Raw genomic sequence first — 67,748 nt, 5'->3', positions numbered from 1 at the left:
CTTTATTATACATTTTTAAATGTGTATGATTTTGTTTATTTTGTTTATCGTTAAATTCGTGTTTCACTACCACGGTGGACACTTTGATGATAGTGATCAACACTATTCTGATAAACTTGATCAGTATGAATTTGTTATGAATTTAACGAGTACACTACGGTGCACCGTAGTTGAAATTCATGAACACTTTAAAAACGACTATAAGTTAAAACACAGAATTAATTAAAAACGGAAATAAATGTACCTACGATTTTGGATTTTACCGAATATCCGAAACTTGTACTAAGCGTGAATATAAAACCATTAACAATCAACAATTATTTGAAATATTATTATAAATTCTCAAAAATTTTAATATTTATTAAATGTATATGTGTATTCTGTTGTAACTATTATTTACGTAAAATAATGAAAAAAAAATTCTAAAACACAATTTTTGGTATGCAGCTGCCCATATTAAGAAGATAGTTATAGATGGATCAGCCACCTCGAAATATTTTCCAATAGCCGCCGAAAAACACGTAGCGAGCGCGCATTCCATGTGCTTACAGAGCATGGATTACTTGTCCATGTGTACAAGACCATGACCGGTAAAACATTCGGGATGGACAGAATGTTCGATAATGAATAGATTTTTTTTTGACTAGAAAATTTTCAAGTTTCAAATATAACAAGCCTTTAAAATAATTAAATTTTATTTAAAAAAGGAAATCCGTTGAACCCTGAACGTCTGTCTGGCTCTCTAGAAACGTGGCTGTTGATAATCTCGGGCAACACAACGCACACCTAACGACAATAAATTATTATAACAATATCTTAGCATTATTATTAACGTTCGTGTTGTTGCCGCTGATCGCAGTCCCTCCCGTACGGTATTGTACAAATTATTATTATTATTGAACGAACGAGAAGCGATTTTCAAGCGGTGGTGTACCGAGTGACGATCCTCATCCGACATGTCGGTCGACGAACGCGCAAAGACCGTCCCTCGGACGGCGGTAGCGGGGCCGGCACCGGTGTACCGCGGTCACCAGCATTACGACGACGTCGTGCACGCCGCCCGGCGTTTCGTGTACGGGTATTACCTGCAGCTGGTCGGAGCCCCGCACGAGGCGTGGCGATTTTTCACGGACGGCGCGCAGTACACGCACGTGGACGGCCAAGGGCCCGCCGAGGCGCGCGACCTGAGGCCCGCCGTGGGCCACCGTCAGATCCACGAGAACATCGTGTACCAGCGGTTCGCCGAATGCGAGTTGCTCGTGCGGTCGGTGAACGTGCAGCTCACGTCCACCGGATGCGTGGCGCTGGTCACCGGCGACATAAGCCGCCGGCGCGGTCCGCCGGTACGGTTCGTCCAGTCGTTGGTGCTGGAGGAACGCGCCGTCCAGTATCACGATCCGGCCGTCCGGTACACCGTTAGCAATGCCATTCTCAAGGTATACACCGTGGCCCCCGGTGGCGTCGATGCCGCTCACTGAAGTACTCGCCGCCCGCGTCCGTCATCGGTCTCTGTCCGCGAATCACGATTATTTAATCGCCGTCGGTGCACCCAACACCGTGTCTTATGTCTCGCGCTGTTGTGCAATATTGTACTTTTCAAAATATAATTTTTGGCCGAAGCAATTACATAGACTCTTAATTATTCCGGGTGCAGATGGGTCGCTGCCGCCCAGGTTGTGTGCGGATTATAATGATGGTAATTTATATTGATCCTGTCGAACAAAACACTAGTATAGAGTCCCGTTGTCGCCTCAAGGATTTCCGGGGCCCGGTGTGAAATTTATTTTTTTTATACGAAAGGGTTATACTACACTTGTACAAATCACATAAAATTACTATCGGCGCCTTGTTCGGTTAATACTACAGCCCGTTAATATCTATTCGAAAAAAATTGTCAAAATAAATAAGTTTTCATGGATTTGTTACGCCTACCACAGACTACTTATTTACTTTACAAGGCCCGCTTTTTGTTATATCGATACGATGAGCGGCATAACCGAGTTGAATCCCCCAATTTCCGGGGTCTGCTAAATAAATTACTGGAGGTTCAAAAGTAGATTTATTTAAATGTTGAACATTTTTTGATTGATTATTAAAAGAGATTGTAAATAATAAAGTTTCTACTGAATTTTCGATTTCTAAAGATAACGCCACGTTATACTGAAGGATGTATTCAACTTGATAGAATATGGAATATGAGTTTATAGATTTCATGAATAAAAATGACCATAAGGGTGAATTACAATCAATAATAATTTTAAAAGACAAATAAAAGCTATAAACATATTAAATATCTAATAATAAAACATATTTTACGTATTTTATTCACAAACTTTTATTTGTATATGAATCAAAATGTATCATGTAAGTTACCATATTGATTATAATACATAAATTATCATAAAACAATAGCAATAAACTGGAAATCACTTAATATTTTTACAGTTTTAGTGAAAATCAGTATGCCTACGTTGAAGTTTTTGAAAAACATCAACATGGTAATGTGGTCTTAAATTTCAGATTTTCGAACCAAATAAACTTATTTTTTTTCAATAAATTCTTATCGAGAGTTTTACGCATATCGCATAAATAATGTATCGCATAGAAATGTGTATATTACAATATTTATTGTATAAAGACTTGTAAAATTATGTTTATATGAGTACTAAGTAGATTTTGTTGATATATTTATACGTACTCGTATAAATAGTGATACACACTGTTGTATTATCACATAGAATATAGATGATACCTAACACGTAATTTAATTTAATTATTATTATAAACATAAAATTAATATATTTTTAGCAAACCCACACATTCACAAATTATTATAAGTTGCAACAAAATAAAACGCCCCCCGCAAGACTTGATGAGCGTTCTACTGCCATCGATGTGGAGGACGGAACGCTGCCCGATTTACGAGTGAAGTGATTCTTTTGTTTTTTTTGTATTAATAATATTTTTTTTGTTGTCTTTAATTAAAAAGGTTTTAAATATAATAATAAAAGGTGTTCGTTCATATTTAATAATTTTTCTATTTTACGTACTTGTGTGAGAATATGAGAAAGTTGGTACATCTACGAAAAATTTATTAAAACCCTATTGTATTTCAAACCTCAATCCAGTGCTAGATCATATTCTTTGACAGTTTGAGGGGAGAGTGCAATATTGTTAGATAAAGGTTACCTTACGCTCGAAACGTCCAATACTAGATCTCATTCTTTGTCAGTTGTTTCGAGTGTAAAATAAATTTAGAGCTACTAAGGGAAAGTAAGTCTTTTAGAAAAAACCTATTTTCGACTATCCTATTAAGCAGTGCTAGATCGTATTCTTTGTCACTTCAGAAGATAATCGTCCGGGCTAATTATAAGGTTTTTCTTTACGTGCTTGTTTGACGGTTAGAGTGTCCAACAACCAACAAATACTTCATTTTTGTGTTGCTATACGTCAAGCCTTTGCATATACGGCAACACACATACACACACACACACACACACACACGCATACATATGACATACTAGTATTGCACATATTCGTGCTGAGAATACTGTCGAATTCACGTATGACGTGAATGTAAAACAGACGTGCGTGCACGGAAAAAAGTAATAAAATGTAACAGTGGTGTATATATAGTGTCTACTGTAGTTGACTAAATTATCGTTGTAGTTGATTCGTTTTGTACACTCTCGTATAAAAATTTGCGACCTTGGCGGGTTTTACTTGCATCCGACTGTGAGATGCGTTTCTTTGAAAACACAAAGATAATACGGTTTATAATAGTCTGGAAAACGACAAGCAGAACACATTTGACGACTCGTGACCAGAATAAACTCGTTGCGTAGAAGTTTATATAAAGTTGTCACCTAAAGAGAATATTCATGTGTCACAAAAAGGAAATCTGCTAATACAGTAAACTTATTATCAGAATAATAATCATTGATACTATTTATATAAATACACACACACACACACACACACACACACACACACATAAACAAACAAAAAATATATTCATTGAAAATGAGTTATGATATTTTTAGGTGCAAGTACTATAATTATAAAAATTGCTTTTTATACAAATTAATATTGATTTTATAAAATGTATTTTTGTTTTTTCATTGCAAAATAAATTTTATTTAAATCATTTTGGGTAGTTTTAAAAATACTTCCAAGCAGTGTTGCATAGCTAATTTTTAAAATAATATTTATCTATAATATATGCAAAACATACCGCTTTGATTAAATTTATTTATTTAAAAAATTTAATTTATCTATCATCGTCTGATGTTTTTTAAACAAAATTATATTATTAAATATCAATTTTTTTTTTTTTTATTGTCATTGTACTATGTTTTTCATAAACTCAAATTCATTTTTAGATTTCTAATATGATTATAAAAGTAAAAATAATAAATTCTTAGGGTATTTTTTAACGTCAAACAAAGCATTATTACAATATTAACAGAAAAAAAACTACGAGATAATTAACTTTTTTATATTAATGAATATTCATAACGTATCATATTGGAAGTAATTCAATTGTAATATAATCAAATAATTTAGTTTTAAAATGTTTTATACCTAATTCTACAATAATCGATTTTATAAATAACAAGTGTTATAGTATTTTTTTTAAATAAAAATGAATACGCAGTCAAACTTTAATAGTATTTTATAATGTTTTCTAAATCATGGAACAGCTTTTTGTTTAAATTTTTATATTGCTATTTGTATAATACAAATATTTTATTTTAAGAAATAATTACAGTTTTTGGTATCAGTACATAAGAATCATTTTGAAACTAGGAAGAGTATAAATTCGAAAAAGTACTTCATAAAAATCGTTAAATGTTAAAATATATGTGCATACAAGAGTAATTTCAAAAGCTAGTTTCCAATTGCAAAGCAATCGTCATTATTATATATAAAAGTTATCACGAAGGTAGTTCTTGAGCTTTCTGTTACAAAACATAAATATAAAGTTATAATAATTAAAACAATAGATGTTAAATTATATGTGATTGATAACTAAAGATTTGTTAAGTTTATTAAGATATTGATAATATTGATTAGTTATGTATTGAAAAGGTTTATGAATACATGAGGAACAAAACCCATATACGTTTTTCTTCGCTAAATTATGAAATTTTCCATATGATTTAACTGAAAATCATGTTCAGGACCGTTGTGGGGGGAGGGATTTGTACTATTTTGTCCCAGACCCCAATATTTTGGTGGCCACAATATCCATTGTTTTTTTTTTTTTTTTTTTATTAACTATGGTAGAGTAAGCTAAGTTTCAAATTATACATTGGTATTAATATTTAATAAATAATTAAGTAAAACAAATTAGTCACAAATTTTTATTTTTTTATTTGCGTAATAGCATTTGTACAAAAAGTATTTATAAATTATAACTGATGCTTTTAATTGATTAATCCTTAGAAATGCGCCGTGCAATGATTAAAATAGATATTTTATTAAGAATAATAATTGGTGATTAACAGTTTTACAGTGCTTTGTGGCATCGTCGTGAACTGGCCGTGATAACCACAGGTTTAAAAAATAACATCGAAAATGGTATTCCTTCTATAACAATATAAAATATTAATTTTGAGTATTGACTGTTGTTGTTGTTTAATATTTTGACTGAAAACTAAGCAAAAAGAACCGTATAATTCATAACTATTAAGTAATAATTTATAACAAACACTATTCCTACCTAAAAAACTTGTACAGTTGGACATTCTGTGGTTGTACCTATTTAAAAAATTTAAGAAGTAAGAGTTTATGCAATGAAAAAAACGATATTAAATTATGCATTTATAATTTAAGCCATGAGTTTTTCCAAAAAATTATGTAGAATCTCTTAATTTTGATTATGTGTATTCTAAATGTGCAGTTTATACAATATGTATGAATTTATAATATTTTATTTAAACCAATATCATTTTATTTCATTGGAGGGGGGTTATTAAAATCCCATAACCACAATTGGTTTGAAGTGGTTAGGATGTTCAATATGTTAAAATGTATAGAATGAAATATTAATTTGGTTTTATCTATTAGTTTGTGTAACAATTATATAACAAAATAGAAGATATCATTAAATTATGGTGCTAACTAAAATAAATATTACTACAGCTAGAATTTATGAAACAATAATATATTTGTAAAGAGTAATATTTATTTTTATTTTATGATAAAATATAAATATTTCAGCGTTTTAATGATAGATAATTGTATATTGTCATGTGATATGTTGGAACAATGAAGCTCCAATACAAATAACAATACTACAATACTATTATTTTATAAAGCAATGAATCTAAATTTCTCTTTTTTGCTTTTAGCCAAGGAAGTTGAAAGCCAACATAATTTCTTTTCTAACAACGGATTTTTCCATTACTTGAAATTTTTTCATTTTTAAAATGGTTTTCACCAACATTATATTTTAGAAATGCTGTTCCAAAAATATAAATAAAAATGATTAAATACCAACTAACATTCGTCTGCTATACTTGTTCATTTTTTTTTTTTTTTAATATCAATAAATAATACTAAAGAGATATATTTATATTTGTTTTATCTTAAGTATCGAACTAAAAATATTATAAATTTAGATAGATATATTTATGTAAAGAAATTAAATTTTTACTAAAATGGTTTTTTTTTTTTTTTTAATATATATATATAAAATATTCAGAATACCGATCTACGTCAGAAAAAATTTAAAAACATATAAATTAAACGTTAACCATAAAAATGAATGTATAAAATATAGTTTTAAAGTAAAAATTAAATTATTTTTATATTATAAATTACTACATTACTTTCACAAAGTATCTATATTACGCATTATTATAACATCTTTTTTATATTTCTATATCAACGGAAATTATAATTAGTAGTACTTTAGTTGGAAGCGCGTATTAATTGGTCCTTATAATTTTTTATTGCCATTATTATTATAATTTATAATGTTTTTAATACTAATTGAATTCAATAGAAACACTAGTGAATCTTTCAGAGTAATTAACATTTCATAATTTCTATAAATTATACTTGGTTGTATACAAGGACGGGATTAAGGGAGCAACTTCTTTTAACTACAAAGAATTTTTGAAGAGTATTTTACAAAATAATTACAACTAAATCAAACTTTTTTTATAATAACTATTTTAGTTTATACTATGTATATAATGTATACTATGTATATATTATCAACTGTTTAAAAATTCAATCCCTACTGTAAAGATTTAAAAATCTTGATCTGATAACAGGTTTAATAATACTTAGTTTTGTTTTAATTTCTAGGTAGTCTTATGTGGAATGTTATCTGTTTTAATGATAAATGACTATATCCTATAAAATAGATTATCAATAGTAGGTTTCAATATTTTATTATTATTAAAATTATTGGTATTTATCCAGTTAAAAGTTCAATATAAGTTCTACAAGATAAACATTAAAATTAGGTGTAAATTATTGCTATGAATTTTAGTACTTAGTATAAATCTATAAACATCAACTCCTCTCAACATTGAATTAATATTTTTTCTAGGTTTTTCATCCCAAAATTATAAATTTTACTATTGTCGAGTAAATTTCTAAAAAATAATGAAATGCGTTTGAAATTGATTGAAATTGTGTTAAAATACCCAGAATTCTATAAGAGACGTATTAAATATATTCGTATATAGGTCATAAGGGTCATGGTTAAACATATTTACGTGAGGTTGACATATATTATGCAAAATTATCTTTCGTTAAAACAAAATAATATTGTACATACTCAACCCATCCTCACGTAAATATAATTTTTTTTATGAACTATTTTATGATATTTCAATTTAATTTCACCTTATCTATAAAAAAAAAATGTTATGGGAGTAAAGTCATCATCAGTCATCATGGTTATTCATAATATACGTGAATAAATTACATTATAGTTAAATTCTCTAAAACTCTTCACTGAAGTAACCCATAAACATACATTATTTAATCATTTTCCTCTTAATATCTTCAAGTCCACTTTTTAAATTATCTATTTTTAGTTGATAGTAAATATTCCAATTAATACTTATATTTTTTAAATAATTTCATTTAAATGTTAGATAGATATAGATACCTGCAATATAAATGCGAATAACTCTAATGCCCATTATCAAATATTTACAATAATTTATACTTCCGAATTTTGATTACATTTCTAAGGAATTCTTTTCAGCTGTTAGATCTTATTTATATTTTAAATTTAATTTTAATAATAAATCATTAAAATGTGTCTATAAAACAAGTGATAATTACCTTACGTATCAAAGAAACCATTTTGTGAATTATTACAAGTTATAATTCTGAATTTCAATTTTTTATTTTTTAACTGTTTTTTGTTGAGAGATTTCAGCATATGAAGTTATTATAATATATTTACTATTACTTTTAAGTTTCAATTACATTCAACATGTAAAAAAAAGGCGTACCGAATAGTCGTCTGAATACTATTAATGGGAGAAGTGACTTAATCGAAAGTGAAAGCATGAAAAATATTAAATTTAAATTCTTTACGGAAATTCATTATTTTTTAATTATAAAAAAATATGAAATTTTTTTAGTGTTTTTAGTGTGTACTTAGCTAACAATAATTCCATCAAAAAAATTTTTTATTATACAATTTTCTGGATTAAAGTTTTGAAATCTATTATTCTGCATAAATAGTGGTTCTTAGAATTCGCAAATTTATTAAGTATCACCAACATAAAATGTTTATGCATAAAATTAAATGTTTATAAATATATTGTTATTTTGAATAATTTATTAAAACTAATGTTCACTGATAACAATTATACTTCGATCAGAGTGTGAAGATTTGTGTAGTGCTTTATAAATGAAAGCATACCGAATAGAGATGACGAAAAAATGTGTAAAAAGACATAAGGTTGACATACTTCAGTTTAAAATATTTGCTCGTAAAACATCTAGAGTTCAAATTAAAAGACATTTCAAAATTATATTTGTTGCTATGTACAAAATTGCATGTTGAATAATTAGCGAAAGAAGTGCGTATGATGTAAATTGTATCACAGACAAGAGTAACGCACAGGTGAGGACGATTATATAGTTTGCATGCATATAGAACTATTCTTAATCAGTATATACGAAACATTTTGAAAATGAACGCGTTTCTTGTCGGACAGTTTATTATTATTGTTAGACGATGACGATGACGACAACGAATTTTATTTTTTTGTAACAGTTATTATTGTCCACATAATAAAATATTATTGATATACTCTTAACGAGTAGAAGAACGAATATCATATTTATAACGTTATAAAAAACAATATATTTTACTATAGATATCAACAATAGTTGAACTTACCAACAATAATGTGCAATAATACGCGGCTGCACGTGTTCCACTACATGCTAGATGTTCGCAGTATATGTGCATAATATTAAACTAAATTATTTTAATAGTGGCTTGTGTATTGGCAGTATAAAGTTTGTTTGTCCGCTTAATAATCTTAATATCGTTTATTTTATGTGATCACAAATCATATACATCAACGAGAACTATAATAAGACCAAAATAATAAACTACATTTTGTTGCAATAATATTGGTTATTTTTAAATTCATCATTATTTTTAAAATTGTTTTCGTTTCTAACGAAAATCTCTCTAAAATTTGTAAATGTATTGAAAAAATAATAAAAAGTATTTCTTTACCCATGATTTATAAGAAGAAGCTGTGAGGAGAGTATACAATTATAACATACTAATGGGAATAAAGAACTTATTCGAATTCCAATAATTTTTCTACGGAACGGACAGTAAATCCAAACCAAAAGATCATGTGATTAATTTTTAAATTGAACACATGACGTATATCAAATAATCATTTTTCGACTTGTTCAGTGTCATTTTTTTTTTACATAGAATAAACTGAAAAATACTTCAAATAATATAAAATAATAATTTTAAGTAATTTCTTCCATCTATAGAACATGTAGATATTTATTCTTATAAATGTATAGAAAATTAATTTTTTATAGCTTGATAATTTGTTCCAAAATGCTGTTACGATTTATTAATCCTAAAGTATCTTATCAAATAATTGTTACTAACACAAAATATAACATATACTCGGAATAAGTATAATCTTGTCTTCTTTTTAATTTGAAAGCTTCTTATAATTACGGGTATATATCTAGATTAGTAAATGAAAGCAAAATGTTGAACCCCAACACCAAAAATTATTAGAAAATATTTGAAATAACGTGCTAATCTTACCTTATCAAAAACCTATGTGCACTATAAAATTTATATCAAACAAATAAAAAAAAACGGTTAGTGATGAGAGAAAGTCCTCTGACCTCTATGGTAAAAACACGCAAAACATCTTGACAACTATGATAATTTTAAATTAAAGTTGTATCCGAGTATAAAATAGTGTTTTACATAAGCCTTTAGATTTCTACATTATCATGTAGATAGTGTTGTAATAATGTAAATTCCGATTTAAAACAATGAATTATGTGATATCCAAACACGTTTAATCATATCATCAAATAGTTTAACGACTTTCTGTTAAAGTCAATTTTAATGAGAATAAATAAACAAAACTATACTACTAAGAATAACCTCTGTAATTTGCACTGCAGTATGGAGTACTGTTGTGTATCATGTTTAATAATATGCATAATATACCTGAATATCACACTTTGATAACATTAAGCAAGTTTCTAATGGATCACTTAACTGCATACACATTTTCACAACATGCATATTTAAATAATATTCACGTTGGAGAAAAAAAAATACAATATTATTAATAATAATAAAACTAATCGAAAAATATTTGATTTTTATATACACATTAATCATGTTAAATGACCAGTTGCAAATAAGTATGCATGTATATGAAACAACAATGAAAGTAAATTGTATTAATTTATAGAGAAATTAATGATTTAAAATAAAATATTTCTTGTGAATAAATAATATTTGTGATTATGTGACTCGAATGCTATGATACAGAAAATAAAAGAAGAAATAAAATACTTGCTAACTGCAGTACATAATTTAGAAGTGCATTTCTTGCTTGTATACGCTGTATGGAAATAGGATAGTAAAATATGTAAGTTTTTTATTTTTATTTTTATATTTTTGTAAATCAAAGTCCGAAACTACTAAAAAATGTCTGTAGCTTCATTCGTCAGTAGTTTGGATAACTTTTGTATTGTTATTGTATATATGGCTACACACGAATTGCGTCCCGAAATAAAAAAATTGATAAGCGAGTACACGAATTGCGTCCAGCCTTATCTAATTTACCACATGAATTGCATCCGGGTTTGTTTAAACGATTACATGTACGATGAACGTGCTTTAAAGCATATTATAATTTTAATTTGGCCGTATTCACCTAGACCGCCAGCTAACTTGGGCAACACATATCCACACCAAACGCCTTGCTCTAAACAATCGTTCTCGACAATTACGTTTTCTCTTAACATCTAAACATGTTAACCTTAAAAATAAATTTCTATTATCAAGTTACTCCTCAAACCTATATGGACATATGGTATCCAATTATGGGGTACCGCCAAACCCCCTGTGCAATAATGTGTACTATAAACATACAAGGTATGTTTCCATATAATATGCAACATTAATTTGAATATTGAATTTGCGTTAATGTGATGTCCCTGATACTGCTAATGTCCGGTGTTTGCAACCTAATCATCAACGTTTTAAATCTGTTAATTTCTAACATACCTGCAACTGCAATATAATGTTTATAACAAAAAGTTATATTTGGGTTACATTGTAAACATAGTTAGAACGTCATATTCAAACAATGAAACCTACTAATAATTGGAAAACAATTATAATAAAATACCACAACTCGTATGCGGGTATCGAACTCCGAACACCGACATATCTACCTAGACGGATCTCTAAATCCTACGCGTTACTACCTATCGGCTATCCTAATCATATTGACATTAAGTTTATAATGGACGATATTTAAAGTGAATGGAAATCGATGGTTTTCTGTCTTTACTACCATACGAGCACATTATGTATGACAAAATAAGTAACTGATTTTTAACTAAGTTTAGTTACTTTTATTTTTTAATCAACATAAGACATGTAGTCTAAAACTGTCTTATGACGTGACACATCAAATAGTATGCATACGGACATTACTCTTATAAATAATTGATTTGATACCCCTTGTATATTTAAATATATTAGCTTATGGGTAAAACCAATAGAGTATATTTTTATAGAGTGCAAAACTATTTATTTTAAAATAGTATATTTTTTTTTTTTTGTGAAAAACTGAAACATCGATATTATTTTGCTGGTACGTATTACAAATCACAATAATGTAACAACCCTGTGACATATAATTTATAACATTGTAGGTCTGTACTATCATATAATGCCTAGTTATATCGCCGGGATGAGTGTTAAATGTTTGTTTTATTTAGACAGAATAGATACATTGTATACATATTAAAAAGTTACGTTGATTGTACTACGTAATATGTTTGTTTCTGGGATGTGTTGAAACATCCAGTGCACACTGGGAACCTTCTAATATTACCAAAATTCAATCTTTCCAATCCAAATGCCTACGACAAATAACTAAAGCTCCATTTTATGTCTCTAATGATACTCTCCATAAAGATCTATCCATCCAAACAGTAAAAAACCATAAGTGGTTATGGTAGTAATCAGTGTTGGAACTTATCTAGATAGATTTTTTGTTATCTTTTATTTTATCTAGATAAATAACGCTAAGTTATCTAACTACTTATCGAAGATAAAATTTTTACTTATCTAGATAATTGTCTGTATTCTTTGCCAAGATTAGAGTTATTTTATTCTTGTACGGAGATGAATCCAACAAATCAGAGATCAACAAAATCGGTCCAGCCGTTCTTGAATTATAACTTCTGTAAATAATCTGACTTTCTTTTATACATATAGATTTTGTATTCATAATCATAATTCGTGTATTATTAATAAGTAATAATTATTTCTTGGTATGACATTTTGTTTAAATTTTCATGTCGGGTAAATATTTTTGGTATTTTTAAACTTAATTTCTTATTTTTCCACGGAAGTTTCAAATATAATAGGTAACTGATTTTAATATAAACATGTCACTCATACGCTGAATAGTCATTACTTCCCTCTTGGAACCCGTAAAATCATTACTTATAGAATGATGAAAATCATCAAATTAATATTATATGGAAAACAATATTATTAACTTAAATTATTTTTTTATGTATTCTGTATTCATCTTGATACGTACAAAGCAAATTTCATTTTTTTTTTTTTTTTTTTATTTAACAGTTAAATGACTAACTATCATTAATATCATTAAATATTGACCATTATATATTAATACTGCTTAATGGTACACTACCTACATTACTACAATAAACATTAAACACCTTGGTACCTATTGATAATAATGATTATAATTGAGTTTTCATAGATATTATTAGAATTTGAAATATTGACCAAAAAATAACATTTTTTGAAAATATCTTTTTTTTTATATAGATAAAAATGAAATTATCTTTTATATTTATCTAGATATTTTAATTTTTTTTATCTTTTATCTTCAGATGAATTTGGACATATTATCTTTTATTATTATCTAGATCAATTTTGCATTATCTATTCCCAACACTGGTAGTAATAGTAGTATTAAAGGTATAGATAGTAATATTAGTACTAGTATCTAAAAGGATGACGAGATAAAGCACAACCTCTGATATACGTGGTGTTGGGACAATAGCAGATACTATTAACCAATGTGAAATAATAGGAGAAATTAGAAAAATCCATTTACGATTGTCATCACAAAATCAAAAGATAAATATGTTAACAAAGAGTGTCATCACAATATTATAACAGAAAACCTCACCTAAAAGGTAATAAATGATCGAGGACGTACCTGAAAGTATGCCTTGGACCGAAGTGATTTATAAGAAAATAAAAACGATGCCATCTACAGCAAGGAAGAAAGCTCAGTAGTGATTGTAAAAACTGAAAACTTATCCTACATAGACGCGTTACAAAATATTAGAAAAGAACCAACATTACAAGAATTTGTAGATGCCATTGTGTCATCATTATGTCAATGCGAAGGACAGGAGATGGTCATCTTTTAGTGGAAATGGGTAAAAGCTCTACAAATGAAGAGTATATAAATTCTGCAATTAAAAATGCAAATGGTGAAGTTGCAACAGTATTTACACTCAAACGGACGGAGAGGGTAAGCGTTTTTGGGCTAGATGAAATAGCAACCGTGGAAGAGGTGAAACAAATAGTTGTAGTTGTAAGATTAGTTGTAAGTATACTTAGTAATAGTTGATAGTAATAGAAGATTATTCAGATCGAATTATATCGGGTTAAAGTGACGACGAGATTAGGTTAAGAAAGGGAGTTAATGCATCTTTCACGAAAAACGTGGATGTTTCGTGACAAGATGCAGCACCACACGTGTTTGTCATATGTTGTCTTTGCCGGGGTTCTGTACTTATTTGTGAACTTTGCACACACGTCGTTAGTGTGTTGTTACCGCGGTATACGCGTATATAACGCAGTGTTGAAAATAATATAATAAAATACAGTGTAAATGTATAATATATTTATAAGTAGGTACCAACCCTTATGTAACGCCACAGTGTAATGTATGATAAATAGCTTTGGATACGGAAAAAGAAAATAAAACTTGTCCAAATTACTTTTTTTTTTTTGTTGCATTTCTCAAAACTATCCTTTGTGCAATGTAAATCGATATACAATACATGTATCGTATTTAGTTTTTCTCTTTCTCTCTCTCTCTCTCTCTCTTTCTTTCCATCTTACTCGTTGCATGGCCATGATTACCACCCTCGCCTCGAGCTTCCAAGTTCTTGCATATACATATATATAAAAATTCGTTTTTTAAATAACCTTTTATAGAAATACCACCCAACCACGACATTTATGTTCTATGCACGTCAAACGATAAGACATTATTAATTATTTATGTACATATAATTTTGTCACAAGTCCAACGGCAGTGTGTATCGTCATTCTTAACGTTAATTAATGCTGTGGTTTGCGTGTATCTATTATATATATGTATCTTCTCTATCTCTACTATTATATAAAATTGTAAGAGTTTATATATATAAATATATGCATTATTGCAAGACGCAAAGGGGCCAATTTGTACTCTCGAACAAGTACAGCTATAAACATGAGAAATAAAGAGAGCAAAAAATCATGAAGAAACAATCCAATCCTATAATACGAATGTACGTGTGAGTATGGCGCGATTGCGTAAAATTCAGTCACAAGAAACACGAGCAGAAAGCGATGAACAACGACGATTGGAATAAAGACAAGCGTGCCGGTTCGTAGTGAACACACGCAAAACAAATGACCGACAACGCCAATCGTCAGAGAAATACCGATAGTGGTAGAAAGTCATTTACAAACAACGCAGACGTTGACATTTACAATTGTTGGGTGGTACTATATTCGCCTCTGTTGAGAAAACATTCAATGCTCATATAAATGTTGAGTTCTGTAATTCAGTGAAAAGTATCAAATACATTTGCCAGTATGTGAATAAAAGTAGCGATATGGCAATGTTTTGAGTTGAAAATACTTATGTGAACGCTCCTCGGTTGAATAACGACGAAGTAACGCTCTATCAACTAGGCCGGTACATCATCTCCAATAAAGCTGTCTGGTGTATCTTTGGTTTTCCAATTAACGGACGATATCCAGCAATTATACATTTAGCAATCTTGAAAACGGATTATTTATCTTAAATGAGACAGAATTTGATCATGCTATAACTCTACCAAAAACTGCACTCATTGAATATTTCGAATTGTGTAATCATGCGGATTTTTTTGGTGTTTTTGCACGAACACTACTCTATTACGAAGCAACACGATATTTTATATGGGCTCAAGCGAAAAAATGGTTGCCTCGCAAGCAAAGAACACCGATTGATGCGTGCCCAGGTTTGTTCAAATCAAACACTGAGACAAGTATATACAGTTAATCCAAGGCAAACTGTTAATCCAGATAGAATTGGCAAAATCTATCTCATTTCGCCAATTCTCGCCAAAATACAATAAAATAATAACATCATATTAGCCGTAGCATCATCTGAAATTACAGCAAATTTATCGGATGGAGGCAGAATATCTCATTCAGAATTTAAGTTGCCACTGGATATTCAAAATAATCCAGATGCAGTGGGGAACATAAAAATAAAAAAACAATGTCCTTGGCCACAGTACTGAAAAAATGCAAAATTATCATCTGGGATGAATTGTTTATGCTCTATATCACACAAACATTCGCATGCGGTATTGAACAGAGCGCTAAATAGATAAATAAATAACAACGACATTCAGCGGTATTCTGTTACTCCTTTCAGATGATTTCAGACAAACACTTTCGGTCAAACGTACGCTAATGAGATCAACACTTGCTTGAAATAATCGTCATTGTGGTGTAATGTTGAAAAACTACAGCTAAAAATATATAGGCGTGTTCAAATGCTTCAATATCCATCCTCTGACACATTCTCATAACAATTGTTAGAAATGGAAATGGAACTTTAGAAAATGAAAATGGTTAAATTTCTGTCGATCACAGGATTGGATGGGTAGTGAACAATGTGAAAGAGTTTCTGCAGTTTATTCTGAATTTTTAATGCGTCTAATAAATCTTATCAGTGGCTATGTAAAAAAGCTATTATCTCTTCAAGAAATGTAACAGCAGAAGAAATCAATGACATTATTCTTCTAAAATTCGATGGAGACTCACGTGAATATCTAACTGTTGATAAAGTTACATCAACAGTTGATGTTATTCATTATCCATAAGAAATTTTCAATTCTCTTTCTCTTTTGGGATGTCCTCCTCATAAGCTAAAATTAAATGTCGGTGCTTCAATTACATTATTACATTATCTCCAACCATCGAACTTATGTAACAGTACAAAACTACAAATAATATCTTTGCAAAATAATATTATAGAAGCCGTAATTCTTACTAGGCCAGCAAAAGGAGAAATTGCATTTATTCCGAGAATTCCCATGAATCCCACTTCAATTCCCTATTAAAGTTTCTTTTGCGATTAACAAAGCTCAAGATCATACATTTAGGTACGTTGGCGTATATCTTCATTCAGAGTGCTTTTCATATGGACAATTATATGTGAGATTTTTCTCAAAATGGGGACCCGAAGTTTTATATGATTTTGATTTCAACAGGAGATAGAACAAAAAAAAAAAATTATATAATCGGAAGTTTTATAAAATTTTTTATCAATTACAGATTTATTAGCATTTTTTTTATATCTGTATTCATTTTTAATTAAAATATACTTATTATTAATACCGCTAGGGACATTTCAATAAGTTTTCATTAACCGTTTTTTATATTTACTTGCCGATCACGTTAATCGATAACATTTGAATAAAAAATTCTACATATCATCATCCGAAGGCAAAATAAACAACCAATCGCTGGCAAAGCCGTGACAGGTCGGCTATATATATATATTTACGTTGGTGATCTTTTATTATTACATAATATATAATAATGTATGCATATAAATACATAACACTTATGTAAATGGGTATTCGACAATTTTCCTCGAAAGTACTCTTGCCTCTGTCGTTCACCATCTCTTATTAGTCCCTGGACTTCCATTTAACCCGTTTCGGTAGTGCAACGCATTTCTTTGAGAATGAGAGACGTGCTTTTCGGAAAAAGGCGTACGTCGGCGATCGTATTTCTGCGGAAAACGCGGGTTAAATTCGTTATACCAACTGATATATATATATTTGTGCATGTGTGTTCGTTGTTTTGTGATATGTTTGGAGGAGCTTTTTCGGCACGTAGGCCAACAGGGAATGTACTGATTTATCGTGTTCCGGACAAGGGCAACCACGCAATGTGTGACTATATAATAATATATATAGTCGCGCGCGTATAAGGATATGCTTTCGAAACAAGCTGCACACCAGTTTTTCGAGGTTAACCCCGGTGGCTGATGTAAACTTTAAGTTGAGATAATACATACATACGCGCATATACCAACACCCCATGTCAACGGGGAATGACACGTTTTCAACAAAATACCGTTGAAATAACAACAACAAAAAAACCAAGATTTTATTAATTTTATTATTCATTGTAAACAATATTATATAATATTGACTTTAAAATTATTCATTCCAAGCGTCCACTCCGCATTGACGTAATTTCAGTCAAACCAGTCCAAAAACATAATGATTCGTACTTTGTACATAAGTACCCTTATAGTACACATCACATTTTTATGATTTATAACCAGGTTGATTTTGTAAATGGCTTTACAAAATACGAGTACGTATTTATATTTAGATCATGTGTCCACTTTGGAATATCTAAACTCTAGACTGTGGCAAATGCATGAGTTGCCCACCTCCTCAAATAACACCACTGTTACCCCGCGGCTACAAAACATTACATCCTATACTCAAGTATACTTACCTATAGCTTAAGTTGGTCATTACGTTGGTACATTAGTGTACAAGATATTATGTACATTGATGCGTGTTGTAATAATATTATAATAAACTGAACGTTTTCGTATCAAATCGCTACAGTGTCATAAACTTAATGCTTAAGTTTCACGACTCACCGCGTCACCATACGTTTGTTGAGCAAATATTACGCTTGAGTATTTCGACTATTTAAATTCACGTTCTACCTTTAAAATTATTTTAATTTTGTAAACAACTCTCCTTCGTATTTTATTAAGTGTACTCAGCTATATTATTATAATATCTATCTCCCGCGTAGTATATATGTTTACAAATACGTCGGGAGTTCAAAGTTTTTGGGGTGAACGTTACGAATTTTAAAGTTGTGTGACTGCGTTGTTTTGATGTTAAATCACAAAGTTGTCATGCTACATACACACACACATACATATATACATATATATATATATATATATATATATATATATATATTTATATATAAACTTTGATTTCGATGTATTCATAACGCAAAAATGTCACAAAACGGATTTAGACATCGAAAAATAAATCGTGAGTCCACCCAAATTGAGTGGTTAGTCATCTTTTAGAGGTATAGTTGATATTGCGATGTGTTGTGGGTATTTCATTAAATTAGGTTAGGTATAATTTAATAAAACATACATCAAGATTTTTTTTTCAAAACAAAATTACGTCTACCGCGAATATTTTATACCACGGTTTGCCAAGTACGTTAAATATACATTGTTCGTTTGTAAAGTGGTTGTGACGAATGTGTTGAATGTGTGCTGACATGTATACTCATTATTTTTGCGAGCGGGAATCCAATTTAGTGTACATTCATTCTTTTTTTTTTCATCATATACATTTTATGGATTTTTTTTTGTGTGACACTGATATAAAACGATAAAAAACTAGACATTAACGCACACGCATACTCTTAACATCTCGATTAAAATTGTAATTATCATGTCAGTACATTATATATACATGAATTAGTACAATACACGAGGAGGAGTGTATATGGTAATGCGATCTAGGATTTTTTTCTCACTTCTAACGGATGCTTTGGATTTACTTCTTTTTTATATTATCGTTAATAATTTCTCGGCAAATAACGAGAACATTACGCTTTTCAAAGCGTTTCATTTTGCCAACACTTTGCCATCGAATAATGAACAATTGAAATCGTACATAAATAATTAGGTGAATTATTATTTTTCAACGAAGGAATATAAATCAGACGATAAAATGAACAATTATATGAGTTTCACAATTTATATTTTGAGAGTCACTAATATAATACGCGCATATATTGATATTTTCCCGCATTATTATCGTAAGCATTTTAAATTATTAAAACGAAACACAACTTAACAAGCCGTAATACGTATCGAAGAAACTAATAGTTTGAGTCGAACCAGATGATCGGGATCGAGTCGAATTTCCGGTAAGCTCTTTCCAATGGAGATATTTACACTTTGTAAAGGTAAAAGTTGATTATAAATAAGTTGTATCCATAAAAAATGCTCTTATATTAAATACTCGTTTGACAAACAATTCGCCGGAAGACCATTTTTAAAAACTATCATGTTTAGGTAGATATGTTTTAGAATATTTGCAGATTGATCGTGTTAGATTTATGATTAATTAATCATTTGCAAAATAGGCTCGATGAATAATTGTTCTCATTAAATATTTATAGTGACCTCAGTTGTTTCTTTTTTTTTCAATTCCTCGTTTAACGAATAATATAGTAAATTTGTAAATATTATTATCATGACAAAACAGTACAAAAAGCAGAGTGTTCTATTGTATTTATTATAAAAACTAAAACAAATTATTATTCACATCTAATTATTTTCATTAAGATTTAAGTAAAGAAGATGATGATGATGATAATGATGATGATGATGATGATGATAGTAATTGAAATATTTTTTTGCCGCTCTTGGACCCTAATTTTCGAGGGTTATTTTTTTAAGATTCAACCGATGCGGCCCTTTAGTCTCCTAGTAGTGCGGACACTGATATATAACACACAATTATTATATAAACGCTTCTACGCGCGAATAATATTGTTATGATAATAATATGAGAGACGGTTGATATAGACGCCTAGGAACCATCAATTAGATAGGAAGAGAACGAATTCGATTATCGTTGTCGTAACTCGAGCGCACGTCAAGGACCCTCGTCGTCGATTGAATTGAAGCACTTGGTTCACGAGGGAGGCGTTTAACGATAGAAGCAATTGGCCCTGGGTTGAAAATTTTCAGGGGATATTTATATTTAGTTTTCTTCTCGCACGGCGTATAATATGTGTATAAATATTCAAGTAGCGCCGCGGGCTATTGAAAATTCAAAGCGTTTTTTTTAAAACCGGTGGAAAAAAAATGGCCTGACATTTTTCACTTCGCCCCGGGCTGCGCGACGACGATCTAACGGTTTTGACCGAAATAACGATATACCTATAGCTCAATGACGTGCACATTGAAACGGTTTGGAAATAACGGTAATATCAAGAGGAATAAGATACACTAATAATAATAATAATAGTATACGTTGATTTTGGCTTATGGCGCGCGCGTTTGTATACTGGAAACACAGTGCGAGAGAGCGCGTACGTTTCCGTCCAAAGTTTCGGTGAGCGCGCGCGCGCGTGGGCTACTATATACCAGTGCAACGTGTGTGTGAGTGTGTGTATCAAAAAACCTATATAAGGTAATTGGGTGGTGTCGGCGGCGTATGTGATAGCGACGGCAGTGGCTGCGGCGGCAACGATAGTGGTGGTGGTGGTTTAAGACGAGGCGCGGAGTTACAAGGTGGTAAAGGGACGGCGGTGGTGGAAAAGAAGGGACGTGAGGGTGCGCTGGGCGGCCTGTGCCGAATCAATACGGCGCGCGTGGCAATCGCGGGCGCCCCCATCGACCCTGCCACCGCCACCGCCGGTACAGTGCTCGCGAGTGTTGGTGCGCGCCAAGCGGAATATCCCGGCGGCGGCGCGGGAGTCCCGTCGCCCAGCTGCCGGAGCGCGCAAACAACCCCGGAGAAAGCTCCGGGACCGCGGCGCACGGACAATCGCGCGCGCGGACGGACGGTCGCACACACACACACACACGCACACGGAGGCACACGTACGCGTACACACTAGCGCATCGTTCGCACACGCGCGCACGAATACGAGTATACGCGCGCGCGTGCGAACACGCTTTTTTTTCCGGTCCTTTTTTCTCTCTCTCGCTCTCAACACACACACACAAACACACTTATACTCTCCTCACCGTTTCTCACCGTCCCTCACTCACTCTCTCTCATCCTCTTTATTTTACCCGTCCCGTAACGCACACGGCGCGCACTACGGTATACGCGCGCGGCTCGTCGCTCGTGCAGTGTTTTCGCCCGACCGGTGAGGGTTTATTCGCGTGCGTATCCGCGAGAGTTCATTTCCACAACCGCTCGAGTGTAAATCGATTGTGCGCGCGTGTTCGGTGTTTTTTTTTTTTTATATATTTTTTTTTTTTTTTTTTTTTTTTTTTTTGGCCGTTAGTACCTGTGCGCGAGCGTGTACAACGCCTCCGCCACCGCGTCCGGCGGACTGGCAGCAGACGGACCCAGCGGCCGAGTAGCCGGAGGAGCAGGATCACCAGCAGGAGTAGTGGTATAAATAGTTGTAGTAGTAGTTGTAGGAGGCGGTGGTCGGCGTCTCGCGGCTGCAGCTGCGAAGACGACCGCGACGGCGTCTACGTATATGCTGCTCCGGCATCGGCCGTGGTTGCAAAACGGTGAATCGCGTAGGCCACAGCTACGAAGACGACGACGACGACACCGCGGTGCCAGCTGCAGCGGCCACCACGACGACGATGACGTGCGGCGGCCGGCGGCTTTCACCGTCGTACCGACACCACCGCCGCCGACCGCACCACCACCGCAATCACCATCGCCATCGTCACCGCCACGTTGTCCACTGTCAGCAGCAGCCGCACCATCACCACCACCACCACAACCACTACCACCATCATCACCAACAAAACCACCACCACCACCACCACCACCACCACCAAAAACGGCGGTCTCTGGACGATTGCCAACCGCGGCCGTTCACGGCGGCGGCGGCGGCGGTGACACCCTGCTTCGATAGCCGCACCCGGACGCCGTATGCCACCGAGTCCAAGGCGGACGCGGCGCCATCGGCCACCCGGCCGGCAGCGCGTCGTCACACGATCGCAGCCAGCCGGGCGGCGGCCGCACGCCGCATGTCCGCGTGGCTGGTGGCCTGCGTCGCCATTTTGGCCCCGTCGGCGCCTTGCACGAATGCCGCGTGAGTATTCGGTTTTCCACTTTTACCGGACCGAACGACGTTGTAATCGCAACTACCCCTCGGCGCAGAGTCGACTCCCCGAGATAATAATACAGTTATCCGTGGGTGGGTGGGTGAGGGGACGTGAATCTTCGAGCCAAAGGACCAACGGCTTAGCTGAGTGTCAATCTAATCGGACCATAAGAGAACGCATGCACGTCTATCGTCATTCGACGAAAGCATTGCGTTACGAAAACATTCACCGCACCCCGTTGTCCCTTCCTGTCCCGACAGCACGCGGTAGACACGCCGCCGAACCAACTCGACAAAGGAAGCATCATAATTTAATCCGCAGGATCGAGTGGCTACCGCAGTGACACTTGTTTTAGCAACGTGAGAGGCGTTTTTTAAAATCCTTGTGATACGTCCGCGATGGGCTCGAGAGTTCAACCGAAAACATTTCGAAAGATGATAATACACTCGCTCGTAATAATAACAATAACGATAGTATAACATTGTTACGAAACACGATGAATAGCCACTAAACGCCATCACTGCTCTTTCTCCTTGTCTCACGCGCGCGTCTCCTCAGGGCGTAAAGAGCTCGTTCAAGCGCTACGGCGGTATCCTGAAAACACACACACACATATTCATATACAACGCTTGAGTTGAAGTGTAATACACCTCTCAATGTTGTGTATATATGTGTATATATATTTATAAAAATTAATGTTTCTGCTACGGTCTGAATCCTTTGTGAAGTTTTTCTCAGCGTTGACGTCACTCGACGAGCTCTCGGAACAAGGTGGAAATAACAATATAATATTTTAAAAAAATATGACACACAAACCGTAATTTATATACGTGTATATATATATATATATATATATGTATGCATATTAACTTGCATAGTATTTCACAAACGTCGCGTTTAAGCAGAACGTTTCAATTGAACCACGCGTGCCCTTAAATTGTTTTGCGTCGTTTACACGGTTAATTTTTATGTGAGAGGCGTAACCCTACTTTATTTTATATTATTTGCACATCGGGTTTTCGTAAGTACCTATCCATTCAACATTCGTACATAAATACAGTGCCGACAGTGGAGTCATTGGCGCTGTGAGCGAATAAACAAATATGCGCCCTTCCCCATATAAATAGTAGTCGTCTAATTTTAAATCGTTATCTGATGCTATTAATATCTAAATTCTAAATAAATATTGATTACGAACGGGTGACTGACATTAATAATAATTTATTATCTATGGACTAAATTATTATATACCTATCATAATAAATAATATTGAATAGAATGAAGAGAAGGAATATTGGACTTATATTCCTATATTTTTTTTAGTTTTAACATTATGTATAATTGAGGCGTGGGCCGTATCAGAGACCCTTTCATCGAGTGCCCTGGGCGTAGGCCTAGGTCACCTACGCCTAATACCGTCCCTGCAAAAATACATTTGTGTGTAGTACCAAAGAGTGAAAATTACGATGTTGTTCTTTTCGTTTTGACCACTCTCTTACATTTTCGTAAATACGATATTGTTACATGCGATAATGCATGTGTGCGTTAATATATGTATAAATAAGATTTTTATTGCCGTCAGATTTACGTAACCAAGACGTTTTATTAATCATTTAAATGTCTCCGATTTCAAAATGTACTTCTTGATATCATATTTTAACTCGCGTTAAAACTATCCAATGTTTGTAATTCAATTCAAAAGTTATGTGTACGATCACATTAGATTTTTAGCAATACTCCATTTATTGGCTATAATCAATTAATTTTTCAGTGCATAATATTTGTAAATAATTTATACATGTGACTACAATATGTGCTTATTCTCTTAGTAAAACGTCAAATGTATATAACGAATAATTTAATCTTTCTTGTATGTGTATTATATATACATTATATATTTGTTTTAAATATTACATTTATTATATTTAAATATTATATATATATACACATATATACATGGTGTGTATATATTGTATAAAAACATAGTGATAAAAACAAAGTTATGTTTGTAATTTCGTTTTTTAAGTAAATTCCAATTCATAAATAAAGAGTTTAGTATTCTTGTTAACGACTTAAATTCAAATTTAGTTAAAAATATAACATATCACTAATATTGGTCATCAACTAACAACGTCCGATAAATCACAACCACGCTCTAGTGGTATACGAGTACCTGTATATTTTATATTGCAATGCGTGCATAATATACGTCGCGTATCGTGGCGAACAATTAATAATGCGAGCTTGTACAAGATCTGACAATTTAAAAAAACTTAACATTTTTTATTCAACAAACTTTCGGTAAAATGTAAAACGTCTAAGTATAGAATGCCTGTTCGTGAAAGTCATTTTACCGAAGTAAAAAAAAAAAAAAAATTACCCATTACATGTTTTGTCGAGTAAATCTGACGGTTACTGCGATGCATTGATAATGTTTTTGATTTCGGATCACGTACGATACCCGTTTTTAAAAGGTATTCAAGTAGTTATGTTATTTATGTCACGGTTGAGTAGATTAATGTAGAAAATAATACAAAAATAATATATGTAAAGAGTAGAAATGCCTGTACAATGTCAGTACCACCAACAATGTTTTAACTGTCAATCGATGCTTTTATCCTTGTCATTTTCATAACGTAATACGCACACACAAGTGCACATGCATACAAAGCGCATATATAATAAATATAAAACATGAGGGTGCTAATGGTTTATCTTTTTCACCATACACAAGCACACTGTTTGAAGTACTCTTTTCGAGTGTTTTTGCGTAGCGTAAATGTATTTTCGAACTGAAGAAATGATGTCGATCTTATTGTACATGGAATATCGATAAGAACATACACAAAGTTTTAACTTTCGTGCAACACGTGTGTAATAGTCCCAATACATGAATACATAATATTTTACATATATATATATATATATAAATATTGGATATATAGTGTAAATAATATATTATTTAAGTTGAGTAGAAAAAAGAAAATAAAGAGACGAGAATATGCTTGTGTGCAATATTATATTCGTTGTGATACGATTCCTATAAACCCGTTGGTTTGTCGTTTCATTATTCGTCCGTTTGTTACAGGTGATTTCGCGTGTGATTCTCTCACTAAAAATAGGTTTCCAAACTTTTTAGACGGATGTAGTTTGACACCGTGACACTTGACTTTTGGTTTAATTTCATCGAACGTAAACACGCTATTCTATATATCTCTCTCTTTCTGATTTGTTCCGCTATCTTAGTATATATAATATATATAGTATATTAACTACACTATAATTAGGTCGTGTCCAAGGGAAACGCTAAAGTTTCCGTCGCATGCGTCAAGACGTGTGTAGCTTTTATTCAAGTTGAAAAATAAATCATTAAATCTGTATAACTTTAATGTTATAAGGAATATATAAAATATTACAATTTATTACGTGAGTGGATTTTGAATAGATCAGTTGAACGAATAATTTATATTTCGTTTATAATTATGGTTAAAAAATATTTAATGCCCTAACGATAAGTATAAAAATCGAATAACAATTCGATAAGAAAACGTAAAATTCACCTGAACACGATTTTCAGAATTTCAAATACTGCAAACTGAACAATTTTAACGTAAGATTAAGATAATTGTTTTTTTTACTCCCAATATAATATTATCGTCAAAAGACGAAACAATACTAATAAAATAGTTGTTGAAATGCATATGTCATAAAATGTTCTACTATTCAATAAGATTGATTTTTTGGATGAATAGCATAAATTAATTATATAATAGTAAATACACGATCATCTGAAACTTGAAAACGTCTTTCATAATTCTATTGAAGCGTAGACATACGTTTTTTTTTTTTTTTATTACTATCCATTTCTTCTTGAATACAATACAGATATATCGGTCCCGCATAATAGTCATCTTGTTTTGGCAAAATCTCAAAAACGTTTGTAGAAAATTATTGTTCATATCTATCTTATTTTTTTGTTAATGATAACATATTTTTGGAAGTCAAACACATTTTTCATGATTGATTTTTATTTTTCCCTATATACTATTTGATAAATTCTATGTGTACGATATAATTATATTCAATTATATTACAATTTTAATATTTTACTCGTAACACTGATATTTCGTGTTAACTTCTTATGAATTTGAATATGAAACGATGTAGTTGCTAATGTGTCACATCGTGATAACAGTAATCAGTAATCAGTTATAAAACATCTGTTTGATTTTCGTTGAAATTTCTATTACTAAATTGAATTACATAAGCATTTTAAAAATTCAATCATATATTCAATCATCACAAGTGTGTACAGAACACTAAAAGGTTCAAATTTTAACTCTTCGCGATACATTATACCATGATTAAATTAATAACATTTGTTTAATTATAATTTATCCACAAACATATATTTTATAATATTATCTTTAATAAAATCATAATTTATATTAAACATAAAATTCGTTTACGCGAGACAACAGTTTGGACACTCCAATTTTTGTTTTGACAGCTCTAGTCATCTCCGGGGTACACTAGTTTGAAACTGAGAACAAATAACTTCATAGAAAAATAAATATTTGTGCGGCAAGTGGGCATGTGTCACAAATGTCATTTCGACCCACCACCACTAAAACTTTAATTTTTGAAAAGGTTACACACACACTATATACGCCATAACGTTATTATTTGGTATTGTAAATTCAATATTAATTCCTGCGTACGTTCACTTTCGCTTGCGCAAACATCCTCTCATAACTCGATCCTTGTATTGTTTATATTACAGTAATATATTCAAACGGGAAAATTTAATTGCACATTGCCGTCACCAAAGCGTGTAAATACGCGCATATATATATACATTATTATCACTTCAATAAATGTTCTTCACGCTGTCATTATCCGCTGTATTCCTTATAGTACTGCTCGCGTGTTGTATTCCTAGTTCAGAACATAATATTGTCCACTAACCTTGTTCGCGACAACCCCAACGAATTTGTCACTATGTATGCATATGACCAGGGCTAGTATTAAATACGTTCGACGCGTGCAACGGCATAGGGTGCTAAAATCAAAAGGGCGCGCGATTGGCGTCAAAATTAGAATTAAATTTGATCAGTTGTTATCGACGCAAATTATTTACCTTAGATAGAAAAAAAAAAATGTCACGATGTAATTTAATATAAATTTGATTATTATTAAAATTATCGTTATATATTATACAATCGACATGCAAAGATTGACCGCACGCATTTGTGGGTACAATTACAGTTTAATAAACTATCACTATATTATTAAAAGTGTTATTATGTTTGTTCTATGAATGATTTACAAATATGTGGCAAATATGCACGTTTGAACAATTATTTTGAGCATTTCTTATTATGAATGATGTTCAGGTTATAACATGTACAATGAGGACCCTCCAGCTCCTAATATTCTGCCTGTTTAAGTCATTTATGATGGAGGATTGACAAAATAATTCTTGCACTGAGCCCTGAAAGAGCTAAAGCCGGTCCCGCTTATGACTAACTTACGCGTGCACGTATATCTGTACCGTTGGCCGATTCTGCTTGAATGGATCGCGCGCGGTGTGCACGCGATCCAGAAATAAATGCACGAATACGTTACACATCAGTGATTCTAAACTTTTTTCGTCGAAAATCCCTTTGTAGCCATAAACAATAAAGTTATATACTTTTTTTGGAGTCCCGAGTAATAAAAATTAATAAAATAATGATATTTATGTACTAGAAGTAATTTATTTTTAAACTTGTTGAATCCCTGAAAAGTTATCTCGGAGCTCTGTAGCTGGGGTTTTCTAGATAAAGCTTGAGAATATATGTTTTTCTATAATTATAAAGTCTTTCGGACTGTAAAACTTTCAAGTAGTATAAGACTAGTCGTTTTTACGGACAGGTAAACTGTGACGATTGCATCGGTTTGTTTCAGCAGTAGTATGTACGGTGACGTGAACATTTCGGCCATACTCGATTCCTTCAGCGGCAGTTACGACAAAAGAGTAAGACCGAATTATGGAGGTGAGTTATACATCAATTTTGTTTTATTTTATAATTTCTATTACAATAACTTTGTAAATTCTATTCCATATACTTATTATATAGAGGTTCATACCAAAGCATATATTTATTATACGTGTACACCGAATACACAACCATTAATATACTGAGTAATATTCCGTTTAGAGAACCGTAACGATATCATTAATATTTTCTTAACACTTTCAATGACAAACAGTATTATATGATTTAAATACTCCCTGTTCTTCTATATTAATGATAAAATATAATGATAATACTGTCCTTAATTTATATTTTTTGAACGTGTGTATAACTTTCTTTTATTTTATACTATTTCAAGTGTACGTATACACGTTATGCATAGTAATGTCTTGAGGGATATATATATATATATATATATACACACACACATATACGAGTACATAATAATATAATGTAGAGTATAATTATTATTATTTATTTAGATTACGATTATTTCATACGAACGTTTCGATACATAAGATATGAGTGTATATATTTATACACGCCTTGTACGTGTTTATATTATTCTTGACTATCGTTACTCGGTATATACGTTCGCGCGTTTAAAGTTTAGGCATTTCGAGCGTGGGGAGTGAGGTAGAAAGTCTGTGTGGGGACAAAGAAACTTCTTCGTCCCGTCCCGTTTCACTCACCTAATCTTTATATGGCTCCGTAGAAATACTACAACACTAACTCGTGTACAATCGATATCGTACTAAAATTGCGTGTTAACGATGTGTAGATATACTCGTTATATTAGCTTTTTTCCTAAATTTATCACGCAAAACATATTATATATATGTAATGTTATACTAGATTTGGTACAAGTAATTAAACGATACAATATTATTTTGCATTTCCAAAACATTAAAAATCTAAAAATAAACGTACACAGAAAAAATGTAATATAACAATTAATAATATAATTCAGTATTGTACGTAACGTGTGCGCGCGTGTGTACACATAACGACGGTTGTTTATAACGTAAAACTGCCGTCTACGTATAATAAATCGCATGCGTTCAGACGGGACGTCGGAAGGTTCGTCGTTTTATGTGTGTTAGTATTTTTTTTCTCTAAAATATTCACTGCAGTGTTCCCTTCGATTTCTTTTCGTTCATGAGCGTATGATTTTTTTTTAATAAAACCGATTCCTGCAACGTTATCTAGTCTATACAGCATGTTATCATATGTTACTCATCATGCCCCGACTAGATCCTCCCGACCTTACTACTCTCCGCGTCTCTGTCTCTCTTATTTCTCATGTCATTTTCACTGGGAACTCGCCAGCAGACATCACCGCAGTCCTCGAACGCACGGCAGCAGCACCCACGTCAGTGCATGCCGAAGATACGATAACAGTACTACACGAAACGGGAAAAAGCAGTCGACAAACACTCGGTTTACCTAGTTAGTGTATACTACATGGGTTGAAGAATTTTTTGACACCAATATAATTACTTTTTATGGCCTATCGAAAACCATAGCACGGGAAAGATCATCAAAAACTAGGAACGACTGTTTTTTTCGCATAACAAACACACCCGATGTAGTCAAGACTATCGGGTCATTCGGACGGTATACGTATTGCAAATCGAGGGTTTCCCGCGTTTCGATTTTTTTTCCCCCACTTGCGTCGTTCACTGTATGATATTATTTGTGGTTTGTACGCGTGTGCGTGTACCTGAATAATTTAAACGCGTATTAAAAACGGCTGCTGCCGTTGATGGTGTTTCTGCTGCGGGGGAGCGACGAACGGGAGGACGAGACGGAGAGGTTCGGTTAGTAGATATCCGTAGGAAAAGAAGGCCAAGGTAGCCCATAAGGGTGTGACGGGTGGCTCTCCTGAGCACCGGCTTGCCGTGAGCTATATTGTACCATAAACGATATATTACTGTATATTTATATATTATAAAGACGGTGATACGGAGAGGAGCGCAGCACAGTGTAGTGTTGTGTAGTGTAGTAGCAGCAGTGGACTGTTACCGCCGTATCGAGTGTTCGGAAGGAGCTAACGCGGAAGAGTAGCTGAGCAGGAGGGGGTAACTGTGTGTGGGCGTGTAAACTCGGCCATCATCTCTCCCGAAATCGATTTGACCTGTAGCGCTGTGACGCTATTTTCGATTTCACCGGCTTCCACAGCTTTTTTAGACTAAACACGCCCCGGAACACACACACGCACGCACATACACAACACACACATACACACAAACACAAATACGACGACTTAACCCTGCAGGTTACCCAAAAATGTGTACATGTATTAAACTTACCTTGCACAGTGTCTGCTCGAAGGGGGTACATGTCGGTTTTCATCTATATGTACGTTCACGTAAACTTTATATCAGCAGTTTTAGCGGTGTACCTAATTATATTGTATTTTTCTGCTTTCTCCATTCCTTTTCTAGCTTCATTGTCGTGAATCAATTTATTTTTTGTTTAAAACGGTCCTTGTAAGTTTGGCACCCCGAATTCACAATTTCAAACTCTCATCCTAACATGTGAAATTAGTAACTAGTTAGTTACAGTCAACATTTCTAGTTTATACCTCTCACTCCAAAATTAATATTTTCGTAATTAGAATGCGATCAACCATGACGGGGCATATTCATATATTATCTCAGGCTGTTATTGATATATGTATCATTTTCTTATGATCAATTAATTTTATATTTTATCTTTTCATACGCAAACGAAAATTTAATATGATACGTAGATTTCTTTAATATTATAAAAATTCGGTCCGCACTTGTAATGTGTGCATGCGAAATTTTCGTTCCGTTTACTATTATATTTATCTATACTAAATTTGGGAAGTTAAATTAAATTTTAAACGTGTTGATTCCAAAAAAAAAAAGTTTGTTCTTATAAAAATAACCACGCACTTTCCCTTACCAGGGACTTTCTCTTAAAAAGGGAATCAAGCAAATCGTGAGTATAACGTCATCATATAATGCCTTTCACAAATTTTCAAAGTAACCCGTCATCAAACAAAATTACTGAAACCAAACACAAAGACGAACACTAACTAAACAGATTAGATACAGATCATAATACAAATGCTAGATTACCTGGAATTAAAATTATAAACAAAAAAAAAATTATCAGTAGATACTGGCATAGGTTCAAGCCATGCCGACTATGTAGATATTGATAATTGGCAATTAATCACCTACTAAGCGTATAATCCAGAAATGTTACCAAATCCAAAATTATCGAACAATCAAAAGATATTCTCTACTCCAAATCGTTACAGTCCTTTAAGCGTCGAAAATAACATGAACAATACAAACAATAATGATACAGAAATGTAAAACGATGATATCAGTATCAGAGCATCTCCACCCATATTTATTAAATCAAATATAAATAATTACCAACAATTCTGCGAATCAATTAAAAGCCTTAATATCCCATCCATGAAATTCTCATGCAAAACTACGTAAAACAGCCTAAAACTTGTTACATCAAACTCAAACTTATATAGAACGGTTAATAGATACCTCAAAGAAGAAAATGTTAACTTTTATACATATCAAATACACGAGGACAAACCTTACAGTATAGCTGTAAGAAATCTTCACCCCTCTACTTCAATCGAGTTTATCAAAGAAGAATTAGGAAACTGCGGTTTCTTAGCTCGAAACATAACTAATGTTCATCATTATCAATCAAAAACTCCCTTGCCATACGCGCCATTACTGCAATAACATACCTCGTTGCGTCCGTTGTGGCGATCAACATACCTCAGACATCTGTACAAAAAGCAAGGACCTTCCAGCGAAATGTGCGCTTTGTTTTGGTGACCCTCCAGCGAATTATAGAGATTGCCCTTCTCTCAAGAATATTCAAAATCTTTGAAACCGCCATTCTTCTTAAGCAAAGAAAAATCATCTCAACAATAATATCAAATGCCAAGAAAATAATAATGTACCATTCTACCTCAATCATAACATTATATATATATATATATATATATCATTTATAAACGAACTAAAATCACTAATTACTTATAAAAGTAATCGAAAAAGTCCAAGATAAAAAATGACCTCAAACCCAATCAATCATTTCTCTTTATCAATATTTCTTTGGAATGCCAATGGACTAAATCAACATCAAAATAAAAATAAATAATTTAAACGTTACAATCTCATCAGCTTATTTTCCTCCAAACCAACAAATCACAGAACCCAAATTGCAATGATTTTTCCAGTTTTGGTAGCTTTTTTTATAATAGATGTAAATTTTAATACTGAACATAACTAGTGGGATAGTAGATACACTAACACAAGGGGTAGATTATTTCATAATTTAATACTAAAAAATAAATTGTCTTTTATTTCCCCGGATGAACCAACTTATTGGCCTACACATGAAAATAGATCCCTCAATATTCTCGATTTTTTCATAACCCAAATCCCAACTGGTTTAAAATACCATATAAAAAACATAAACGACCGATCAAGTGACCATTCTCTCATATAGCTAACCTAAGGATCCCTACCTGTTTTCGTCCCTGGATAGTCCCTTTCATCAGGACCCATAGAATGGAAACTATTTCAACAAAAATTAGACGAATCAATGTCTCTCATTTTCCCACTTAAGTGTCCTCAAGATATAGGCAACGCAATCTCTATACGAACTAAGTCAATTCAAAACGCAGTATCAAGTTCTTCTTTCCATACCTCAAATAACAACCTACCAAACTATCAAATTTCATTTCCTCCATTCTTAGTTAATCTTATAAAAGCAAAACGTTAGACTACGAGATAGATCATTATGGCAAAGAACAAAATATCCTATACACAAAACTATTTATAACCATCTCATAAATGATTTAAAAATTAAATTAGCAAAGTACAGAGCCGAACAATTTAGTAAATATTTAACTACTCTGAGTCCCAACAATAGCTTCCTCTTGAAAACAACCAAAAGTCTAATCAATACAATAATAATAATACAACAATAATAAAAATTCACTTGAATGACCTGACAAATCATTAGCTATTTCTGACGTAGAGAAAGCAAATCTTTTTGGTAATTATCTATCCTCTATTTTCTCTCCAGATCCTGATCTAAATTCTACGCCATATTACGCCAACCTAGTAAATTCATTTTTGTCCTTCTCTTTGCCCATGTCTCTTCCTGCAAAACTGATTTCCCCTGCTAAAATTGTTTCAGTAATTCACAAGCTTCGACCAAAAAAATCACCAGGTCGTGACCAAATCACAAATAAAATAGCAAAAAACCTATCAAAAAAGTCAATTCTGTTTCTTACTCATATCTATATGGCTATGCTTCATTTGTCTTACTTTCCTCCTACATGGGAGTATTCAATTATCATTATGATCTCTAAACCAAATAAGCCTAAGCACCTCATCAGTTTTTATCGCCTTATCAATTTACTACCCACTTTTGTAAAGCTTTTCAAAAAATTAATTCTATATAGAATTTCACTAATAATCAACCAACATAGCATATCACCAAAATCACAATTAGATTTCCGTCGCAAACACAACACAATACACCAAATCCATAGAATCACATATAAAATCTCAGACTCCTTTGAGACAAAGCCATTCTGCCCCGGGATATTTCTAGATATATCTCAGGCTTTCGACCGTGTTTGGTATGATGGGCTTCTATTTAAACTAAAATACTTTCCTCATTCACCATATTACTTGATCATCAAGTCATACCTTGAAAATTGGTCATTTTCCATTCGTCAGAAAAATAGTTATTCGACTATTCATAATATTAAAGCTAGATTAGTCAGGTCCTCAGGGTAGTGACCTTTCACCTATACTCTATAATATCTTCACCGCTGATATACCTACAACAAGCCAAACTCTTCTTGCCTCATTTGTTGATGACACAGCAATACTTTCGTCAAATAATATTTCTGATATCGCATCTCAAAATTTACAATCACATCTAAATATAATATAATCTTGGGCCAAAAACTGGAAAATTAAAATCAATGATGAAAAAACCATTCAAGTGAATTTTTCACTAAACAAAAGAGAACGCCCCCCACTAAAAATCAATAACAAACTAATTCCATCTCAAATTATTTCTTAAAGTTATCCTTATTATTATATATTTGTAAACAGATTGAATATATTTAAAAAAAAAAATAAAAATAAAAATATAATAAAAAAAAAAAAACCGTACATTCTTCATCAAACTGTACCTTTGGGGAGTATAAAATTTAGATTACGAACTTCCAACATCATTCAAATCAAACAACATTCATTAACGATCCGTTACTAATTAGTTACTAATTTTTAAAAGGTTCAGAAGTTTGAGGTTGATGTTTTGATTTGGAGTGCCATAACAGAACTGGTTACATGTATTCATTGTACATAACACACATTTACGTTCTTAAAAAAACACCCCATTTCAGTGGATACCAGTCCTCTTGTTACAGAGTAAATACATATGTATATATATCTATAAACTTTCACTTAGATAATATATAAATTACAATACGTATCATTTTCATCTTGTCAAAAAATATGTCTATGAAATTATCAACGAGCTTCACATCAATGATTCTAAAATGCTATAGCATTATTATAATAATGATATCAAAACTGCGTTTTTTCCAAGCGATTCCGTGCTTAGATAATACTAGATTGACATGTGTGAAACCGAGATTACCACCACTGTTGATCATTATCGAGTTATTTTTTTTTTTTATCCAAATATAATTGACAAAAATCGTTTTTTCTCGATAAATTAAATAGTACACTTTTCGTTATTTCCAGAGCTAAAAAGGGAAACATAATTACTGAACGTAGGATAACATAAATAATTTTTCAGACGAATACTTCTATAATGGATATTATATTTTATCAAATTTTGATCAATACTATAACAATTAATTCTTATGTATCTTTTAATATTGCGATTTTTAACTACTACAGTAGTAATTTTTTATTTATAAGATTCTACGCAATTATCGTATTCGCACATGTTTGTGTAATTAATAATTCATCAGTTATTAGAGTAAAAAAAAATACTCGTCAAATCGATATAGTAAAATGACAACCCATCGTAAATTTTCCAAGTCTTTGATCTCGCACATTTTTTTTTTTTTTTTTTGCATATGCCACTGCACATCACATACACATTCATACATGTCACATATACCAATAACGTTATTTTTTTTAGGATATTTTTTGACACTGTTGATAAAGAAATCTTTAATAATGTTTACATGGTCGACAACTTAATATAATTTTGTATAATGATAACACCTATATATAGTTTATTAATAAACATGTTTGTTTATATATATATATATAAATTTAAATTATATATAATATACATTTATACACGTAACTGATGTATCGCATAGGTACCAAACATCATATAATAATATATTATAATATATATAATTATTTAATAATAATGTATATTTAGCAGAGTTGGGCAAAAACAAATCAAAATAAAGAATAAAAACTAAAAGCATGAATAACTAATTTATTTATGAATGATATTAATTTTTTTTTAACTTGTGTATTATAGTAATCGCAATCAAATGGGTGTGAATTGTGCCCTATCAAGACCTAAATTTTGGTAACTAAACATGTTAAAAAACTATTATAGAAATGTTATCTTCTTTGGCGTTTTTACATTAATCTTTGTAGATAAATCGGTAAATTACCAAACAAATTTTTACGTAAATTTCACATAATTTAACACTTTAATAATAAATTATTAATAAAATTCAGTAATAACAACAATAATAACAATTATCGTTATAGTAACTATAATAACGTATGTGTATCAAGAATAATAACATTTTTATATATATTATATATATTATTTAAGTCTAAATATAAGTCTATTATTATTATACATCGTTATTTATGATTTAAATTTATTATTTATATGATTATAGGATATAACGAATAACGAATAATAATACAAATTAAAATAATGAATAAAAATAAAAATCAATAATAAAATTAAGAATAAACCAATGAAGAATAATTTTTTATTCAAATAATCAATCGAATAATATTTTATTCGACTAATGCCCAACTCTGGTGTTTAGTATCTACATTCATTTTATATATAAGCATATATTATAATATATCGATTCAGAGTATAAATCCTCAATATTTCGTATCATTTTGATTTTTTTTTTTTTTTTTTTTTTTTTTTAATCTGCCGGGTTTCAGGTACTCCAGTAGAAGTCGGTGTCACCATGTACGTGTTGAGTATCAGCTCATTGTCTGAAGTGCAAATGGTACAATAAATATGCATTTTTAAACGAATTACTTTTATATATTATCGGCCCATTATGTATTTATTATTATTATTATTATTTTACCATCATTATTATTATGATTTTTATAATTTAAATATTTTTCTGTTACTCAATACACTATCTATATTTATATCATCCTAGCTAAACTAGTTGCATCCAATTAAAAAAAAAAAAAAAATCTTTAACCATTAACCTCATCTAGATATCATTACAATAATATATTACAATCCATTTGGAACGCTTTATACTACATACATATATGTATAGATTTATATGCATATACCATAAGTAACCCGCTGGGTTTGAAGCACGTTATGTAGATTTTAATTTTGCATTGTATAAGTATTCCGGGAATATCATAGTATTATAAGAATCGACAATACCGGTAAAAATAAAATAAACTGTAATCCAAACACGTCGTATTTGAAACGCAACAAGTTAAAGTGACCTTTATGGAGTACTTAGACGAGTTGTACATAGAATAGAAATACACGCGTAATGTGGGGAGTCGTTTCTAGTTGTTGAAACGGCAGTAGATCCGTACGACATGCGTTGTTGTACGTATCGTCATGATTTTACTATCGAACTGTAATACCTTTAAGTCTGCATTTCAGTGCTGGGACAATACTAACATATGTACATAGGTACTGAGAGAAAAAAAAAATAAAAAAAATATGCTAAAAATTAAAATTACACCTGTAATTATATCATGTCCAAAGTACTTGATATTTCACACGACGTATATTATAACACGTTGGCATTATTGTAGGCGTGACGTACATGCAGAGAAAAACAGTTATACATTGAGAGAAGAATGGATGTAAGAGTCGAATTTTATTATATAGAGTTTCCTTAGCGTATTAAAAATCAAATATAGTATATCGTAATATCTGTGGTCGATACACACATTTTAACTGTCTACGATCGGGTATAAAATAATATCATCAATGATTAAAAGTTCAAACTACCTATTGGTTTAGTCCAACATCAACTGTTCTATTTTGTTAATAAGTATTTAAAGCTAATTTTTTCCCGGTATAATCATACGTACTACAATTGTTACATATTAAAAGTTTTCGGTAAACCAATCAAGTGTCTTCGAATTTGTTTAGTCTTTTAATTGTATAGTATATGCATTGGCAATGGGAATAATTTATTGTTATATCTGGCGTATAGGAACGTTCGCTGTATTTATTTTAAATCATAACCACGCAGTACATAGCCGTTATAATCGATAACAAAGTTGGAATAGAAAGATGATGCTGAATAGGTTGGATCAGGGAGTCTAAACAGAATTTACTCCTCCTTTCTAATTTATTAATTATTTAAAAGTAAACGCAAATTAATTTGTATAATTAAAATTTACAAAATAAGGGACAAGAAGAAAATTTAAAATGTTATTCTGTCTTTTAATGATCAAAAAAATTATTTGTTCTGTTTATTCATTTTGGGCCCCAACAATATATTCTATCACACACCTGAATGGATTCATTCAATGGACTTCTTGGTAGTTAAAATGTATGTGTAAAATTTAATCAATCCTCTTTCCCCCTCGATACCATATATATGTATATATGTATGTATTATATTTTTAATTTTTATGCTGTACGATATTATTTATAAATAATTATAATGTTATGTGTTATTTTATTATAGTCATAATTGTAAGGAAGTACGAAAAATTATTCTCACTATCAAAGTTTGTGCGTGAAAAAAATGTTAAAAATACTTACCATATTCAAGTACAACGGTCGGTTTTAAACGTAAAAATATATACTTACATATAATCCGGATTATAAATCGGATATCTCTCGATGAATTGTCTGTATCTTGATGCACTGGCTGATAATAATATCAGTTTATCACATAAAGTTTTTCGAAGATTTTCCAATGCTGTAACATTGATAAGTAAACAAGTTTTGGTGCAATTATAAAATATTTCACTGCAGACGCATTGAAGGTTTCAATATTGCGCCGCCGAGTGCAGACAAATTATAAAATATCTAGCTGCGAAAATAATTCTAAAAATGATATGTTTATTCGTCTAATAATCAAAAAAAAAAAATAAATATATATATATATCCATCGAATCCAATTATCCAACCAAAAAAATAATTCAACGATTAAACACACTGAACAATGTGAAATATTGATACCGAAAGCAGATCCCTGCAATAGTTATATTTTTGCAAATGGAGATTTTGATTTCGTTTGATATAATAGTGGTCTTTAACCAGCAGGTCGTCAATAATTATCAAGTTATGTGGGTTTTACAATTGAATTATGATACATTTAATTTAAAATATTAAGAAAATCATTACGTAATTATGGTAGGTATAACATTTTTGATTGTTCAATTTTATTCTACAGTATCTATTTTCAATTACCTGTAGTCGTTTATTTTCACTTAATAAAATCCGATTCAGATTATCAGCCAAGAAAAGTTGATGATAATTGGCCTTAGAAACAATTAGTGTACAAAGTATAATTATATAGGATCAGATTACCATAAATGACGCCGTACGCCCATCAAATATTCCATATCGGGAAAAAAATCGAAAACAATTAATTGCTGTTTTATTTAAATCTGTAGACCGAAATAATTAATAAAAAACATATTAATTAACAGTTGATGGTGAATTCATCAAATGACGTACGCCATATTTTTTAAAATATGCAAGTAAATTATTAAATGCATAATGTACGTAATGAAAACATCTTTTCTAAATCAATATAAATATTATTATTGTAGATTCTGGGTAAAACGAGAACTGAATATTTTTCAATATTGTAATCAATTTCGAAATTCACCTTTTTAAACGTTTTACACCTCGGATAATTTTTCCGAAATAAAGGTTATATAGCCCAATAAGAATAAAAAATAAAATATCTTGTACGAAAATAATTAAATGATTCACATGATTAAATTTAATCCATACCATTCCTTGGTTTTCGATGAATTTGAAAATAGGTCACGATTTGTGCAATTTCAACCCTTGCGTTTTATACTCCTGTAGCGTGCTCGGAATATTTATTCTTTTAATATCATTTAATTAAGCAAGTCCCAGGAAAAAAAAATTTCATTCAAAACATTTTCATTTTGCTGCACACTTCGCATGGTTTATAATAATAACATAATAACATACCGAATAGTTTTTATCGATAGGTTTTCCCAAATAATTAATTTAGAAATAAAAACTTAATACAAAAATATTCATACGTAAATTTCACCAACTACTTTGACGCATTTCTTATTTCTTTTTTTATCGAACATCACTATTAATATTATTTGAAGACACAATATACATTTTGATTTTCATTCAATTTTATGAAAACTGGTTAGTACTATTGTACTATGAAATACGAACAAAAAATATTTATCTTAAAATTGAGACACTTGAAAATTTACTAACCATTCGTATATTTTTGATTATTTGCAATTAGTCGACTTCTCATTTTTGTAGCTTAAGCAAAAACTATTTTTCCTAAGAAAATATTGATAGATTTATACTGATTTTTAAAAGTAAAATAGTTTGTTATAATGTCGTATGAAAATATTCTCAATTTTAGTTTATTTTCCAGCTATTTTCTTGTTGTAGAGTTCTGAGTTACAATTAATATTTTTCTTTTTTCATAATAATCTATTTTGATATAAATGCATTATCATATAGATTGTTTTAGATTAACTGGTTTATGTTATAAATCTATCATTTGATGTACGAAGCAACAGCTTGAAAAATAAAAACATCTTTTTGATTTCAATATATTTTCAAAATTTTTTCTTGTAAAAAATCATCAAAGAAACATAAAATTGTGACTGTCATTGATATTTCAAAAATCTAAGTGCGATAAGTTCGAACGAGAACTAACATCTTTATTTGTCAATCACCTATTTGCAATTTACTCGAATACTCTCATTGTGTATTTTTCCACTAAAAATAGAATTTATTGATTTAAAAAGTGCTTCTTCCAGATCTTCCCCTATGGTTCATGCATGGTTATCGAACATATAGTAACTGTATACGTAAGACAAACTATATTTTAATCAACTATAGCATACTATCTTTATTTCCGTTGATGTATTTTTCAATCATTTACTAGAAATCACGATGTTTAAACGGTGCAAACAATTACTTTAAAATTTCACTCGAAATTTCACTTCTTATTGTTCTTGATGAGAGAAAATAGTTATTTTTTAATTACACGTTCAAATCCTTCTGCAGAATAAATTGTTTTAATTGATTTCTATAAATGACTCGCGTGTTGAATATTCGTGTTATAGTAAGAAATTTAATAAGAAAATCCTTTAAAATTTATAAAATTATAATAAAATCATTTGAAACAACGAACACGGTGCTTATTTAAGCGTGTCAATCTTTTGGGAAAATTATTTTGATACAAATTATTTGCATAGATGTGCAGCAGCCACTGCGAAATGTTCGCAAGCAGTGCAATGAAATGTACGGAAAATCATTTATGTTTTAGTACATTTTTATGTAAATTCGATGGTGTTCGCTTGTACCTACAATAGTATTTATGTGCTCGCGAAACGAAGTGGTTTCTTGAGAATACCAATGAAGTTGCTTTGCGTATTCAAAATCTCGTGTTTCGAGGAAAAACCAAACTATTAGATATAATGTATATAAGTATTCTAATGTATACAAACGCGTTAAATGAACAGCCCACAACGTTAACGGTGAAAATCAGTGGCGCTGAAAACGTATGGCAAGTGGGGTAAATACTCCAGAAATTGTTTAAGTGGTGGGTGGGTGGTTAGACTTAATGAGTGCTAGATATATTATTGTACGGTACAATATTCCATAATATTATGTAATTACTAGATGTGTAGTAAGTACTCGTAGCTCACAGATATAAAATACTTGCTATTTATGATTTTTTGGTTAGTAAGTGAGTACCCATAAGTAGGGTTTACCCCAGTGATATGAAAAAAGGTTCGACGCCACTGGTGAAAATAGTTGCTCTGCAGAATTGCAGAATTCAGCTGATCAGTCATGTTTTTCAATGTTTAGGTTGACATTATACATTTAGTAATTATATTATTATAAGTCGCATCCAAAACGATTATCGTCTGGTTTGATTAATATCAGTAATACATACATGGTATACAGGTATTGTTGAAAATACTTTAAACACTTTACTCTGCAATGTAGTACTCAAAGGATAATGATTGTGAAATATTGGGGAATCAACTGTATTATCCATATAGGGCGAACATTCAGAATGAATGCGTTACATTCCCATTATTTTTTACTATGCAAAAGACGAATAAAAAACAAAATCTAGAAATTCGTATTGGATAAAAATGCTCGAAAATATTGAGAACATTTTCATGGTGTCATCAGGAAAAAAATTAATCGAAACTTAATATTCTTCTATTTTTTTCTTCAATCTGACCTTCCGAAAACTTCCATTATCTACATTTTTTACCATCTGATACGGAGTGTTTCAAACGTTTTTTTTTTTTCAAGACCCCCGTGAATAGCTGAATTTCGATTATGCCAATGTATATCAAATATAATATTTTATTATTCATAGAGTATTCAGTATTATACTCCGTTTTAAGAATAATGTCTAAAAAATCTAATTATAATTACATATTTTCTTCACTAACCGCTTAGGATATCTTTTACGTGTTCAAACAATTTCTTTCGAGCGTCTAAAATCCACTTTCATTGTTTTTTCTCAACAACCATGTTTCCGCTCCATTACAGTGTTGAATACTACTCTTAGTACTCAGTGAAATTAAAATATGTTATAGTTAATTATAGTTAATCCGCTATCGAGACCCAATGAAACTATGTTTTTCAACTAAATGTTGTTGTCCGTAAATTATTTCTCAGTTTAAAATTCTTCTAAAAATAACCGATTCCCGTAGGTGCTAGGAATCGTTTTATTCCGTTGAAAATGTTCTCAAATTGTAATGGTCATGGTGGGACGAGGAGGATGGAGATGGAAACCGGGAAATCCTTACAACCACATATAATGAATACAATATTATAAACTGGAAAAGCGTTCGGGGGGGGGGGGGGGGGGGGGTGCGCGCCGTGTATCGTGCGCGAAGCAGACCGATTCGGAAGATAGTTTTGCATTATTGAACGCGATTGCGGCGGTATGTTTTGATATTCATGGGTTGTACAGTGGCATTATGTATAGGACGCGCACTTGTATAATCCAACGCGATATGTAATATGTAAAACGCTGTACGTACGTATAACGGCTTCTCGCTATCGCGTCATTAGCCTCTACGCGCCTACGGACGATTGTATTTTATTTCGCATAATGTTATAATATAGTCGTTTTAATAATAATAATAATAATAATACAGTACTCCGTCTAGTACGACACTTATGCGCATGACTCCACCGACTTTATCCTCCGGCGAACGAGGGAAACTTATCTTTGGGACGTAAAAAACGGTCGCCGTAAATGAATAAATTCCGTTCGTCCCCTGCCGTCCGGTTTTCGTCTGTTTTCTCGCCTGAAATACCATTAATTTATGTTTAATATAATATAAATACGTATTTAAATACATTTAACTTGAATTTATTAAATTATAACTTGAATTGTGCTCTAAAAATGGTCTGAAACCCATGTGTGGTTGATATATATATAACGCGAGTTTAACTGTAGGTGCGCCATAATCACCGGAAACTGTAACAGTTCATAATTTCCGAGCATCATCGTCGTGCTACGCTGCTATGTGTGATTACGAATATTTCAACTGCTGAAATCGTGTTGGTAGATTTCCTCGGTAAGGAGCAGTTTTTTGATGTAAATAAAAATATCTTGCTGACTATACCGCGGAAACACCGAAAACAGAAGAACCGTAGAGATTCTGTTAGCAATGGAAGTTTTTGAAAAAAAAATACCCTTTTTCTTTTGCGGCAGTAGATTTTAATTTGGCTGGTGACGTGTTTTTTTTTTTGTGACAAGATCCTAATTCACGTTTTTCGTCAATACGAAGGTAGCTACTTCGAAGTCAACCGTAATTAAGTCGGAATTTCATAGATATCATTTTAAATATTATAAGTGTTTATTATTCTACCACAACAATAGCACTCGTGTTGTCCGGATAATCGTTATTGCTTGATGAAATCATAGTGAATTTCGATTTGTATATTAAAAATTAATGGCCTTTTGTTCTATGCAACTGTTATGCGCAATCGTGCGGGACCTTTATACAGGCACTGATGATTTTGATTTTGATCGCTCTCTGAAATTCCAGCCATTGTTCACTGTTTGTGCAGATGTGTCGAGAGTACGGCAAAAAAATCGTGTTGTTCGCATTCGTCTGGAAATTGGACAATGTCGTGCTTGGACAGGTGCATGCAGCATATTATGTTGCTGTACCGGCATAGAAACTTTTAAAGAAATCGGTGCGTATAAACGAGGTGATATATGAATGGCAGTATAAACGTTGGCAGAAAAATGAAAAAAAAAAAATACAAAATAAACACTAACTCGGAACAATATAATTAGGTCAAACCACGGGCGCGTGTACACGTTGTACGCGTATATCCTGCACCCGCAAAGACCTCGTCGTGGTCAAAACGCCACGGGGAAATAAACACGACTCTATTATTATTATTATTATTATTATTATTATTATTATATACACCAGCTATATAATACAGGCGTTGACGACGACGAAGACGACGATGGCGACGGTTTCCCGTTTCGTAATTAATCTTTTGTAATTAAAAAATAAAAATGCGCCCGTGGCGGCGGGTTCTCCGATCGTACACTTTTAAAAATAATGACTCCACCGCGGTCGAATAAAAATAATCTAAAAGTATTTAATTTTTCTTTTTTTTTTTTTTTATTCCTTTCTTTTTCTCCTTTAAATTTAAAATTTTCATCGTCGTAAGCTTTTAAATACCTCTGCCGCTACACGTCAACACGCTGGTCGGAACTTTCCGTAACACGTTACAACTACTACTAGTACTATACCTAGTCACCATCGCCTTTTTCTTTCATTTCCGTATAAAGTGATCGGTATTAAGCGCACTATAAAGAGTGTTTTCTCTGAAAATCCTAATACTTTAAGCATTACGTTTGCTATTATGTAAAGTCTCATAACCGTGTACTTATAAATGACGAAAACCCGAACTAAAATGCGATCTCGTCTCATGGTTTTATTTATACACGGTACAAAATCGAGTTTTTAACCAACGACCCGGCAAGAAATACTAGGGACTTGGTGTCGTCTTTGTTTATTATTACTTTTTTGATGTTGTTGTACTTGCCTTAACGTATTACTGTACTTTCATTAAAATACTTGACGAATTCAAAATTCAATTTTTTTTTACTTCCGGATATCCGGGTCTGTTTAAAATAAAACCGGTAGTATTACGGAACTTCTAGGAAACTCGTATCAATGGAGAAAAGTGAAAAAATAAGAAATTACCTACAACCTAAGGGAATAATAATGGTGTTGTGTTTTCATCCGGGTCGAAATCGTTTGTTTTCGACGAATGCGCGACAAGAGGGTTTTTGGAATTCACAGCACAACGCACGTGTACGTATGAATATTTATTATATTTTAACCAGAACAATGTCCTTCTGTTATAATACGAAGCGGTGGTTGGAAACGTAACATAATAATATTTAATTATATCGGCGTGGTGCACCATCATCAGCCGTAGGTATGTAGGCAGGTAGGTACTCCGACCGGACAAGCGCCTGGGGACTGCGACAACTGCACATCATGTAATATTAGAATAAATCGAGGTGGAGCCTCGAAATAATGCCCGACCCGAACGACCAACAGCGGTTAGGAACAAGACAAAGCTGATTTTACGTATACGTAAAAGCTTAATTTGGATGGGGGGACAAACTATGGAAAATTCCCCTCTTTAATAAATATAAAAAATTTGGACATTTTTTGACCAATGATCGCTAAAGCCGTTTAAAGTCGCGTCCACGCTAGCGAACAAAACGACTAACATGTGTTCGTGAACAAAATTTGTGTGTAACAAATGGGCGAACTTGTAACATTCTATTAAACAAATCGGCGATCCGTCGGTTGTCGGTATTTCGACGTAACATCAAAGGATGTTACGCGAACATGTTACAATAGGTGTGGTGGCTTCTTCGAACATTTTCACGAACACACAAAATTAAACTATAAATATTTATAATCAGTTTTTAAGTTTAGCTATACGCGAACCTACGCGAACATACACACATATTTTTTAGTTGTTCGTCCTTTTGTTACACTACTTTGGACGTGGCTTTTGATACATGTACGGTTTATTAAAATATTGGAAAATACTGAGTCTTGATTTAATGGCAATCGTTATTACTTTTGAGGAATTTTCTAGAGAAATGTTGAAACTTTCTATATATGGATTTTTAAATATTTTTAATTTCTTAAATATAATGAAGTTGGCAATTTCTTCCAGATGCCCCACCCTTTCTAAAACTTAAATAACGGTCGTGTGTGTGTGTATCTCCAGCCGATTACCGATTTTGCATAAGTACGTCATACGATTGCCTGGGTGTTATAACAATGACGGTCGTTCAACCGTTTGATTTTAAGATTTTCGGTCAGGGCCAGATCAAAGGGGATTTTTAGGGAAGTTATAGCTCCCGGGCCGCAAGCTTAAATGGGTCAGAATTTGTTTTCTAATCGTTATATATGTGTATTTTTAAACATATAAATAATTAGTTTATATTTAGATATAAATAAATAAATGAACGCGTAGCCTAGAGTATTATTATAAGTGTAATTTATGACTAGTATCGAATTCAAATTCATCATAAGATACATATATACGAAGTCAATAAAATCGTTTTTAATATTAACCATTTACTAATTTTTATTTTATTAAGTATAAAGTATCGTTTTATCAATTAATCGTTGTTACAATATAATACCTATACAAATATACTTATTTTAACCGTACTTATTTCAATCAATATTTATTACAATTTACTAAATCTTAGTAAAAAATTTTAATTGATTTTGGTGAAAAGGTCACACCAAATGTAACAGCCCTTACATTATGACCATAATTCATAATTCAGCTTTTCGCGTAGAGAGAAAAAATGAGTGACAAGTACAAGGATAATTTTAAGCCTTCGTGTTCCTTTAAATTCCGAAAAATGGTATAAAATGCATTAAACTTCATCCGTTTGGTGAGAACAGGGTGCACCCAGTAAATTTGATTATTTCTCTTCCATTTTTCATTATTCTGCAAAGAAACAACATGGCAACAACTTGTCTTTCTTCCATAGTGAACATAGGGGGAATTCGTATTCGACAGTGTTCGGATTCAGTTGTGAAATCAAACCTGATACGAACCGAGTGCGTGTGAAGGATTTTCATTCATTTTTGGCGGCTACCGAAAACGAATCGAACCGTATATGCGTGAAGCCAATCTAACCTAGTGCAGGAAATGCCAGTCACGATGGGGTTAAGTTTTCAGGAAATCGGTTAAAAACTTTCATCAAACGTTCTGTGCGCACTGTACGCAGTGCCGACAACAAATTTTGAAACTATCAGTTACCGCATCGAGACGTAGTCGAGTGCGAGTGTGAATTCGCCCAGACAATAGTGCCTATACGAGACTACCAGCTTACACGGGTATTTGTTGAAAAAATACGCGTGCCCAGGAATGTTAATACCGAACAAAGGTACGATATTTCAAATATCGATTAAAAACCCATATCATCGATAATGATGAATATCGTAATTTTAGTATCGATGAAAATCGATATTAGTAAAACCCGAAAAAAAATCCGAAAACCACGTGGTGGCTACGCAGGAGTACGATTCCAGTATCCTCAAAAAAGAAACGCAAACGTCGCCGTTCGCAGGTCGGTGTTTTTGACTGAAATATCTGCTTGTCGCGTGCTAGAGGGAGGGGCAACGTTAAAGCAACGTTAAGTCGCGGAACTCAAACAATGTATTTGATTTGGTTTCAACTTATAATTATTATTGGTAAAAATTAAAAATTAAATTAAAATATTGTTTAAGCATATGCAACCACAATATTATCAAATATTATTAGCGTCATATTGAACGATTTTATCAACAGTGAATATTTAGGTATCAAAATATTTTATCTCTAAACATTTATCGATATTTCGGTACATATATTTATATATTAAACATCGATTTATCGTTGACATTTTTACGTGTGGCTTTTATTTTACATTATTTTATCCTTTTTGTAACGTCATGTTTTCTAATAGAATTGCATACGTTATTGTCATTGCAAATAATATAATATAACAAGGACTCGAACAGTGATTTTTTTGACGTTCGTTATGGTTTCTGACAGTCACTAGATATAATGTTCACCAATGATTGTAAATATAAACTCATCCCTTCCACGTTCGTCTCTTCCCTTAAAATCTCTTTTTTTTCTTTTCGTATACACAATTATGTCATTAGTCAATCACGATAAGCGGAAAAACTACACAGTTGATCCATAAACGTAAATAATAGAAAAAATAAAATAAAAATAAAAATTATAATAACAGTCCAGGAAATAAGGATAAGAATAAATGTAATATTGAAAAATATTGACAGCACACTACTAGGACATGGTTTTTCATGGCCAAGTGAATAAAAATGATTGTACTGTTATACGCGTTTTTATTATTTTATTGTTCTCTTCAAGGGATACATAACATGGTTAATAAAATATAAAATAAATAGATATGATACATTGATTTGAAATGATAAAATCACATTTATTTCCATTAACGTTTGATCGGTATTATTTCCGTAGTACGGTTGAATATTACCTTGGTCGAAATACCATGAAATTTCTTACACTTCATGTGAAGTACAAAATCAAAATCAAAAAGTCACTAGCAGGGAATAGACATTCATGTTTGATTAATGTATTCATTTTCTAACAGTTTTATATTTGTATAAATGTATTAATATTACAGACTCGTTTTATGTGCATGATATTTTTCTTTTCGTAATTTCTGTTTTCACCGAGAAAAATTGAAAACGATCATAGAGTCTCATGATAGTTCATCGTAATAATTAATAACAATAGATGGCCACAGATATCAACCAAAACACTAGAAGTACATGATTACTCAATATATGTTGATATTGAGTACGCATACGTACTATCTATAGTAGATAAATCTGTCTTCATTAAATGGCTTATGTTATTGGATACCAGTGAAGTATGTGCACTAAACAAATTAATTTCATTTTTTCGTATAACTCTGAAAATGCAGTCGAATGAAGAAAAATATGTAATACTTCTATACTACTATTTGTATTTTCTAAAATTATCTATTTATATTTCAAATCCTTTTAAATCCATTGAATAGTATCGTAGATTTTATTTTAAAAATTCCCATTTTTGACCGTGATCAAAACAGCTTAAGACAATATTCTGTAAATTATAGTATTTTTCATATCGTGTAATTTATTATAACAATATGTATTTAAAAAAATAAATTTAAAATTGAAGAACCCACTATGTGAAATAAGTTCGTTGTTATTATATGTTTCAAGTAACCAATTAATGTTTTATTGAAAAAGAAGTCCACTAAAAGGTTAAAGTAAATTACATAATATTTGTAAATATTTCATCTTGCAATTAAAGCTTCATTTTAAAAATACTTCAATCGATTCAATATATATACCAAAACATTTTTAAGCACTCATTAAACTTATAATTTAAATATAAAAAATGAAATATGTTTTAAACATAAATTTACATTTTTAAGAAATAGTGTGATACTAAATTATATGATTTAGCATCTAATTCTTATCAGACGCAAACAAATAATATTTTTCAAATAAAATCTTTCACGTTATGCAAAAATTAATTAAAACCAAATAATTTATTCGCCGGAGACTGACTTTTTAATAAGATTTCATAAATTACTTGTAAAATTAAGTGATAAAGTAACTGGGTTATAGAAAGAAAAAAAGGAAATAATTTTTGAATAACTCGAGTGTTAATAATTGTCTTCTTGCAAAAAATTTGTTTTCCAAGTGAACATTGAACAACTTTATCATTTGTTTTATTTACACTAGGCATATCAAATACGCGGACTGTAGACCACATATGGTCCACGACTAATTTTTTGTAACTCTCTGTTACCAATATCAATAAAAAAAAAAAAAAAAACAAAATTAATGGTAAAAAAATTATAAAATATTAATGTCATGTCACAACTATCTACGATTGTTAGAGAATGTTATATTTAGTATATGTTATTAAATATTATATTCTAATAAACTGTAATTGAGTAAGTTTTATTGATGGTTCTATATATGTAAATATATTATAATATACGATTTTTTTTTCGTTAAATTTTTATGTGCGTAGTTAATAATTCAGTATATTTGGCCCACTTGATACTATGAGATTTACATGTCTGATTTACACAGTCAAGAGGATTTCTAAGTACTCTGAATAAATTTTGCGCTGTATAAATTTCGTAATCGATGAAAACACATAGTATAAGCTATTTATTAATCAATTAATAATATTGAGTCCAAACCCATGTAATATTTTAATAAATAAATAAACATATAAAAATATTTATAAATATGATATTACAAATAAAGAAACGCACGATCAAGGACCGTATTTTGAATAAACTATACCAGTATATAGTTCAATATTCTAGTCGGAATCGGTAATTATTATTTTAGTATAATATGCTAATACATATTATGTTGTTGCACTATGTCAAAATTCTAACCTAGTCATATTGTGTGTAAATTAAGTGCGGATATATTATACATACACAGTTGATCCATTTTCAACTGAAATTGATTAATATTCAAAAATTCCAACAAAAATAAATAAATAAATAAATATAATGTATTGATATTTAAAATACAACATTTAACCTTTTAGGTTGATTTTGTTTGTCAACGGGATCAGAGGGGAACAAAGGTAAAATTATGTGATTTGTAATTCTAAACGAAACAAAATTTAAATGAAATTCGTTGAATCCTTGTTTTAAACTTTTTTTTTCTTTTGATATTTATATTATTGAAATGTAAATCCATTACTAGAAAATAAACTCTTTTATGTATTCTTGGACTGTGGTCACTCATAATTAGTATTGACATTTTAACCTATTATTGCAGGTCCCCCAGTAGAGGTTGGAGTCACCATGTATGTTCTCAGTATAAGCTCCGTGTCCGAAGTACTAATGGTACACAAACCAAATAATAATATATAATATATATATATATATATAAATATTTATATATATTTTTAAACTTTTACATACATTAATCATATGATACGAGAAAATATGATATTTTTTTTAGATTTTTTTAAAGAGTGTTTCTAAATACGTATGTTATACGTATAATATATATTATTCATATATTATATAATATTACCTTGATGTCTTTTTTTCTTTTTTCTATTTTAATTGTTTTTTTTTTTTTTTTTTTATGTTGTGTTCTAAATACGTCCATTTGAACAGACGCTTTCTTTTGCTTATATTTTATTTCAAAATCTAATGTTTTAATGACTGGAAACATGGAAAAGTATTTACTACCTACCCTTTTTTGTTTAGTAGGTCAAATTTACTGTTATTTAATTATAACAATAACTCATTACAGAACTATGAAAGGAACCAAATGACGTTCCCTGCATGCAAATCTGCTGCTTGACAATCAGTGTCCATTTATAATAATTATAGTATATAACTCCAAGAGCCCTATCGTGCAGCTACACACATCAATTGATTATGCAGATAATAAACTCAGATATTATACTTACTAAATATTTTGTATTTTAATCAAAAAATTATGCAATTTTCTAAATATTTGATTATTAGAGAAAAATTGTTCAACTAAAGTAATGTGTACCGATTCGCCGCAGGATAATAAACGTAGCAAAACATAATGTCGATAGTAAAAATGCATCACAAACAATAAACGTAAAAAAAAATATTTTTTATTATTATTTATTTATATCTTATACATGACGTTAATTTAATTTAACTGATATTTTTATGTTTTACATTATATCATCATCGGCAAATAAATTGTAACGAATAAAGAAGTCAATTATTAAAAAACATCATGTAGTATTGGTTTAATAATGATTTAACGATACTTTAAATGTACCTTATTAAAAAATTTCATAACACTCGTATATATAATGAATATAGTTATCACTCGAAAAAAAAGAATCACTTCCAAGTACTCTTTAGTCGTTAAATCGTAATCTAGAGTTATTTATTGTTTTATTATTGTAATCATGAGTGGTGAGGTATTCCGACTATAAATTGTTCACGTTTGGATATATATGTTACTTACAAACATATATTAATTATTTAATAACGTACACGAGGCGTAAAAACAACGGAGGCCATATAGGGGCTCCATTCTTACGTGAATAAACGGGCGGGATACATTTCCACCGAAAGTGTACTTTACCCTTTTCCACCGATACCCGTTTCTATCAAACTATGTTTTGACCGATACTCATTTCCACCACATGATATTTTGACTAATACCCATTTCCACCAAAATAATTTCTGTTACAAAAATCACTAGTTAAACGTATTTAGTACAATATTATGCGTGTTAGGTATTGATATGGTTTTTATCGAACTCTGTAATGAAATTAATTTTGTTGACTTGTTTTAACATTAAAATAAAATACGATAGCAGTCATTTAATAACCCCCCGCCAGTACCAAAAAAATTAAGCATTAACATATCTATACAGCATAATAAATCTATATATTTCAAAATCATAATTTTAACCCAGAACTAAGAAACGAGTTTTCTCATACATTTATATGTACTTTTAAGTTGATTAAATGAGGTAAACCAAAAACAATCTAATAACTTGATGGCATACGACTCTACGAGTATTTCAGTCTATAGATAGTGTAATTTTCATATGTATAAAAAAATAATTCATGTAGTACCTACTTGTAGGTGATATAGAAATTGACTCAGTTAATCAGTCATCAGTCAAAATATAATTTGGTGGAAACGTGTTAAGCTCGAATGGACACAAACACAAATGGACAATACCGACTCGATGGATTTTAGGGTCCGGTGCAGAACTTTGCAAGGCCTTACATTCATTTATTTTATAATTGTATACACTTTTAGATTCTTTAATACGGTCTTAATTTTCGTCGATAATAACAATAAATAACCCTTTTCCGGTGACAATAGAACTATGAGATTATTTATTGATAAAGTAATATTCGTGATTCATAGTATGCGTGACTCGGTATGAACGCACTGTTCTTCTCCTCCAATAGGGCCGGCTTTGCTATGGAAATATCTCATAATCTTAATCTCTTACACAATCAAAAAAAACATAGTCCAGGGTTGTAATCTATATTTTTTATGATATGCTTATGATGATAAAAAAAAAATGTGGTTGATTAAAAGTTTTGTCAAATTATATTTAAAGAACCAGAAATAATAACACTAATGTGTTGTTCTACATTACATTTTACTTTATAATACTGAATGATTCGTTACTATTAATTTATCTAAACAATCGTTGAATATGGAGTAGGTATATATATATAATAACAATATTACATAATATTAGGCACATTATTTTACGTGATCGTAGAGTAATTGAACCAAGAAAAATAATATAATATTCGTAGAGATAATATACAAACACATATTTATTTTTTTTATGTATTATTTTTATTAAACGACAAATGAATATCTGTCAGCATCAATCGTAGTATATGGGAATCGTTATTTTATTTAGTTTACTTATAACATTGGTGTTATGCGATATTATAGCTATCGGCGTCTTTAACACCACAACGTATTTTAAAACGTCGATCGATTTATCATCTTAATCTTCAAGCTTTTGATATTGTAAAAATAAAATGCATTTAATCCGACATTACGATGGTTCACAGTATCGGATTAAAGGTTAAAGACGCAAGACGCAAAAAACGTTTAACGCCACGTACTTGCTCTGCACCCTTCACCACAACTAGCTTATTTATAGATTCTGAACAAAACGAGGATTATATTAGGATTACATATTTTTTGGGAATAAAAGTGGCTGTAAATCTGCACCAACATTTTCAGATAATTTCTCATTATTACAGGTATATCCAAAAATAGGTAGAGATGATACTTAAGTACATTATTTTTTTTACTCATAGTCTAAAATAAAATATTTTGATTTCCCATTTTTATATAACAAAATACTAAAAGGAACTTGGAAAAAATATTTTATTTTATACATAAATCGTTTGTATTTCTTTAGATAGAGTCAGGAAATTTTAATTTTGTGATAAGAAATTCTTATATGTAGAGGTGCTTAAGACTTGTTCTAAATTAATATTTATAGTGCTTTAAATCGGATAATAGTTCAGAAAAAAATTTTTTTTCAATGTTTTTACGGATAACCGCTGTTGTCCAATAAATATTTTAACTATGGTCTATTTTTCAGAAATAAAATGTATATCAAAATACATTTGTATATTACCTAATCAGATGAATACATTTTTTTAAATTTATTGCAATGATTGTTATAGTATAATTATAAAAATCTTATAATAGTGAGCTTTTTGTGAAAACATATTTAGATTAGAATATTATCTACAATTTTATACTTCTGTAATTATAATTTTAATAAAAATGTAAAAAATATTTTTCTATACATGAGTTCAAGTAAAAATTATATGAAAAAAGATAACATAATCAAATCGGCGAGGAGTCACTCCTCTCTCCTCACCCCCTTTAATCGTAAATCTATGGTGGCGCTGGTCATATTTATAGAGAATATTTAGTTTTTGTTACATTCTTGTTACGCTTATAATTGGTCAAAATCTTTTAAAGCTGTTCGTGTATAATATACTTATTGAATTTGAACGCTGCACGATCCGCTCGAGTCATCGAAAACGTTGAAAAAAGATTATAATATTTATTACGTTACGAAGTTCAATATTTTGCATAAAAAAGAAAAAATCATTAAGTAACAATGTTTGTATCGTAAATAGAACATTACAGCGAAATATATTATTGTTATCATTATACACACAAGTACATCTTGTGTGCGTGTGTGCTTACAAGCGTATACACTCGTCCACGAATATGTATAACCATAGTGTATGTGTGTACGTTCATATAATTTTTTTTTTTATTAGTTTATTTTATTCTTTACGCATCTATCTGGCTGTAATATGTGTGCGACGTCGCTCACTTGAGTAGTTTTATTAACGCACTGTTCAGAAATTTACTACGCTAAGACGTTCCACCAACGCGCAACGCCTAAGTATAAAAATAATAATAAAAAAAAAAAAAACATAACACGATGATTTACATAATTGCAAATGTAGCACGAATATTAGCTGCGAACGCTCAACGCAGTATCACACGAGTTATATGCGTCGTTAATAAAACGCATTAAAAAACTGCAATGACGTGTATCCAGGGGTTGAGAGGTAGGTTTATTAAGAGACGTGCCATCAAATGGTTTTGATATATTATGCGGCGTATGAGATAAATAAACTGTACAAGTAAAACGTATAATTTTGGTTCAATAAAGCATTTTTTTGTGATTAATTATACATCGAAACCGTGCACCTGTACAGATATGTCGTTCAATGAAAGAAAACGATAGAAAAATGGTACATCGATGCGCGGTACTTGATTACTGAACAAGATACGAAACCGTCAAATTAACAATTGTTCAACAATCCTAGTTGAATTATTCGTCCGCGTATACGAGTAGCACAACGATTTGTTTTCTGGAGCGGTTATAACTAGAATAGTTTCGCAGAAAAATGCTTACAGTTTTAACCGAAAATCCTGAAGTGGAAAGGTGGATGTGGTATTTATCTCAAAAACACTTGACGCATCAATACAGTTAATTGCCAATATTTGGTTTCGCTGCAGCACTTGAAATCGGGTGAAAACGAAGCACGAAATAGACTCTTAAAGTTTGAATCAGTAGTTCCAAAGTTAGGATGCCGGAGATGGTAGTTAGCTGGCTCGGCCATCAGTGTTCGATGAGGAACTAACTGTTACTGGCGTATCGCATACAAATAAAACTTGCGGTGGAATAACTGCGTATTGAGTTGAAAAAAATAAAATCGATTTGGACCGTATGATAGGGTTAAAAATATAATCGTATCCCTACACCACAGAAACCTTAGTACTTCACGTAGCCGTTGAGACATAAACGACCATAAAATATGATGCATGCTCACGATAAACGAAGCACTATATCGATATGATATATTACGCGTGGCAACGTAGAAATGTGCGGGAAACGAAAATACTGCAGTGGTGTGCTTTTCTCGTGAGTGATGCGTTGCGCGATATAAACTATTGTAAATGATAATTTATTTTCGATAAATTTCATCAACGATCCCTCTCACAGTGTAGCGGTGGTACGACATCAAAATTTTATGTGTTCGAGCGGTGTTTTCTTTATTAGTCTGACCAATTCAATACCATGTGTTTACGGCAAATACCTTAAACGGTCGAGGGAGTGTCGAAAAAAAAAATATATACACATACGCTCACCAAAACTCGAGTTTATGTTATGTACACAAACCATATATATGTGTACATAAGTATAGTGTAATATCATCAACGACGACTTCAAAAAGTAAACAACTCTGATCGTCGACGATACTCCCCCCTATCACGCAGATGATTCTCTTTTTAATAAAGTGATCCAATATTACGTTCATAATAATACAGTCACATGAGTTGGTGTACAGAGATATCTATTCGTAATGTTAACTCTACCGTCGTCGAATATTCGACCTTTTCCTACGACGTGCAAACGATTCAGCTTTCTCGTGCACGAGTTAATACGGATGGCTTTATAGTACCTAGTTTTTCCGCACATCAATAATTGTCAAAACAATACATTCGCGCGTTTATTTTGGCTCTTGCAACACGATTTAAGACATTAAGGTATAGGTATCGTTGTGCTGTTCGTTGTTCTAACGTCGAGATAACAAACACGATAACGTTTTAGCTAAATACCATTAACATGATTTATGATTGTGCATTACGTTCGTTTAGTGAAAACCGCGATGAAACTGTCGACGTATTTTCTATTACGGTTTAAATAATACCGAGACAAACTTTTGAAGTTTTTGGGCGAAAATATGATTAACGGTCGACGTTCATCGTCGGGCCCTACGAGTTACAGATCGAAACGTAAACGTACACGAAACGCAATTTGTCGTTAAAAAGTACATTCGAAAATAAAAGAACGCAATCGGATAGATTAAATGAAATATAAATTTGGGTTAATAAACGAATAAACAAAACAGCGGCTGTTGCGAATAAAACTTTATTTTTGTGCTATACGAATAATAATACGTTTATGCGTCGTATGTTCTGCAGAGTAATAATAAGAATAATAATAATAATAATAATAATAATAATAGTAATAGTAATGTCGAATTCTGTGGGAAGCAGACAAACGATGCACTGTAAAAATATATAATATAATATCGCATGTTTTGATGCATGTCATAGATTGCAGAACACGCCACGGTTTTTTATGTCAAAGCATGATGTAAAAACGCCGAATGAGTTTCACTCAACTCTCCTAAGACCTTAGCGTGTGCATTTTAAAGTTTAGCCCTGTTGCATGCATTACATTGTACTATTATACTTGAACGTAAACCTCACAGTAATGTATTACGATTACATTTTATGTATATTTACCTACGTAAACGAATATTAGTAATATTTAGTTAGTACGTAGTAAAATTATTTACTATTAATGGTCGGATATATCAATGCTCTTGGTAAGACCTTGGTAATTTATATATTATTCGAATTCCAACGATGATGATTACTATTTTACTATACACCCATCACGTTACGTAACTTTTACTGTCTCTCGCAGTTATGATTTCGTAGACGATTCCAATACAACCATGTTTTGTACACAATTTTTGTAACGATATTCATTCGTAATGATTGTAAATATATTTTATTTGATGGTAATTTTCTAGAATACAAAAAAATTCTACACAGACCGATCAACGTAATGATACTTTTTCTGTTTTACACAATTTGTAATAATATCATACACTTTCAATTCATAAACTTTATTGTTATTTTGACCGTTTATTGAGACCCGAATTGACAAGATCGCGTTACTCACACATTCCTTCAATCAAACTATAATACTATTACCAAGAACGTTTGATTTTATTTGATCCGCCCGTGTTGTTCTCGTGATACTCATTTGCCGTTTACGGGTGCGTTTTACAGGACTTTACGCTGGACTTTTACTTCAGACAATTTTGGACGGATCCCCGGTTAGCGTTCACCAAGAGACCAGGGGTCGAGACTCTGTCTGTGGGATCGGAATTCATCAAGAACATATGGGTGCCCGATACGTTCTTCGTCAACGAGAAACAGTCGTATTTCCACATAGCGACCACGAGCAATGAATTTATCAGGATACACCATTCGGGAAGTATAACACGAAGTATTCGGTAAGTATCGGTTTACAACAACAGTAATTACATTTGCATTCGGCTGATTGTGCCTTTTTTATTTTCACAGATTGACAATTACCGCGTCGTGCCCTATGAACTTACAGTATTTTCCGATGGACCGACAGTTGTGCCACATCGAAATAGAGAGTTGTAAGCAAACATTTCATCTTTAAAATTACGGATCGTAGATAGTATAATATTGATCTTTAACGTACAAACTTGACGCGATAGAATACCGAATGCATCAATATAGCTCAATGATGGGGTAAATATAGATCCAAAACGAGAAATTTTCCGTGTCAAACATTAAAGGGGTGGTGGGTGCATCCTATTACATCGAATAAGTCTGTCATGTAATTCATTTTTTCTAACGATGAGTAACAAATTTAATATCTATTGTTAATCAATGTCTAATATGAATATAATATAAGTGTTGTAAACTAGGCCAGTTGTCCAGTTATTACTTGCTTCTAAAATTGAAGATGTTCTCTTTAATATAAATAAAGAGACATTATTATGATAATTTTTAAAGAGAAGGTGGGTACGAAAAATGCATGTCTGCCTCTTGCAAATAAACCTGTCACAACGCCACTGATTTAGCAATAGCTGGTATGAACGTAATAACTCTTGAGAATTACAAAATTACGTAAACAAGTGTAGAATATGTTATTTTGTTCACGGCCCGTGTTCTCGTCCATCTATTGCTGTGTGGAATAAAATTAAAATATTTTCACCCGTTTTCAGTTGGTTACACGATGAGAGACATTCGATATAAATGGAACAAGGGACCAAATTCAGTGGGTGTTTCGAACGAAGTATCTTTACCACAATTCAAAGTACTCGGACATCGTCAAAGGGCGATGGAAATAAGTTTGACAACAGGTAACAATAGTAAATAGTAGTATTACACCGAAAATGACGAGTCAGTGTTACAGCCGATGCAATAGTAATAACACCGTATATCTTTTTCGCAGGGAACTACTCGAGATTGGCTTGCGAAATCCAGTTCGTCCGATCAATGGGTTACTACTTGATCCAAATCTATATACCCAGCGGGCTAATCGTGATCATATCGTGGGTAAGTTTTTGGCTGAACAGATGTGCTACACCCGCCCGAGTATCTTTGGGCGTCACTACCGTCTTGACGATGACCACACTCATGTCATCGACGAACGCCGCGTTGCCCAAGATATCTTACGTCAAGTCCATCGACGTGTACCTGGGCACATGTTTCGTGATGGTCTTCGCTTCGCTACTGGGTTAGTCAAATATAATATTATAATAATTATTATGTCAGCAACTAGGGTGTGCAGTTGAGCGTCTACGATCGCTTTTTCTAGTACGTCGTGTACTGTTATTAGTTTTACATAATTTCAATGCCAATTTACGTGTAATTCAAATCGTCTCTCAGTGGATTTGATCCATAGCGCATCGCGTACGGAAGGTTTTAACGCTATTTCCGTCCCATACGTTGACCCGGGAGAATTTTCCCAAAGGCACAACCTCTGCCAAGGGTAAGCCGTGGTCTCACCGTTCGTGGTGGCTTTTTTAGACTGCTGAGGGTAACTGTACTCTTTATTGCCTCGTTCCCTTCCACTTATTATAATGACAATTTTTCTCCCATTCCAATATTGATCAACCGCAATGCATTGCAACAATTTGATCTCAGAAATATGACACCCTATCAAGTAACATACACGGAAAGCAATAGTGTTGTTAAAAATGCCACAAGATATTCGATTGTAGCAGACCGTTAGTACCGTAACAATAATTATGTTTGATCGAAACTATTACTGGTCGTTGCTCAAACTGATCTTTTCACCCCTCCGCATTTTAAACGTGTTCTTTCATTCTGATCATGCATAGGCGAGCTAAACACCTAGTCAAAGCCGAATTATGGTCATAAGAGAAAGGTTATTACTTATGATGAGGCCCTTTGCAAGTTGAATAGTTATGGGTTGGTAATAAAGTATTCAAGCCCATTTTCGTATAACATAAATCTGAAAAAAAAAAAAAAACTATTCAACTATTTTGATTTATTCTGGCCCCTTTCAACTTGCGGACCCGGGCTATAGCTACCGAACCCCTCCCCTCATGCCCTTGCAGCACCATTCTCATTACGGATATACATTCGTTTAGACCACGGTTATCCACTCGGTTTACCAGCCAACCGTAGTTCGGACACGGTTAGTGTCCGCGACGTTTACCACCATACAGTTTCCCAAGCTGATTGGACTGCGCGCACATAATATCACCGACCTCGACTACGTTGTAACGTGTAACCATTTTGACATTAAAACATATTGACAATCGGATGGAGTGTCTAAAAACATACGATTCGGTTTTCGCAGAATATGCCACCGTGGGGTATATGGCCAAGAGGATACAAATGCGGAAGAACCGTTTCTTAGCTATACAGAAGATAGCCGAACAAAAGAAGGGCGGTGGCCACGCCGGGCACGATGGACACTCGCACTCCCACAGCCATCACTCACGTCATGGCCACGGTCACGGTTCAATATCAGGCCACAGTACACATTCAGGACACGGTACCCTGTCCGGACACGGTGCTCTATCGGGGCACGCCACCCTCTCGGGACACGGAACCCTTCCGCATGGACTATCTAGCCACGGGCTGTCTTCCCACGGGACTCTTTCCAGTCACGGATACGACAGCGGTGGTATTGGCGGAGGTCATCGGCACAGTCACATCGGTCACGGTGGCACATTGTCCGGCTCGTTGATGTCCGGCGATATGGATCACACGCCTAGGCAAACTGTGAGCGTCGCAAATATTTATATAACGCTATACGCTAACCCTTTTAAAAAAGCGAATCTCTAATGAGTTCACCCATTTTTGGCCCGTGTACATTAAACGTGTTCATTGAGTTTCATATAAATCAAATTTTTAAGCAATTTTATTTTAATCGGTAATCCTAAGGGGAAAATTTCATATCGGTTTGTATAATTTAAGAAAATGCTGTGAAAGTTTAATTTTCAAAATTGTCTTGATGGTTTGTCTGAATTTGATGAAAAAAAATTTTAACTCTTCGTTAAGCGCATGGTCTACAATTGTAAACCAGCTATAAATATTGACAATTTTAGTATTTATAAAAATTTTGTAGTGCCTTGTACTTTATAGTAGCTGTTGTTTATTTATACTACTGTGTGATCAGTATTATCGTGACCGTTGACGAGCGTTGTGTAACGAAACATATCAATAATATTCCGAGTGGTCTACAACTGTAGGCCACGCCACTTACTATGTTATATTTTTTTTATAAATTTGCAAAATTATTTATTTTTTTTTAACTGGATACAGTTGTATAATATATTATTATTATTAATATACCTATTGGGCCATGACATGTTATTTCATATAAACTATAAAATCCGTTAATTATACTTCATATCAATTTTATGGAATTGAGTTTACAAGAGGAAATAATTACTAAGAAAAATAAGCACTAAAACTCATATACACTATCATTTCCTATAAAGAAATTACAGTTATAATACCAATATTTATTCGACAATAACTGGTAAAAAAATATAAAAATACATTTTAATTTTGTTTCGGGTCTTTTGTAAACATGTCAATTTCAGATATTTATAGTTTCAGGCCAATTGGAAAGTAATTCAGTAACTAGTTTTAAAAATAAAAATGTCATGAATGAAATTATCATAATTTCACTACAAACAAGATAATTGTATTTTCTTCAAATATTTATGGATTATTTTTGATATTTCAATGTTCGAACAATTCTTTATATGCATATAAATACTCATATATATATATATACATTTTTAATATAAACAAAAATAATTAAAATAAATTTAATTTATCATAAATTAAAATGGTCTACAAATGTAGACCATGCGCCTAAATAAGTAACAATATACCCGCCCTAACGAAGGGTTAAATCGATTTAAAATTAAAAATTGAAATAACATTTACATTGTTACTAAAATACAAGTGTTTTCTGAATCCAAATCGTTTTCAATGTGTACATATACACAGTAATTTATAAATATGATTCTATTCAAGTTGAATTTAAAATCAAATTAACTGTTTATATTCGCATATCATGTCACAAAAAGTAGATCAATAAAATGAATAATTTGTTTAAGTAGGTATTTGTAAATGATTGATTTTTCTGTGAAGCAGTGACACCGTCTTCTTTGTAAATTGTAATAAAACATTGATATTTTCTGATACAGATAATTTTCGAATCAACCAATCTTAAACATATTTATGTGACTCAGACATTCTATAAAAAAATTAGGAATCTCTAAAGCACACGGTGCACAGTGAAACGTATGGGTTGGACGAGATCAACTGGGGTATATGACGACATTTTGTTGTTTAGAAAAATATTAATTTCCTCTATAATTCGATCGCCAACACCAAGGAAATCAGTGTCATTCCACACAAGTTCTCCCTGCTTTAATTGGGAGTTCCGTCCCAAACCAACCGATTGTGTCTCGTCGGAAACACATACCGCAACCATTGTATACCTTGTCGTTCGTCCCGATCCGTATGTGTCCTCGCGGTGCCCCTTGTAAGTGATTCCCGTTTGTTCCAGGAGGTACGGTTCAAGGCCCACGATCCGAAGAACTATCTGAAAGGCGGATCTCTGGAGAACACGATCAACGGCCGAGGAGACGATGACAATATTACTCCGATCCCTACGCAGCACGTTATGCATCCCAACAAAGACATCAACAAATTGTACGGGATCACGCCCAGTGATATCGACAAGTATTCGAGAATCGTGTTCCCGGTGTGTTTTATTTGCTTTAACCTCATGTACTGGATCATATACTTGCACATCAGCGACGTGGTCGCCGACGATCTGGTGCTGCTGGGAGCGGATTAAACACTACGTGACGCAGTGTACCGCAACCGAGGTATTGTGTATATATGACTCATAGGTATACATCATATATACACGTATATGCCATTAGTGTATATATCACGGTCCGACAAATCCCTCGGATAACATCGCTGACCAATGTCAAAGTGATTACTATGCAATTAAATTTGTACTTAGATTTAGTAAGAGCTCAACGAAAGAAAAAATCCATAAGTAGTATTAACGCAATTATTATGATATGTATGTAATGTTTATATATATATATATATTAAAAGAATATTATTATGTATAATATTATTAAATTATATACTTTGATGACGTATTAATTAAGTATAGACAGGATCTAACACCTGCAGGGTTTTTCACAGATTCTCATAGAGCTAGAATATATGTTTAAAATTATTAAAATAATATTTATTTAATATTATCAATAATAGATCATGTATACTCGATAAACATTTCAACAGCCATGGTGTTAAAACAGTTTCACCCTTCTAGTACAATGATAATATTCCTCTAACTGTATCAGTTGAGTCAAGTTTAAAAAAAAAAACCCACGGAACGTCCATTGCATTTACTATAAACTATGCAGTTTGCCTATAAAAATCGAATTTTTTATTGTTCAAATACGATTTAAGTACTTCAAGTTATGTTATTATACAGTTAGCCGAAAACTTAGCGTATCCGAAAAAAAAAATTACTAACGATATTTCAATTAAAAATTAAAAACAAATTATAGACCGAAAACTATTTTTTTGCTACAAGCAAAATGTTTATAATATCATAAAACTTATAATATTATAAATATTTTGAAAATAACGTACTAGACTTAAATTTGTTAAAATCATTGTAAATTAAGAATTATATAAATTAAATTTTACGTTAATGACAATACTTTTAGTGTTTTCCATATAATTATAATTTAGCTCACTATAAGAAGTAAATAATATGATTATACGGTTTTCTATTAATAATACATATTTCTAAAATATGAAAAATATTTAATATAAAAAAAAAATGTGGTAATATTTGATTAAAAGTTGAAATCAAAAATAAATCAAAATCTATAATGATTGCCATATAGATAATGTAATTTCCAAAAAAATTATATCAAAAAAAAAAAAAAAAAAATGAATAAATTTATCTCAAGTCATAGTATATTATTTTCACCGTTTGATTTATCATTAAAAAAAAAAATCTTGAAATGTTTACAACGACGTGGCCGTCGTTTGCCATGAAATCTGTTTATTTGGTTGTGAACTGATAAATATCTATTTAACTAAATATAAACTTATGTAAGTGTACACTGTATACATAAATTGATGAGTTACATAGTAATATGTACTATGTAAAGAAGTTGAATTGTCCAAGTTAAAGTTACAAAAAATAAAATAGATTCCGCAAAGAGACATGGGATAATCTTGTAAATTATTATATTTTGTAACACGCATATTGATCTTTGGACGATTTTTTATTTATGTTTATATACATATTAATATTTATATATATTTATATTTATATATATTTATGTATGTAATTGAGAAGTATCTGCAACTATTCATAATTACTAATTTAATATGTTTATTTAATATTAGGACTGAAATCATTATAAAAATATAAAAATTAAAGCAATTTATAAATTATTAAGTCAACTATTTGTAGCATTTTATACTGAAAATATATCAAATATATGCCATGTATACATATATAATATACTTGACCGTAGTTTTTAATTAGGGTAATAGTTTTGCCAGTGAATAGCTCATAATTACTATGGCATTTAGGATATATATATACATAATTTATGAATTAAGAAAAAATATAATGAGTTATTATTATAAAATAATTTATTAGTCATAAAAATCGAAATTTGTTACAGATTTTAAAAGTAAAGTACCTACTGTTAATATTATTATTTAGACGTGGCCATTTTAATTTTTGAAAATTATTTTTATAAATGGCAAATTATATAATTTATCCTTGAGTAAAAACTATAGTAATACATATAAGAGAATATGTTAATACATACATACATGCTATATATATATATATATATATATATATATATATATATATATATGTGTGTGTGTGTAACTATGTATGTATGTATTAACTTAGTGTAATAAAAAGTATGATATGGAATGACATATTTTAATATATATGTATACATATAGACAAACCATCATAACAATATGAATACTTTTTTTTTACAATAATATTAAACGTAGAAAATTTAAACGAGTCGTACGACGATTATATTAACATAGCAATTGTGCATGCTTAGTGATCTAAACTGATATTTTTTCTCCGCAAATAAAGTCAATGCGAAAACTTTAAGAAAATCTGCTGCAGTACTAATATTATTGTTGTAATAAAAGTGCATTCCAAACATTTTTATTTTCAAATACAATGTTAAACGATAGTCAAACATTTAAGAAAATATCCGACCTTGGAGACTGCATCCGGAATAGATGCATGTGGTACGACTCGTGTAAATAACTTTCTGGAGTTGAAATCACAATGATTTCAAAACGTGCTAGAATCGGTTGAGTTCTATAATAATAACTATGATAATAATAATAATAATAATAATAATAATAACAATAATAATATAAATAATAATAATATTAATTATAATAACTATGTTAATAATAATAATTATAATTACTATGTTGATAATAATAAAAAAAAATTTAATAATTTAGATATGACGGAAACTTAAAAAGGGTGTTTAATAAAAAAAAAAAAAGTTGCTTTAAAATGATAAACGAACGTGGGGCCCCGGCAACGACGCGAGACATTAATTCGATAAGCGAATTCCGAAATACAAAAAAAAAAAAATACCTAATTCGTCTATAACATTTCGTTTCGGTTCGAACGAAAGAACGCTGTTGGATCGAATAAAAAAAACGTTCGAATCAAACACGAATCGATGCGTCATCAAAAAATCCGTGATGTTAGTGTTCAATTATTTCCGCCGTTTAGAACGCGAGTGCCCCCAGCTCCGTATCGGTGTTCGATTAGACGTAGGAACCTAGCGTTCCGGTTTCGAACGAAACGACTAGGCGGTTCGGTAGTGAAAATTGCGGTTTGGAAGCGCACGCCGCCGTTTTAAGTCGCGATTCGGCAGAGCACCGTCGTGAAAGCGTGTTCGCTATGAACCGAACGGTATCGTTACCGGCGGGGTGCGCGGGTGAGCGATCGGAAATCGGTTTCAATGGTGGGCGGGCGAAACGCGTTTACCGACGCGAAACCGGGTCGCGTTTCTCACGGGGAGAAACGTTGACCCGCGAGGGACGATCCGTTTTTACGGGACGGCGTCGGAACGCGTTAACCGAAAACCAATTACAACGGTCCAGGACCAATCGTTACCTCGAAATGCGTTGGTCGCCGCGTCCGCGAATCGCATCGTTTTTCCCCCAGCCGAATCTCAGTCGTTCCGTCCGTCGCGCAGGTAGCGGTTTCTTCCCCCCCCCCTCGGGTGATAAAGCAGCGTCGGGACGCCGACGCGAGCACCCCATCCACGTTCTTGTCTCGCGCCCGGGTGCCACTTAAGTGCGTACGCGCGACGGCTAATCGACGGCCCGGACTTGCCGTTTGACCGACATACGTATTCGTAAATATAAATTTATATTTTTCAATATCGTATATTTATGCGTATGTATGTTTACGATTAATTATTTAACAATTTGTTTTGTTTTTTTTTTTTTTTTTCAAAGCACCTTCAGATTGTGATTCGCACATTTTAAACGATAATACAATTTGACTTCCTTAGTGTTTAAAAAAACGGTAGTGCGTTGTTATTAAATAATAATACCAATAATAATACGAATATGAATTATTATAAAAAAAAAAAAAAATAAATAAAATAAAAATGTGTATAAATGTGAAACTACCGTCGTATATTCTAAATCTCGTTAGGTAATATTAAAACTGTTATTATTTTAAGTTTTCGTAGTCTATTGTAAGACCGTTATTCGTTTGCGTTTGTAACGTTGTAATAATAATTATATTAGTATATTATTACGAACAAAACCATATATATGTTTCCCCTTATTTACGTCAATAATAATTTATAAAATAAATAGTATATATATATATATATATATATATATATATATAAATATATATAT

The 67,748-nt window shown here is 31.8% G+C and overlaps 1 protein-coding gene across 5 annotated transcripts; it reads left to right on the top strand.

The window, feature by feature from the left end:
- The first annotated feature begins 21,654 nt into the window (after positions 1-21,654).
- On the top strand, positions 21,655-64,374 carry LOC112679291 (gamma-aminobutyric acid receptor subunit beta-like). Of its 5 annotated transcripts, none has more exons than XM_025549035.1 (9): positions 21,655-22,924; positions 28,890-28,975; positions 51,388-51,455; positions 58,509-58,735; positions 58,806-58,888; positions 59,483-59,620; positions 59,713-59,997; positions 61,090-61,517; positions 63,325-64,374. In XM_025549035.1, the coding sequence occupies exons 1-9, from the start codon at positions 22,467-22,469 to the stop codon at positions 63,616-63,618; spliced, it is 2,067 nt and encodes a 688-aa protein (XP_025404820.1). In that variant the 5' UTR covers positions 21,655-22,466; the 3' UTR covers positions 63,619-64,374. The 5 variants fall into 5 exon arrangements, with proteins under 5 accessions (XP_025404820.1, XP_025404823.1, XP_025404821.1 ...); XM_025549038.1 differs by having other exon boundaries at positions 21,656-22,924; positions 63,328-64,374; XM_025549036.1 differs by lacking the exon at positions 51,388-51,455 and adding an exon at positions 37,189-37,256 and having other exon boundaries at positions 21,656-22,924; positions 63,328-64,374.
- Positions 64,375-67,748: the final 3,374 nt, after the last annotated feature.

This window comes from Sipha flava, unplaced genomic scaffold (genome assembly GCF_003268045.1).
Source record: "Sipha flava isolate LNK unplaced genomic scaffold, YSA_version1 133_pilon_pilon, whole genome shotgun sequence".
Classification (NCBI taxonomy): domain Eukaryota; kingdom Metazoa; phylum Arthropoda; class Insecta; order Hemiptera; family Aphididae; genus Sipha; species Sipha flava.
This window is presented reverse-complemented; position numbering and strand designations above follow the sequence as displayed.

Excerpts from the sequence above, each read along its gene's own strand:
- LOC112679291 (XM_025549035.1), top strand. The coding sequence starts at position 22,467 with ATGACGTGCGGCGGCCGGCGGCTTTCACCGTCGTACCGACACCACCGC. Across the intron at positions 58,736-58,805 it reads AGTATAACACGAAGTATTCG|ATTGACAATTACCGCGTCGT; the intron begins GTAAGTATCGGT and ends TTATTTTCACAG. Across the intron at positions 59,998-61,089 it reads GGTCTTCGCTTCGCTACTGG|AATATGCCACCGTGGGGTAT; the intron begins GTTAGTCAAATA and ends CGGTTTTCGCAG.